The following is a 72,089-nucleotide window of genomic DNA, read 5'->3' as shown; positions in this document are numbered from 1 at the left end:
TAATTATTAACCCACAGTAAACGTCATTCTGCTCAAATTCCAGCTGAAAGTGTCTGGATGACGGATGTCTCTGGGTAGCAAGCCAAGCTGTCATTTGGCTTTTTAATAGTTTGCTTGTCCCACAAAATTCTGACCTTTTTGGATTTAACAGAAAAAACTGAGCATTCTTTTATATTCCTGTTAGAAAAATAAAGCAAAGTTTATGGCACAATTAGGGAGAGAATAGTTCACTTCTTGTATCTGCTATTAGCTGTCTGAGATGTGCTGAGAATGTATGCAGAAAGTCTGAGGCTGAACTTCAGAAGTAGAGTAGGGCTGAAAAAGACCCCAGCAGGGCCAGCCCCAAACATCCTGAGGTGGCGTGCCAAATGCTGCCCCCTTACCCAGTGATATTCCAGCCTCTGCCCTCCCATTCTGTAGTGTTCTAACTCAGCATTCTTCTCTCCTCCACATTTCCTCTTTGGCCTGTCTTCCTTTTCCAATCTAGTGAATGGAAGTGGAGGAGCAGCAGCAGAGGCAAATAGGTAAACAGAAATGGACACTCCCACCAATCTGCTGCCTTAGTCGACCACTTGTTGGCCTCATGAATGGGCCAGCCCTGGACCCTGGTCTGAAACCTAGGAAGCCACTGCCAGTTAGCATAGGTAATACTGAACTAGATGGTTCAAACTAGATGGATGAACCCCTTAACTGGTTAAGAGGCAGGGAGCCATTAGTTATTTGATTTTTTTCTGTAAACTGCTTTGTGAACTTTTAGTTGAAAAGCGGTATATAAATACTGTTAATAATAATAATTAGAAAAGGTATCGAGAACAAAATGGCTAATATTATAATGCCGTTGTACAAATCGATGGTAAGGCCACACCTGGAGTATTGTGTCCAGTTCTGGTCGCCACATCTCAAAAAGGACATGGTGGAAATGAAAAAGGTGCAGAGGAGAGCAACCAAAATGATTACTGGGCTGGGGCACCTTCCCTATGAGGAAAAGCTACAGTGTTCGGGCCTCTTCAGCCTAGAAAAGAGACACCTGAGGAGGGACATGATTGAGACATACAAAATTATGCACGGGAAGGATAGAGTGGATAGAGAGATGCTCTTTACACTCTCACATAACAGCAGAACCAGGGGACAGCCACTAAAATTGAGTGTTGGGAGAGTTAGAACAGACAAAAGAAAATACATCTTTACTCAGTATGTGGTTGGTCTGTGGAACTCCTTGCCACTGGATGTGGTGATGGCAGTGGCGTAGCTAATGATCATGTAGCCTGGTGCCAAGCTCAAAATGATGCCCCAGAAGTGATATCACAACCGGAAGTGATGTCACTCTGAGCTTTTAAAAAAGTGAGAATCGTGGGAAAATCTGCCTCCTCTCCCCAGAAGCTCACCAATCACTTGCTCTGCTGCCTCCCCCCAGCCAGTGGCATAGCTGAGGCATCTATCTACTACCTGGGGTCAAAGACGATTTTGTAGCCCCCCCCCCCCACAACAAAATCAAATTTAATTAAGTAAATAAATAAAAAGTGTGCCCCTTATTTGTTAGAGACACTGTGCTGGGGTGAAGAGAGATGGTTATTCTCCCCCTGCTCTTTACTTGGTTAGTAGCGGAAATGGAAATGAGAGCCAACTCATATTAACACCTTATTTGTTCCATGTTGTTTCATAATAACATCGCATTGGCTCTCAGAACAATCAGTCTCAGAGGTCAGTTTTGAGTTAAGAAAATTCATTTTTTGTTCCATAAGGCAGTTGTTTCTCATTTTCTGGTTAATTGGCCATAATGTTTGATAGAATACAGATATTCCAATGCAATTTGTTTCATTTCATTCTGCATTAAATTACCTTTCCAGTGATTTATAACATGATGGTATTTGTACATACCAATTTTTTCACAATTTTATTGACTCAAGCTCAGCTTTTTGCCCCCCTAAAGCTTGTTACCCAGTGCAATGGCTACCCCCTTAGCTATGCCACTAGGTGATGGCATCTTGCCTAGATGCCTATAAAAGGGGATTGGACAAATTTCTGGAGGAAAAATCCATTACGAGTTACAAGCCATGATGTGTATGTGTAACCTCCTGATTTTAGAAATGGGCTATGTTAGAATGCCAGATGCAAGGGAGGGCACCAGGATGCAGGTCACTTGTTGTCTTGGGTGCTCCCTGGGGCATTTGGTGGGCCACTGTAAGATATAGGAAGCTGGATTAGATGGGCCTATGGCCTGATCCAGCGGGGCTGTTCTTATATTCTTAAGATATATATATTGCCATTCCTATGCTCAAGGCAGTGTTGTTGGCATCCTTCAGTCTCGGAAGACTACGGCACCATGCTCTGAATGGTGGCTCTGGAATAGTGTCCTCTCCAGTGCGCGAAGCCTGGGTAAAGTAGGTATGGAGGATAGGCTGTTACCCATGCAGCAAATCCCCCCTCTCCACGCCGCTGAAATGGTCCAATGGAAAGGCAGAGGCCAATACAGTTGGTTCCAGCGGCGTCGCAGGAGTTGTCAGAACGTGACTGTGTTCAGCCATGAACTGCCTCAGGGACTCTGGCTCCGGATTTTGCCTCGAGGTTGACTCCTGAAGCCTTTTCCATAACTGGATGTAGCCACAAGGTAGTGGAGGTTTGGGATCAGAGTTTTCCTTCTCTCAGATGAGCTGCCTTCCCAGGCTGACGAGTCCCATCTACCCGGACTCGTCAGCCTGGGAGTGTACAATTAAAAGTACAATTGTACAAATTGTACAAATTTACAAATTGTACAAAAGTACAGTGTACAATTAAAAAAAAATGCAACAAATAAAAAACACAAGAATAAAAATTTTATTACCAAGTGTAGCCATTTTGTGTCGGGGCATCCCAGAAATGTATGCTCCTGTGTCAGCCCTGCTCCCTGACCACAGATCCATTGAGGCAATGTGGTTATTCAGACAATTCTTTCTTTTTTTTTAGTTAGCACCAACAAAACGTAAGGCCATGACTCAGTCGTTCCAGAGAACCAGTCTTTCCTCAATTTAGTACTGTTCTCACTCAGTCAGTGTGCTTGATCCAGATGTTTTCACTGAAAGGGAAATTCTTCATTTGTGGGGAAGTCACAGTTTCTCAACCCTTGCACTGCAATGTTGAATCCTCCTCTCCCCGTGGGAGGGCTGTGTGGACTTTGACTTTATTGTGTCATTGGCATTTTTTGGACAGTGCCTGAGGCAACATAATTCCCTTCCCCCATTTTGTATATATATTTTTTTGAAATAGTCCATACAGTTTATATTTTGAAATAGTGTATATTTTTTGAAATAGTTACAGCCCAATCCTAACCTGCACTGTCACAGCCAGCCTCTGCTGATCCCATCCCATCCTGGCCCGATCCATCCCATCACACCCTCCCCTGCCTCCAAAACACCCTCCTACCACCTTCTCCTAGTCCCTGTGCTGGTTGGCATGGTACTCCACTCTGCTGTCAGATGGAGTTCGGATCCAGTGTTGGCAGACTGGCGCAGGCCGTCCCACTGACACTGCCTACTTGCGTGGTATCGTGAATATGCTTTTCAGCACGTTTGTGACATCTTCGGCTGGTGCAGCACCCACTGCGCTGGCCCAGCACAGAAAGAGAATTGTGCTGTCAGTTTCAAAAATACAAGTTTTTTTGAGACTACTGACTTCTTTCTTGTACCACTCAAGGGGCACTGAAGGGAGAGGGAAATTGCACTCCTATGGCCCTTGAAACAAAAATTGAACTAAATGCTTGCAAAATTAATTCCCTCTCCTTGTAGCAACACCCCTGATATTTCAAATACCATTTTGATCATTTCTTAAAACAGACTTTAGAAGGGTTAGTCACTTCCCCACCCTAGCAGTGCAGCATAGTGTGTTCTGATAGCTGACAAGTAAATCCGTCAAGGCCTCAAGCCAGTCACTCCCCTAGTCTATGTAATTTGGGGCACAATCCTATCTTGCACTGGAACAGGCAAGCCAGGAGGCTTGTACTGTATCCAGCTCGAGACAGGGCACCACAGTGGCTCATCTGAAGATAAGGGGAAACTCTTCCCCTTACCACCGGGTAAACCACTGCAGCCCGTATGGGTCTCGTCGGACTTGCGCCATCTCCTGAAGCCGCTCCGTGCTGCTCAGGGGACGGGGTTGGGATCTGGCATAACTGCTGGGTCTTAGCCCCGCCTCCCGCTCTCCGCCTGCCTGCCCCTGGGACTGTCCTCCTGCCCTTCCCCTGCCCCGGAACACCTCCCTCCTGCCTTCTCCCCACCCACCCCAGAGCCTTTCATCGGCCGAGCTTGGCCAATGCAAGGTTTGATCCCACCATCGGCATGGAGGCTGAATTCAGCCTCTGCAGGCCAGTGTGCCACTGCATGCCGGCCTAACCTACTCACGAGGAGGTGCAAACGTGCCTTATTTGCAACCCTCCTGGGACAGCACAAAGGACTTGCGCTGACCCAAGGGCTCGTCCGGATTGCACCCTTAATTTATTTACTACATTTGTTTACACAGATATATGGATTTCTGCTGAACCACTCAAGGCATTTTACATGTTATAATAATGGCTTATAATTTAAGAGACATGATACAAGGAAGAGAAAGACAAGCAAAGTTACATAATTCCCAGATGGAATGGTCACAGCAGAAGATGGTTAAGAACCTAAGAACTGTTTTAGATCAGGTCAAGGGCCCATCTAGTCCAGCTCCCTTTATCTCACAGCAGATGCCTCAGGGAGCACATAAGACAACAAGATGCTTGTATCTTGTCGTCAGTCCCTTGCACCTGCCATTCTGGGGTAGCCTACTTCTAAAACCAGAAGGTTGCACATACCCATGGCTTGTAACCTGTGATGGACATTATCTCTATAAACCTCTCCAATCCCCTTTCAAAGGCATCTAGGCCAAGTGCCATCATTACATCCTGTGACAAGGTGTTCCACAGATTAATTACATGCTAGGTAAAGAAATATATCCTTTAGTTTATTCTGACACCTCTGCCAGTTAACTTCAGTGGATGCCCCCTGGTTCTGGTAAAGTGTGCAACTTCCCCCTATCCATTCTATCAATCCCATGCAAAATGGTTCTGGCTGGAAAGGAACCAGGTGGTTGCTAGCCAAGGTGATTGTGGAGACCTCCTGGTATCGCCTTTCCCTAAGGTGAATTTGGCCTGCATATTGAGATGGATTCTCAAAATTGTACTTGGGATGTTTCCTTTGCATGCCATTCTCCGTCTGGGCAGGCATCTCTCCACACAATGTTCATCTCTTTTTTCTTAGCTCTATGGCCTAATTGGGAGGTTCGTACATGCATATCGAATGTGCATGCGTTGGATCTGGTGTCTGGCCCCTACGCTGAAGAAAGTTGCTGATCCCTGCTTTAAATATGGCATGCTTTATGGTACATTTGTGATTCCTAGTGTTGCAAAGTGCAAAAACCAAGATGTTACAAGGGATCCTAGATGTTACAAGAGATCTCAGATGTTGCACGGTAATCCCAGGTTCCAAAGCAAACTCAGAAGGCAAAGGTGATCAAATCCAGGCCTTTACTGTAAATCCAAAGTGAGAGAAATCACACCAACGTTACAGGAAGCTTTGAGAGAGTGTGTGTACAAGTCAGAAGTGGAAGTAAAGAAGCGAAGCGAAGCCCAGAGTGCCTTCTGCAGCTCACTTTTATAACAATCTGGGGTTCCCTCCTTGAGACACACACATTTCTCTTTGGAGACAATTCATTGGTGGGTTCAAAACATTTGTTGTTCTATAATAGGCCATCTCATACATCCAACATACAGATTTTGTGCAGGCAGTCGATGGGTACTGCATTTGCAATCTCGCTCACAAACCTGACCTCATCCATAACCACCAGATGATGTACTGTGGCCTTCATAAGGCAACATACTTGCCATTGACGTCACAGTGTGTGTGTTCATCTAAAAACTGCTGCGAAATGATTTTCTGTGGGAATCTGACCTGTGAACCTGGAAATGATTTTGGTGTGTTCTCTTAAACCTTTTACTGCTGTTAGACTACTACAACTTACTTAAAATATTACTATTGCTAGTCACACTTATATATACACCAAAACTGGTTTTAAAATGAAAAACAAGAACAATAAAAAAACCAAGCTGACTAGTGTTCTTTTATGATATAACTTATACTATAAATACTAGCCCCCTATGCATATAAGGCTTTCCAGCATATATATTAAAAAGCCTGTTGCTCCTTCAAACCAAAAATTTCAAACTGCTAGAATGTTCCTTATCTGTAGCACATAAAGGCCAGTTTATTCAAATGTATCAACATTGTTCTGCAGAGAATCTGTGGCAGGCTGCCCAGCTCTCGCAATCGGCCTGACTTTTTAAACCGCAACTGTTTTTTTTTTACTTAAGTTGAACATTCAGAGAGAGAGATCAAAAACTATGCTGTTTACATTTCAGGTAAGCATCCTATACCATAACTAACAGTCCTTTTACCCTGTATCACTAGTGCTGGTGAGGTGGTTACTGTGGCGGTGCTTGGCAATATTAGGATTGAACCATCAATGTATCACATTTGCACTGCAGTCTCAGCTGCCAACTGGATGTTTAGCAAAGACGGGAGAGCAGTGTTCTGGCGCCCTGAACAACGCCTGATGTCATGATACCACGCAGCATCATGATGTCATCAGTGCACTTGCACTTCAACTGCTTCCCAATGGGAACACTGAACTGATTCAACAAATCACATCCAAATGGATTACTCATAAAAAGAAATGTTATAATAATGTCATAATAAGAAATGTACTCATAATAAGAAATATTACTTATAATAAGAAATTGTGCGGCGGCAGTGAAGAAGGCCAATTCTATGCTTGGGATCATTAGGAAGGGTATTGAGAACAAAACGGCTAGTATTATAATGCCGTTGTACAAATCGGTGGTAAGGCCACACCTGGAGTATTGTGTCCAGTTCTGGTCACCGCATCTCAAAAAAGACATAGTGGAAATGGAAAAGGTGCAAAAGAGAGCGACTAAGATGATTACGGGGCTGGGGCACCTTCCTTATGAGGAAAGGCTACGGCGTTTGGGCCTCTTCAGCCTAGAAAAGAGACGCCTGAGGGGGGACATGATTGAGACATACAAAATCATGCAGGCAATGGACAGAGTGGATAGGGAGATGCTCTTTACACTCTCACATAATACCAGAACCAGGGGACATCCACTAAAATTGAGTGTTGGGCGGGTTAGGACAGACAAAAGAAAATATTTCTTTACTCAGCGTGTGGTCAGTCTGTGGAACTCCTTGCCACAGGATGTGGTGCTGGGGTCTAGCCTAGACGCCTTTAAAAGGGGATTGGACAAGTTTCTGGAGGAAAAATCCATTATGGGGTACAAGCCATGATGTGTATGCGCAACCTCCTGAATTTAGAAATGGGTTATGTCAGAATGCCAGATGCAAGGGAGGGCACCAGGATGAGGTGTCTTGTTATCTGGTATGCTCCCTGGGGCATTTGGTGGGCTGCTGTGAGATACAGGAAGCTGGACTAGATGGGCCTATGGCCTGATCCAGTGGGGCTGTTCTTATGTTCTTAATGTTACTATTCTTAAAAACTCTTATGTGGAAATAGGCTTGTAGCATGAATAGAAACCAAGAACCAGCTTCTGTTGCTCTTGCACTGAATCACACCCTGAATTGTAAACAAATTCAGGTCTGCCAACTTCCACAGGATATATTTACACCACAGGAGTGCCTTCTGTAGACTGGTTCTTGCAAGCATGTACATTTCTCAACACTCAGTTCATTGCATAAGACTGGATGACTCGTAGCTCAAGATGTGAATCAACTCAGTTAAAAAGAACTCTGTCTTGAGGTGATGTGGAAGTTCATTCCATAGTGTGTGTGTATCATGGGTCATGGTTCAGTTGCTTGCCAACCTATTTATTTATTTATTTTACATCGTGCAGTGTGCCACACTTCTATGTATGGGTATGTGGTGTAGGTGACATACAGGCTTCTGCTGAAAGAGCATGAAGCAGGCCAGTAATGTGACTTTAGAGCAGGACAGATCACAGGAGGCCTCAGATATACAAGCCAAGAGAAAGGCCACACTTCTGATCATCAGTGCAAACTCTCCCCCCCCCCCACCTTTATCAAGCTGGCTGCTCTTTAGAAAATTCCATGGGGGGCTGCACCTTGCTTGCACAACATATTTGACTCTGGGAACACAAGCTGCCTCCTAGAAGCTTGCTGACGGAGCAATTATGTTAACAACACCACTGGTGGGCCCCCAATCCTAGCTGTCCTCACCAACCTTATGGTCAAATTCAGTCAAGGAACTATGCTACTGAAGCAACTGGTCTCCTGTGTTAGCTACTGCACCCTTAGCAAGGTACAAAAACTATAGAATGGGTCCCCTTTAGGACCAGAATTGGCACTTAAATCACCAGAGAAGGTCCTTTGGTGAGCTCACTCCACAAAATAACCCATAGAATCCCATGGGAGAAAATGTGTGTGTGTGTGTGTGTGTGTGTGTGTCTGTGTGTGTCTCTGTGTGTGTAATCTTTCGTCATTCTTTCTTTTGCTGCCTAGTTGTTGTTTTTGTTGTTTGTTGATCTCATTTCCCTCTCTTCTCCCCCCTCCCCCCAACACAATGTAAGCTGAAGTGCTGGACAGTTAATCTTATGGGCTGCCTTGCAACACACAGGGCCTATGAGAGGAATTTTAGCAGGGGGTACAAAGTTTCTTCTGGGCCCCTTCCCAAAGAGGAAGGGGGGCAATGGGGGCAGGCAGAACAGGGGGAGGGCAAAATAGGGCAGGGGAGGGTGCTGACAGCCCCAGTTCTGCCACCTGGCAACTTGCCTAAACCGCTGGGTGGTGAATGTGGGCATGGGGGAGGTCAGGGAGGCATTCCGGGGCAGGGGGAGGTGGAGGGAGGGCAGGCGGAGGGCAGGGAAGAGGTGTGATGGGGAGGGAGTGGGGCAGGAGGGGAGCTCAGCTCCACCAGACCCTGAACCCTGTGTTGGGCCTCAAGGCCTGATACAAGACATCTTGATTCTGCGCCAGCTCAAGAGCCACTGCAGAATTGAGTAGCCTCATTGCAGGGCTACTTCCCTTACCCAGGGGAAGGGATGAAAGTCACCTTCTCCCGAGGAGCCGCCGCAGGCTGCCCAGCATGCGTTGGATGCTGCAGTAGCCATTTTGCACTGCAACAGTCTCATGCGCCTGGCAGCTCAGGATTAGGTTGTTAGTCTGGTCCAAAACATAGTTACTTGGAAACACGTTTCATTTATTTCACTGGAACATTTCCTAATATGTACATATAGGATTGCAGCTCTGAAGTTTAGGGTGCAATCCTAACCCAATTTCCAGCACTGACATAAGAACAATGCAGCTCCAAGGTAAGGGAACAAACATTCCCTTACTTTGAGGAGGTCTCTGTGAGTGTCACCCAACTGCAGGATGCAGCACATGTCCCATTGGCACAGCTATGCCAGTGCTAGAAAGTTGGTTAGGATTTGGGTCTTAGTCCTTCATGTTAAGTCTCAATTTGATCAGTAGGGCTTGCTTCCAAACAAGTGCACATAGGTTCGTTGCAGGGATGGGCAGGATCAGCGCAGCTTGACACAAATTGAGTCACTAGTCTCTTCCCCTGCAACTCGACTTGAAAATAAGTCCTAACAGGCAGACTTTCCGAGTTGCCCAGAGCATTTTTGCGACTCAAAAAGACTCGAGTCATGAGTCGAGTGTTTGAGTGCTGAGTCAGTGGCCTCAGATTCAATGCCTGAGTCATCAATGCAGGTGACTCAAGTCTGCAAACACGTGCTTTTGCGACTCAGACTTGAGTCACCTGACTCGAGTTCCCATATCTAGTTTGTTGTCTAATAGCTGTATCTTATTCAAAATTGTTGTTGGCATCCTTCAGTCTTGGAAGACTATGGTATCGCACTCTGAATAGTGGTTCGGGAACAGTGTCCTCTCTAGTGCGCGAAGCCTGGGTAAAGTAGATATGGAGGACAGACTGCTACCTATGCAGCAAATCCCCCCTCTCCACATCGCTGAAATGGTCCAATGGAAAGGCAGAAGCCAATACGGTTGGTTCCAGTGACGTTGCAGGAATTGCCAGAATGTGACTGTGTTCAGCCATGAACTGCCTCAGGACTCCAGCTCCAGATTTTGCCTCAAGGTTGACTCCTGAAGCCTTTTCCATAACTGGATGTTGCCACAAGGCAGTGGAGGTGAGGCATGCTTAATCCTATCAGTTTCTTTAATGCACTTAAATGTGGCTACCTTTGCAGAGCATGGGTCACGAGCCTCTAAGAACATAAGAACAGCCCCACTGGATCAGGCCATAGGCCCATCTAGTCCAGCTTCCTGTATCTCACAGCGGCCCACCAAATGCTCCAGGGAGCACACCAAATAACAAGAGACCTCATCCTGATGCCCACCCTTGCATCTGGGTCTATGGGTCACCTGTATGGGTCACCTCTATAAAAAGAATATTTTCAGCATAGTAATATACTGTGAAACTATCTGTAGAGTTTATATAAGACCAAAGTACAACAACTCAAATGAAAACAGGAAACAAACACAGCATGTCCTCACTTGGGTTTTTATGGTTCATCAGCAAGGTATGCAGCGTATACAGCGGCACTAACTCAGAAGCAATTATCCATAACACACGCACACACTCACAAACCACAAATTATGCTTTGATCTTTGACACAAACGCAATGTATGACCTCAGGCAAACACACTGCACATGACATTTGTACGTTAATTGCTAATGGCACAAGGAGGTGGCCTTTACAGGACGCCTACCATGGAATAATGGAGGACTCCCTTATATGAGTCAGAACATTGATCCATCCCAATCTGTATCATGGACTAGTGATGGCTCTCCCAGGTTTCAGGCAGGAATTCTTCTCTGCCCTACCCGGAGTTACTGGGAAATGAACTTGGGCCTCTACATCTATAACAAACCAATTACTACCTGCAAACTGTGACACAGGATTCTATGCTCTTACCTGGCTTTATGGCTAGCAAAAGGCCCTTAACAGGCATTATTGTCCCTTTCCTAATCCCCAACAATAACCTGGTTTGAAAAAAGTTGCAAGAAGGCCATCTATGGATACAGTTCCTGTTTTCAGCTGCCACCATTATAAGTATTACTTCCAGGTTGCTGTCAGTTCTGAGCATGGCACGAATCACATATCATTTTCTTAAAACACATTATCAGAGTATAACAAAGTTTGACTTCCATATGTGAAGTAGTCAGCAGGGCCAGTACGTCCATGATGCAAATGAGGCAGTGGGCGTGCCAGACTAGAGGCACAGATTCACTCCACATCTAACACTGCCTCCCTCCAGCCCACCACTCATGGAGCCTCATCCATTCATTCCTGCTCCCTGAAAACAAATAGGAAGTAGATAATCTGCTTCCCTACCCACTCACCTTGCTCCTTCCTTGCATGATCCTTTTCAACAGGACAGACTGCACAGGGAAGGTGAGTGGGAAGGGAAGCTGATTGATGCTGCTCAAACCCAGAAAAACTGCTTGAGCAGTGTCATCCCCATCCTACTTCCTCAATTTGCTTCTTCCTTTCACAATCCCTTTAAGATTAAATGGGATCATGAAAGGAAGGAGCAAGACAACCAAAGTGGATTGCTGTTACCTGCGTGAATTTACCTGCTCCTTCACTCACACAGTGTTAGATTGAAAAAATGTAAGTAGGGGAGTCAAATGGTCATGAAAGATTGTACAGGTTAATTAAATGCATATACATTATGCGTATAAATGCATATAAGATAATGCCTATCACAACAGCAATAATTGCTGATAATAGAATCCTAGAGTTGCTAAATTTCTATTAACTTTGTAATGCAACAGGATTAGGGATATGACACATCAAGGATTGTCTTGTAAAAATCTATCCTGAATGCCTTCAAACATGAGTTCATCAGGATCCATGGGCTGCACTACAATCCTGCATTTCATAAGTACCTGGACGTTGCAGGTAGTATTAGAAATAATTAATAATTGTTATAATTAATAATAATTTGAGTAAACACATTCGTCATATGTGGCTGAATCAATGGAGCTATTCATGGAGTTCTGTTAATGTTTCATTAATGCAAGCTAACTCCATAGTCATTACAGTACATAATTCTTTACCTTGCCTGCCAAACATGTAAACATGCCACCTACCTGTATCTCACTTACTGGTCAGCCTTAGCCCATTTTAAGACTACAGTGATTCTATATGGCTCAGGTTGTTAACTGTTCCGCCCAGTAGGGAAAAACATTAAATGGAATGTCGCCTGTGCCAGTCCAAACATAAACAGAAAAGTTCACAATCTCCAAATGTTTCCCAGGCAGTATACAGCTGTGGAGCAATATGAAGGCTCTATGGGTTTTATAGTTACTGCATAAGACTGTGTGCAACCTCAAGCATTTACATGACAAATTTGGCAGCAGAAATGAGCTATAGTTGATGGTGTACATCTGCAGTTTAAAATCATAAGCCCTGGGAGGAAGAATTGGTCTAAGCATCCTTTTCCTCAAACAGCTCCTTGCCATCTTTTGTTAAAAGTTACTGCTCTGGAGATGTAAATAAGGAAGACATTCTTGTGTACTTGATCGCTCCTGTTCTCATACCAAGGATGGGTCTCTTCCTTCATTACACACTGCTGGGGAATCTTTTTCACTCTTCAATAACCTGTCATGCGTAGGCTTCTGAATCAGACTGCCTGTAACACTTCTATTAGAAATTATTATTTGTTTTTAGGAACCTACTTAAGAATGTTTGATCTTACCTTGCATCTGATTGTACTTCTAGAACAGGGGTCGGAAACCTTTTCAGAAAAGGGGTCAGATGTTCTGTGGTGACGTCATCACCAAACTTCTGGGTTGCCAAGCTCCTGAAAGCAGCTACGTGGAGTCTAGCTTGGGAGGCAAGACTGCCTGCCCAGTTTGCTGCATGCCAGATGGAGAATGGGGGAGCTGTCTGTTTGGGCTCATGGAGACCTTTTGGCAGTGGAACATACACTCCATGAGCCCAAATGGGCAGCTCTGGCATTCTTTGCAGGGGAAAGGTAGGACAATTTGTCTTCTAAGCCAAGCTCCATGCAGGTAGGAGGACTTTGGGTGGTGGGATGGACCCGGCCCACAAGCCATAGGTTGCCGACCCCTGTTCTAGAATGTAAATGTACAGAGGGTCGGTCTAATAATAATAATACAGGTATTTATATACCACCTTTCTTGGTCATCAGATTTCTCCTCAGACTTTAATTCAAGGCGGTTTACATAGGCAGGCTATACTAAATCCCAATAGAGATTTTTACAATTGAAGAAGGTTCTGTCTTTTAAGAACCTCAACATTTCAGATGGATCTTTAATGATCTGGTATCACATTCTGGCCTCCATTTTCCTCCCACACAAGCTGACAGCGGCCAAAGAGCAGGTGGAATAACTCAGCATAACTCAGCTCAGCTTGTCAGCTGCTTCAAGGTCTTGCTGTTCACTGTGCCGGTGGCCTCGAACTGGCGACCTTCAGATGTTATCTTCAGGCAAATGGAGGCTCTACCCTCTAGACCAGATCTCCTGTGTGGGTCTACAATCCCACACATATATACTGGGGTAGCAAACATCCTAGGAATAGGTTGGAGCCTTCTGGAATTCTCATCTGTCTCCAGATGGCTACTGAAGCCGTCCTGGAGATTTTAAGAGGATCTCCTTCCTTGGTTTAATAACATATCATCTTATTGGGAAAAAGTGTCTCCAGGAAAAAGCTGCAGTAAGGGTTGGTAACCTGAGTGAAAGTGGGAGCCCCCCACTGAATTCAGCAGAACCTACTTTCAAGGAAATGAACCTAGGATTGCACTATAGTGCACTCTCCTGCACGCAGTGACCAGATATCCTCTTTTTCTAGAACATGTTCTCTTTTTTAGCCTCCTGTCCTGGAAAAGAACCTAAATGTCCTCCTTTTCCCTGTGAGCGGGCCCCCACAGGCAGTGCATAGCTGTCTTGTAATTAATAAAATATATGTAAAAAATTGTGAAAGCTACAGACTGTTACCCTGCACATGCCCAATCTTGTCTGATCTTGGAAGCTAAGCAGGGTCAGGCCTGGTTAGTACTTGGATAGGAGACTGCTTGGGAATACCGGGTGCGTAGGCTTATACCATAGTCTTTTGAGACTGAAGGTTGCCAACCTTGTGCACTTCCTCATCCTGCAAGAAGTTCCAGGGACAATGTTGTAAAAAATTATACGCAATATAGTTTTAAATTTAATAATAAGTAATATAGTGTTTAAATTAACCACATGAAATCAATATACAAGTGTTTTTAGTTTTTATTTTGTCATGTCTTATATTTTTCTTGGACATCCTACATTTTGGGGTGCCTTGTCCTCTTTTGCGGTTATGACATCTGGTCACCCTGAGCCTACATGCCCCTCTTGGAAGACAAAGGGTCCAATCCTGTCCAATTTTCCAGTGCCAGTGCAGCTGTGCCATTGGGGCGTGAGCTGCATCCTGTGGTGGGGAGGCAATCATAGAGGCCTCCTCAAGGTAAGGGAACATTTGTTCCCTTACCTTGGGACTGCATTGTGGTTGCACTGGTGCTGGAAATTTGGATAGGATTGGGCCCTAAGGCTGCAATCAGTGGCGTAGCTAAGGCATCTGCTACCAGGGGTCAAAGAAGATTTTGTAGCCCCCCCACGACGAAATCAATTTAGTTTATTAATAAATAGTTTTCTGGTTAATTGGCCATAACTTTTGATAGAATACAGATATTCCAACATGGTTTGTTTCACTGCATTCAGCATTACATTGCCTTTCCAATGACATATCACATGATGGCATTATTTGTACCTATCAAGGTTTTCAAGATTAAAACTTTATTATTATTATTATTATTATTATTATTATTATTATTAACAGAATTTATATACTGCTTTTCAACAAAAAGTTCACAAAGTGGTTTACAGAGAAAAATCAAATAACTAAAGGCTCATTCTGGTGAACTGGCCATAACTTTTGATAGAATGCAGATATTCCAATGCGGTTTGTTTCATTGCGCTCAGCATTAAATCCCCTTTCCAATGGGCATGGTATTCTTCGTACATACCAAGGTTTTCACCATTTGGGCCACTAGTGCCAAGCTCAGCTTGTTGCCCCCCCCTCCAAAGCTTGCAATCGCTACCCCCTACACACCCCCTGAGCTACGCTACCGGCTGCAATCCTGCACCTGGGAGTAAACAAATCCTATTGGGGTTTACTCTCTGAGTAGATCCGCCTAGGCCTACGTTAGCCACCAAGGGAGGCTTGCCGGTGCTTGGGGCTGCAAGAGGGGAGGCTCGCTTAGGAAAGCGACCGCAAGGAGGGAGGAGAGAGCAGAGCAGGGGGGAAATGACGCCGTGGCAGGGCAGGGCTGGCTCAGCCTCCTCCCCCGCCTCGCTCTGCGGCTTAGCCTGTTCCCGGGGCCATCAGGTGACAATGTGGAAGGCACATGACCGCTCTAGAACGCGAGAGGCGCTGCATCCTCCTGCTGCTGCAGCCGCTGCGCTCTGCCCCTGCGGTGCTCTCCGCAGAATGTGGCTGTGGCGCGTCCTGGCGCTCCAGCTGGGCGCAGCGGTGCTGGCGGGCGCTTGCCAGCTGGATGACACGGTCGGGCTGGCCGCAGAGTTCGACGGCATCGGAGCCATCAGCGGCGGCGGGGTGCGTGAGCCGGGCTGCCCGGGAAGGCTGCGCGCGTCCCCTCCCTTGGCATCCCCAGAAGGGCACCCGCGCGTGCCGTGCACAGGCGAGCGCTGCGAGCTGGCCACAGCCCTGCCTCTCCCCTGGTCCTGCCGTGGCCGGAGTGGGCAGGCGTGGGGTGATCTCTCCCAGCCACCCACCAGACCCAGCACCTCCCCAGCTGCAGCCAGGCTGCTCCGCTCACAGGCTGCCCCATGCAGTCAAGGCAAAGGCACCGAGAGGGATTTTAGCAGCTTTCCTTCTTCCATGTGCATTTGGCTCGTGGCCCCCCCTTGACCCCAGGCCCGGTGCCCCCCCTTCACCCTCCTCTCAGAGGCCTTGAGTCAGGGGCTGGGGATTCCCCTTCTTCTTTCTAGGGAACACCTGCTAAAATGGAGTGTCAGCAGAGTTAGGACAGACAAAAGAAAATCGTTCTTTGTGGTTAGTCTGTGGAGCTCCTTGTCACACGATGTGGCGATGACACCTGGCCTAGATGCCAGGGGATTGGACACATTTCTGGAGGAAAAGTTCATCACGCGTTACAAGCCATGATGTGTAATGTGCAACCTCCTGATTTTAGAAGTGGGCTATCTCAGAATGCCAGATGTGAGAGAGGGCCCCAGGATGCAGGTCTCTTGTTGTCTTGGGTGCTCCCTGAGGCAATCTGGTGGGCCTCTGGGAGATGCAGGAGGCTGCATTAGATGGACCTTTGACCTGATCCAGTGGGAATCTTCTTATGTTCCTTCCCCCCTTCTCCCCCCCAACGCTCCCGTCCTTGTATTGAGCTGAGCCAGTCAAGAAGCCCCAAAGGTGAAGCCTTTTTTTGGGTGCGTTACATGTAGAATGGCTTTGTGGTACACAGTGGCATAGCTGCAGGGGGTTCAAAGCACTAAGTCTTGCAGGGAGCATACAAGGAGCTCCTCCTCCATTTTGCAATCACCTCCTGGAATGACTCAGAAGGGGAGGGAGCAGGGCCCCTAGCAGGCTGTGGTGAGGCTCCCTGCAAGACTTAGTGCTTTGCACCCCTTCTAGGTATGCCACTGGTGGTAATGCTGTTGAGAGTGGGAGGGAAGGCAGTATCTTAGGACTTATGGTGCCATGAGGCTTTGTCTGAAAGGAGCAGTTGGGGATGAAGTGAGTGTGTGCAGATGACTGTGAAGCACAACCCTAGATAAGCATATGTCAGGGTTTGGTTGTGAGAAGCTGGGCCGCAGAGGGTAGTAATGGATGGGGCTGTGCAGAAGGCACGTGGTGTAAAAGCGTATGCTGTGTTTTGGGGTGCAGGGAAATTGAACTGGAACATCTGTAGTCAGATGAAGTTGGAAGAAAAGGTCCTGTGTAAAAAACAGGAGTGAAGTCCCCTGTAGTGTTCTGAGGTTTGCGGAGCTGGTGGAAATATAAATGGGAGTAATATGGTTATACTGTATGAGCAGAGAAATCCTGGCTGTTAGCTTCTGTGAGCATCAGTTATTCAATATGATTTTTTTTTTCTTGCAGGCTACTTCCCGGCTTCTAGGGAATTATCCAGAACCTTATCGCTCGCAGATCTTAGATTATCTTTTTAAGGTGGTAACAATTTTACTGTTCCAATAAATATGAATTGTGGTACCTCTCCCAGAATTAACCTGGATTTGTTGTTTCTTAATATTCTGTCAGTTATTTTAACAATCGGTGGTGGTTGGCAACCTTCAGTCTCAAAAGACTATGGTATAAGCCTACAGCACCCAGTATTCCCAGGCAGTCTCCCATCCAAGTACTAACCAGGCCTGACTCTGCTTAGCTTCCAAGATCAGATGAGATTGGGCATGTGCAGGGTAACAGTTGCTGTGTGGAGTTCCTGAGGGAGTTCATGGCTGAACACAGTCACGTTCTGGCAACTCCTGCGACGCCGCTGGAACCAACCATATTGGCCTTTGCCTTTCCATTGGACCATTTCAGCGACGTGGAGAGGGGGGATTTGCTGCATGGGTAACAGCCTGTCCTCCATACCTACTTTACCCAGGCTTCGTGCACTGGAGAGGACACTCTGTTCCAGAACCACCATTCAGAGCGTAACACCATAGTCTTCCAAGACTGAAGGATGCCAACAGAATTTTAACAATCACTTTTGTGTTTACGAAGCACATACTCCTAGACATGGTCCTAGACATGGTCATGATGACCTAAAGCATACCACTTTATTAACATCTGGTTGTATTAAAGTAACCATCATAACACATGGTTAATTTGGATTATTGGCAACTGTGATCCAAGAGATTGAGCTTGGAGATCTGAGTCTTAACCCCTTTTCTGACTTGCTGATTGGCTCTGAGAATTTTGCTTAGATGATCCTGTAAAAGCTTCTTATTACTTTGTGAAGGCAGTTTAAGTGTTGATTCTGATCCACATCTTGGTATTTTCGACCCTGCACATCTCAAGAGATTTCCTTTAAGCCATTATGATTTTAATTCAGATGGGAGTATGGCTTGAATGGCTCTGTCTCTGCTTAATGTTATAGTGAGATATGAGTGCATGTTACAGTGAGAGTGCATGTTATAGTAGATATTATAGTGAGATAGAGCAGTGTTTCTCAACTAGTGGAATGGGAACAACCAGTGGTACTTGAGGTGGTGTCTGGTGCTACTTGTTCCCTCACCTGTACTTGTTCAGTCACCTGCTGCCTGGCCGCGAGACGCAGAACATGACACAACGAACAGCAGCAAGAGGCTTGGTGAGCAGAGCTCCAAAGCATGCTTTTTCATGCTCAGAAAAGCCCTTCTGTCCACCCTGAGCCTCTTACTGGTGTTTGTCATGTTGCATCTGGCCTCCCAACCCAGAAGTTGATGTCATCACCAGTTGGTGATGTCTTTGCCAGTTGCTTCTGGTGGTACTTCACATTAGTGGGCCATGTGAAGTGGTATGGCACAGGACAGATGTTGATAAACACTGGTGTAAAGAATTCTTCTTGGTGGCAGCTCCGTTATCATGGAAATTCCTTCTCCTCAGGTTCTCTAGGCCAGGGGGCCACATCTGGCCCACAGCAACTTAAAATATTTTTATTGCTAATTTTTTTTGCTAACATTTGTCATTTTTACTTTATATATATATATATTTTTTCAGTTTGAGCACGGCATTGTTTCTTTGTAATTATCACATTTCTCTTTTGTTCTGAATCATACTGTGCTGCTTACAAAAAAAAAATCCAAGTAAAATTCATTCGTTTAAATTCCATTCATTTATAAAACTGATTCTTTTTCTGCAACAATGTGTAAAATATATGATGTGGCCTTGTACTGAGCAGTTTGGAGACCAGTGTTCTAGGCTGTTACCTAGGTTGACTTTGCAGACTGACAGTAAGGCAGAATAGTGGGTAAAAAACAAAGAATGGACTGCATAACAAGCTGGTCAGGGAATGAACAATGCAAGGCTCTAAAGCAAAGGATTTTTTTTTTATTTTTTTTTTAACAGATTTTTACCCCATGGAATCCTGTAGGATTCTTTGGTGGGGTGACTGAATCAGGGAATCTTCTGTTGTTAGTTGAGGACTGCTCTGGGTTCTGCCTGGTTTTCCCACCCAGTTGGGGATGCAGTCACTGGTTGGAGGACCACTGACTTGTTTATAGTTGGGGTGCTTAATCAGGGGCGCTTAATCAGGGGTGGCAAGGACTATTTGAGATGTCAAATCTAGAGCCTTAAATGCTATGGTTCATTTAAGAAAGGGACAGGTGTTATTACCTGGTTCAGTAAAAATTGTGACTTTCCTGGTCTGTGGATCTATGATCTTTTGCCCCCCATTCTATTAAATAGCCAAGCTATGTCCCTTTGCTCTTAAGGCAGGCAGCACCAAGTGCTCATGTTTAGATGCATGTCTCCTGCACACCATAAATTAAGATAAATAAAATATTGATCATGTAATGAGTCCTGAGTTCCTTTTGGGACTATTGTAAGATTTTTCTTTCCAGGCTGATATCTAATGTCTGGAGGGAATCCAACACAGGGAAATTTTAATTTGATGATATTATTATTATAATATACCACTTTTCAACAAGATAATTTTATGTAGTAAAATAAATCAATAAATATGTTATTGTACGTATTAATTCATTCTCTGTGCTTAGGAAGGGATGGGAAGCAATGGCAATAAGGAATTGGGAAACTTTGAAATTTGCATTTTAAAATTTAAACCATAATTAAACAAACTGAAAAATGATTCATGTCTTACTGAGAAGACATGAGATAATTATGCTCCCCTGTGGGTAGCAGTTGCATGGCTGATAACATTTTACTGCTATGAATCATAACTTGTAAAACTTGAAAGTAACTTTGGCTTCTGCCATCAGTAACTTTCCATTTACTCGAGTTTAAGTCCTGTTGAACTCATTGGGGCTTATTTCAGTATACATATATATCAAATTTAAATGGGAAAGGTACAGAAAAGAGTGACCAGAATGATTACTGGCCTGGGGCACTTCTCTTATGAGGAAAGGTTATAGTGTTTGGGGCTCTTTGGTCTAGAAAAAAGGCGCCTGACAGGGGACATGATTGAGAGACACAAAATTGTGCAAGGGATAAATAGAATGGATAGAGGGATGTTCTTTTCCCTCTCACACAACACCAGAACCAGGGGACATCCACTAAAATTGAGTGTCAGGAGAATTAGAAAGAAAATATTTCTTTACCTGGTGTGTAATTAGTCTGCGTAACTCCTCACCACAAGATGTAGTGATGGCACCAGGCCTAGATGTCTTTACAAGGGGATTGGACAGGTTTCTGGAGAAAAAGTCCATCACAGGTTGAAAGCCTCATGATTTTAGAAGTGGGCTACCTTAGAATGCCAGATGCAAGGGCGAGCAACAGGATACAGGTATCTTGGTGTCCTGTGTGAGGCATCTGGTGGACTACTGTGAGATACAGGAAGTTGGACTAGATGGGTCTTTGGCCTGATCCAGCCAGGCTCTTCTTATTTTCTTAATGGTACTGTTTGTTTTGTAGTATCTGGGCTGCACCTGTGCATCTTATAACAAGCTATAAAACAGCAAATCTGCACAAGAAATTTTCTCATACTTTATGTTGGTGGTGGAGGAATATGACTTATTACTGTGATAATTGAAATGAACAGTGTAATTTATGAGATGAAAATCACCTTCTGCTTGTGTTGAGCAGAAAAAGAATGATCCCTTTCAAGGCCTCAAAGAATAGCATTGTGCTGTTGCAACTGCTTTCCACATAAGATGAGACTGTATGTGCAGCTTGTACTTTGCTGTAGCACAGGGGTTTCCAAACCCTGGCTCGGGGGCCAGATGCGGCCCGTAGTCAGGCTCTGTCTGGCCTCTGATTCCCTGAGAGCCTCTGACCCAGTTGACCAAACATAACCAGAGTGGTGCTTGTGGGGTGGGGGAATGGGAGTCCATTTAAGTGTGTGCTTTATTTCTTGGGCTATGTTTGTGCTTGGAGAAGTCCTGGACATTTGAACCTGTTCATTTGTTCATTCATCCAAGTGCCATCTCTCATGCATTTATTTAAATTTTATATTTAATTTTTTTTCCGGCCCTCGACACTGTGCCGGATATTTGTTGCGACCCTTTGGCCAAAAAGTTTAGAGACCACTGCTGTAGTGCACTTATCAGTATAGTTAAGGATCATCACTGTCATACTGTTCCACCTGACCTTGGTGGAGCCACTTATTTCAGCTGCTTTTGCACCAAGGTCATTTTGTGCTTAGGGAAAATGTACTGTGGCGTAACTGATGTTGTGTGCATAGTGGGAAGCAACTGTTGTACCTAAGGAGGTACGTGGGGCGGCAGCAAGAAATAGGGCCTTCTCAGTAGTGGCACCAATGCTATGGAATTCCCTTCCCCTTGACTTAAGAATGGCTCCCTCTCTTGAGACTTTTTGGCGAGACCTGAACACCCTTCTGTTTAAACAAACCCTCTGAGTTCTCGGCCTTTTTAACATCTTTTTAACATCTTTTAATATTTTTTACAGGCCTGATTCTTGTATGATTTGCTGCTGCTCTATGCTCTTTTTACCTGACTATTTTTTATCTGACTGTTGTTTTTATGATATGTGTTAATATGTATTTTATTTGTTTTAAATTATGTTTTAAATCTGTTTTAACCTGTTGTAAGCCGCCTTAAGTCCCTTTGGGGAGAAAGGCGGGGTAAAAATAAAGTTTATTGTTATTAGTTGGACCTTGGGCCTGATCCAACAGGGTCCTTCTGATATTCTTTGCTCGATTGCCTAGAACTATGAGAAAAGGTGTACATTGACTACAGGGAGGAAGAAATAAAACTATTACCCAATGCAGTCACTTGTATAAATCAGAGGGCAAAAACTATTCACTGTTTTTAATTTGAGGAATAATAGGTGTTGATATGTAGTAAATACACATGCACAGGCACTAAAGTTTAATATGTCTTAGCATATTTGGCATCAAGGACAATCAGGCACACCTGCGCAGTTGGGCACACTCAACCAACCTTGAAAATATGTTGGGTCATTGAACTCTGTGCCTGTGAGCAGCAGAATGCTATGAAGGAGAATCTGATCTAGGAATGTGTTTGCGGTTAAGCTAGAACTAGCTAGTAGGCAGCTAGTATGAAGCATCCTTGTGGAAATTTCCCAACTGCGTAACCTTATATCATGTGTTTTGAGACTTAATAAAAAGCTGGGTCAGGAGCTGGGAGAGCACTTCACTTCTCCCTTGATTTCATTCTTGCTCCTGCTTCCAGCACTTTCAACCTCTCTGAAACCTGTGTCTGTTGTCTAATTCTTGCCATGGCTTTTCTGCCACACCAACGCAGCATCTCAGGCTGCTCTCAAGTAGCACCAAAATGCTACATTGATAGTAGCAGATGAACACTCATTGAAGGTGTGATAATACACTGGCTTCCGCTTCAGTGATGCACTGTGCTGTATACATATATTTGTTATGTGGTCTAACAGTAGTTTTTCTTTTTCTTTTTTAAAAGCCAAATTTTGGTGCTGCTTTGCATATCCTCAAAGTGGAGATTGGTGGTGATGCACAAACAACAGGTATGAGTAACTGAGGAACAAGATTTAATAATGTAAGGTTTTCAGCAATACTATGGGCATTTTAGTTCCAAACACTATTTGCCAACATGCCTAATTCAGCCTTCAATGCTGTGACATTACTATTTTTTTTAGTCTTTATGAAATTAATCTATTCTTGCTTTACAACAAAATAACAGGATTTTATAGGATGCATAGGATGCATAGGATGCATAGGGCCTACAGGATGCAGTGCATGCCCCGTTGGAACAACTGCATCTGCACTGGAAAGGATTGGATCCTGAGCTATTTATTGAGTTTTGTCTCCCCCCCTAGATGGGACTGAGCCATCTCACATGCACTATGAAGACGATGCTAACTTTTTCCGTGGTTATGAATGGTGGCTAATGAAGGAAGCTAAAAAGAGGAACCCTAACATTAAATTGATTGGTAAGAACTGCAGACTTCCAAGCATTCTGGCCCTATAATTTGAAAACACCTTTGTGATTCAGTTTTAATGACAGAATATTTCAGTACACAGTGCAATGAAGGGTAGTTGATAAAATAGTGGAAATGACTTATGATATCTGTTTGGCAATGTATTATGACAGATCTGGTGCATGGTCCCAGCTTTAATTTGGAGGTCATTCTGTCCTGCATCTCATAGTGTTCTTGACCCACAACTTTGGTTACACAAGATCCTGGAATTCTTCCTCTGGAAAAGTTATGATCTACGTGTTCTGCCAATCATGATCTCTTTAGGTCACTTTGACATAACTCTCCTGTCCTGTTTTAAAGGGAATCAATAGTCATTCTCTTGGCTCCAATTTCAGTTATTTTTCTCAAACAAGAGAAGATAAGTTAACCCTCTAAAATCTCTATCAGTGGGGGTCATGCTGCCTGGCTAGCAGTTCCCCTCCTTGTGGGGTGGGGTGAAGTGGAGGGAAACAGCAGCAGACTCAGAGTGAAGGGGTGCCCTGAGTCTGCTGCTTCCTCTACCACTTGACGTGGGCCATGTCTTTTGAGTCATGGGTGAGTCGGCCTAGATTGTGGCGCAGATAGTTCCTTTGTACCCACTGTGAGCTACAGAGATCCTCAAGAGCATTTAGAGGCCTCCTATAGTCTTTACCATGTGCTAACCTGTGTATGTCTGCTCAGAAGTAAGCTCCATTGATTTTTGTGTGGCTTACTTCTGAGATGTATGTAGGATTGTAGCCTTAGTATTTGGGTGCTTTCTTTGCACATTATGTTTTACAGAGGTAGACAGCTGTCTAAGAAGTGCATGTTTTGTACATGAAGCTTACGCATCTTCCTTTCTCTTTACAGGCTTGCCATGGGCTTTTCCAGGCTGGGTTGGTCGGGGTAAAAACTGGCCTTACAATTATCCAGATGTCACGGTTTATTATGTAGTCTCCTGGATTATGGGTGCTAAAAAATACCATGATTTGGACATTGATTATGTTGGGGTTAGTAGTTTGTGTTTTAAGTCTTTCCTCTCATATTTTGAACACACTTCATGTTTGAGATCCTTCCAAAAAGAATTGTTCTTCTAGTATTTTATCAACAGAAACACTGTAGATTTTCTGCTTGTTCTGCGATATGCCAGCTTGTCCCTAGAGTGGGTGTACTCCTAAGGCATTGGGAAGAACTATGAAACAAAGCTTCTTTTTTACTTTTTTTCTTAGAGATCATAAAGCAGTACTATGATTTCTAAATGTATTCTGAGCTGACTTTACATGCATTAATTTGCATTTGGGGGGGGGGAGAACATGCTTGAGATTGAACTCATGAGAACAGCCCTGCTGGATCAGGCCATAGGCCTATCTAGTCCAGCTTCCTGTATCTCACAGTGGCCCCACAATGCCCCAGGGAGCACACCAGATAACAAGAGACCTGTTAAGTAACAACATAGGTATGTCCTACTTCAGAGCAGGGTGCAGTCAACCATGCAGACACAGCAGAGTCTTCAAGAGCAATTGTATTTTGAGTACAGAGCCATACACAGACTAGTTAGAGCAGTCCAGGTCATACACATGTAATACAGCAATTCAGAGTTACCTAGTTATAGTCCAGTTTCCTTAAGGCAAAGTCAATCCATGGTCATTTTCAGTGTTTGTTCAGACAGGGTCTCCAGCAGTAGCTTCTCAGTTTACCCACTGCCAAGGTGGAGCTGCATGGAGAGGCTTAAATGGGATTCAGCACCCAATCTGGTTTTGCCTGGTTGATTTGCTGCACAGGGCTTCAGGTAGTCAAGCTATCACAGCTGTTTACAACTTGCCCTGAACCAACTGTTTGCAACCAGGCCTGGCTGTGCCAAAGAGCTAACAAGACCTGCATCCTGGTGCCCTCCCTTGCATCTGACATAGCCCATTTCTAAAATCACATCAAAAGAGATTGTGGCCAGCAACCACAGAGGTGTTTCTTGAGTTGTGGCTATGGAGCTCCAGAGAGCTCCAGTCTCTGTACAATTTAATGGTTCCAACTGGTTCACTGGATTGTTGATTGTATGAAAAATACAAAGTGGGTAGGACTGGGATTAATTTTGGGGAAATCCAAAGTCTCCAGTCAAGCAAATTATATAATTTGATTTGCAGTATGGGAAGGGGGGGGCTTCTTCTTGTTCATGATCTTACAGTATTATTTTGACATTTTCTCTGTGAAGGTAAACACTCAGATTTTTATAATTTAAATTACTCTTTTAAAAAAAATTGTAAATAAATTCTACTCCACCTTTGGAGGTGCCAGCTGAGATCAATCCTAACTTGCACTGGAACAGGCAGGCTGAGTGGCCTGGGTTGAATGCAGCGGAAGGTAGGTGCTGACTGGAGGGCAACTTGGAGTGCAGAGATATTTTTCCCCTTACCCCGTGTCACACCCACACACCCTGTGAGGCTACTGATCTGCATCAGTGAATTCATTGGGTGCAAGTTTGAGCAGTCTATGTAAGGCTATAGGGCCTGGGAGTGGGGTTTAGGATTAGGTCTGCACTGCCGCAGCTGATCCCACTCTCCTCCAAGGCCCAATCCACCACCTGAAGGACCCCCCCCGCCCGACCCCCCCACCTCAGTTCTACCCTCCCACCACACATTCTGACCCCCTGTGCTCATTTAGCTCTGCCAAAATGAACTCACCGTTTCCAGAGCTGAATCTAGCATGGAGAGGCCAGTGCACATCCTTGTGCCAGCACGCCCATCTCTAGAGTACTCGCGAATGTGCTCTACGGCATGTTTGCGACATTCTTGGGCTGGTGCAGGGGACTTGCACCAGTCTAGCAGCACTCCAGGATTGTGCTCTAAGGCAGCTAGCAACAATAAAAACAGTAAATCAAGGGAGCCAGATTCGGTTGTGTGTCAGAATGATTTTATTTATTTTATTTTAATTTCACATTTTTATACCACCCTTTTCTCAAGGAGCTTAGGGGTGGTCTTCATAATTGTTTCCATCCTTTTGACCTCACAACAACCCTGAGAGGTAGGTGAGACTGAGAGATGGTGAGTGGCCCAAGGTCAACCAGGAAGCTTCATGACTTAGCTGGGATTCCACGTCTAATTCCATCTTCCATGTCTAAGTTCAACTCCCAAACCACTACAGCAGTGGTTCTCAAACTCGCCGGGAGTCTGAGAACTACTTGCAAGTGGTTGCAGGGGATGGGATGTGGAGAGGGGATGTGTCCCAGCAGTGTCACAGCAATCATGGTGTTGCAGGCACTCAGAGGCTTGCCAGCCTACTTGAGGGGGTCTGCAAGCCTTGGAGAGAGTCTGGGAGGCCTGCAGCTCCCTCTGCGGGTCTCTCCCAAGCTTCGTTTTGCTCCAATCAGGTTGGAGCGACTTCTGGTTTAGCAGAAGTGGCTCTGATCTTCAGATTGGAGTGAAACAAAGCTTGGGGGAGACACGTGGAGGGGGCTACGGGTCTCCCAGACCCTTTCCAAGGCTTGCAGACCCCCTCAAATTGTCTGGGTGCCCGTGATCACTGCGGTGCCACCGGAGCACCCATTACTGGGTCAGTCCCCTTAAAGGGAAATGACCTGTTTTGTCTGCCTATGGTGGGTTTCAACCCACCACTTTGAGCATCACTGCACTACACCATCCTGTCTCATAAACTAAGCAAATGGAACTCCTTGCATTGAGATTATTGCTTTTGGCGGAATACATTCTTCCCATATGTTATAGTGAGACAGCCTTTTCCTGGGCAAGTTAGGATCTCCAGGAATGCTGGCCCAGAAAGTGGAGTATTTAATATGATTGCGAACTTGTACTTGAATTTGTTTAGCAAGTAGGACTAACCATTGTAGACAGCAAGTAGGGGTCATTTGCCCAGGTAGCATACTGGTAGCATTTTTGTGGTGAATATTATATGTGCAGTGTCATAAGAGAGGGTGTTGATAAAAATGTTTTTATCAAATGGGTATTTATCTCCCTGTCAATTGTTGAGCTATAGCAGGTTTTATGGAACAAGTTAAACTGCTGCTAGATGGGAAGACAGGTAGAAAAGCATTTATTTTCATACAGTGTAGTATTTACCTGCTTCAGTGTATCTTCATTGTATGAATTATAATGTGTATATAACCTTGAGTAGGATAAAGCTATTTGAGAAGCAGTTATAAAACCTGTAAGAACAAATACTACTTGTGGTTACACCTGAAACAGACTATAGATAGGGTGTGTCTCTAGGGCTCCAGGACTTGGATTTGAGCTACTGCATGCATGGTCCTCATAGCCCCCTTTAGCCTTCAAAATGACCAAGGTGTGCACTATTGAAGGCCATGGATTGGCTGGCCTGGTGTAAAAGGTAGGAAGCTGAATATGGTATTTCCTGGTTTAATAGAGCAATGTCTTCTGCTTGACTACAGCTTTTAGTCCTCCAGCTCAAATACTGGTCTTGGAATATCTAGATTGGAGTGTGGGTTCTTGTACTCCCATTCTGGCCCAGATGTTCTGTTACTTGCTTATAAGAAGCCTAACAATACTTTTAAATGTTTCTTTTTGTGTGTTTTTAGATCTGGAACGAACGGACTTGTAACCAACAATATGTCAAGGTAGGTTAGTTGATAAACATAAGATGAATCCTGATGGATCAGGTTATAGACCCCTCTAGTTCAGCTTCGTATACCTCACAGTGACCCCCCCCCCCGGCCTCAAGATGTACACAAGGCAACCAGACACCTGTATCCTGTTGCCACTCCCTTGCATCTGGCATTCCGAGATAGCCTACTTCTAAAACCAGGAGGTTGTGTATACCCATTGTGGTTTGTAATCTGCGATGGACTCTTCCTCTGTAAATCTGTCTAGTCCCATTTTAAAGCTATCTAGGGCACAATCCTAACCCCTTATATCAGTGCTTTCTAGAGCTGGCATAGCGGTACCAGTGGAACTTGGGCTGCATCCTGCAGTTGGGTGTCACTCGCAGAGGCCTCCTCAAAGTAAGGGAATGTTTGTTCCCTTACCTTGGAACTTCATTGCCCTTATGTCAGCGCTGGAAAACACTGACATAAGGGGTTAGGATTGCACCACTAGTCTTTCATTGCCATCACCATAGACCACAGCTGCGATACAAGGACATCTGCAAGAGAGATCTGAAGGCCTTAGGAGTGGACCTCAACAGGTGGGAAACCCTGGCCTCTGAGCGGTCCGCTTGGAGGCAGGCTGTGCAGCATGGCCTTTCCCAGTTTGAAGAGACACTTGGCCAACAGTCTGAGGCAAAGAGGCAAAGAAGGAACACCCATAGCCAGGGAGACAGACCAGGGACAGACTGCACTTGCTCCCAGTGTGGAAGGGATTGTCACTCCCGAATCGGCCTTTTCAGCCACACTAGACGCTGTGCCAGAACCACCATCCAGAGCGCGATACCATAGTCTTCCGAGACTGAAGGTTGCCAACAACATCCTGTAGCAAGGAGTTCCTCAGATTACTCACTGGGTAAAGAAATATTTCCTTTGGACTGTTCTAATTCTCCTGCCAGTCAATTTTAGTGGATGTCCCCTAGTTCTGGTATTGTGTGAGAGGGAAAAGAATATCCCTCTATCCATCCCATGCATAATTTTATATCTCAGTCGTGTCTTCAGGCACCTTCTTTCTTTGCTGATGTTGTTTAATGAAATATTTAATGTTTTGTTGTAATGTTGCATGCATCAGTACTAAAGATTTTAGCAGTGCGGGATTCTGAGCTGACTTCTCTGAAATCAAATATCTTTGAGAAGTGTATGGTTGGATATGAGCTAAAATATGCTTGTATTAATAGACTTTACGCTGATTCATTCTAGCATGTCTTTCTTTTTACTACCATGGTAACCTTTTGATCTTTATCTCCTGTGCTTATGTTACTAAGGCTGCAATCTTAACCACACCTTCCTAAGCCTGACTGAACAAAATAGAACTTGCTTCTGAGTAGACCTGGTTAGGACTGTGCCCTAAGAGTGCAATCCTAACATTGTGCTTGGCTGGCGCAAGGCCTGGGAGGGTTGCAAACGTGCTGTAAAGCATGTTTGCGCCTCCTCAGGTGTTGGCCAGACTGGCGTGGGGATGTGCCCTGGCCAGCTGAGGCTGCATCCAGCCTCCGTGCCGACAAAACAAGGTAGGTCCACGCTGGCCAAGCTCAAGGGCATTTTGAAGTGGGGGAGGGTGGGCAGCAGGTGGGCTGGTGGGCGGCAGGAGAGCAGGGGGTGGGGCCAGGACCCAGCACTGGTGCGGGATCCTGACCCCGTTCCCTGGCAGAGCAGCTCCGGGCTGCTCAGATCTGCATCACTTCTTTAGGTGGCGCAGATCCAAGTAGACCCACTGGGGCGGCTGCAGCTGTCCGCAGGGTAAGGGGAAGCGTTTCTCCCTTGCACTAGGCTGAGCTGCTTGCAGCCCAAGACTTGCACTGGATACAGGGCAGGCCTGCCAGCCTCCCTGTTCCAGCCAAGTTAGGATTGCGCTGTCAATGATTTCAAGCCAAATAAAACTAGGTACATCTTGGTGTCATTGCAGTTTGTTCCACATTATGCAGTTAGTTTGGATTTAAATAAAAATCTTATCCTTAAGTTTTAGGGTGGATGCAGTATCCCTGTTTTGCTGTTGCAATAGCCTTGTGAAATCTGTCTAACTTTTAGGTTAAAGGTTGGACTTTGATATCTGTGGGGATCAGGTTCCAGACACACCATAGATATAAAAAACTGTGGATAATTAAATCTGCATTACTGATAATTAAATCAGCAGGGCCTACAGATGTGACTGGAACCTTGTTCTGGTTGTGTCTGGAGTTATTCTGAGCCCACAGAGGTCACATAGAGAACCTTAGAAAGATCATGTTCATAAGGTCGTCAGTGGGTCCTCCAAAAGCAAGTTCGGAACCCACGATATGGCAAATCAGTGGTTCCAAATCTGCAGATAAAGAGGACCCAATGTATTTTGGGTAAGGAAACTCTGTCCTTTGTGACATAAGAACAGCCCCACTGGATCAAGCTATAGGCCCATCTAGTCCAGCTTCCTGTATCTCACAGCGGCCCACCAAATGTCCCGGGGAGCACACCAGATAACAAGAGACCTGCATCCTGGTGCCCTCCCTTGCATCTGGCATTCTGACATAGCCCATTTCTAAAATCAGGAGGTTGCACATACACATCAGGTCTTGTAACCCATAATAGATTTTTCCTCCAGAAACCTGTCCAATCTCCTTTTAAAGGCATCCAGGCCAGATGCCGTCACCACATCCTGTGGCAAGGAATTTCACAGACCAACCACATGCTGAGTAAAGAAATATTTTCTTTTGTCTGCCTGAACCCTCCCAACACTCAATTTTAGTGGATGTCCCCTGGTTCTGGTGTTATGTGAGAGTGTAAAGAGCATCTCCCTATCCACTCTGTCCATCCCCTGCGTAATTTTGTATGTCTCAATCATGTCCCCTCTCAGGCGCCTCTTTTCTAAGCTGAAGAGTCCCAAACGCCATAACCTTTCTTCATAAGGAAGGTGCCCCAGCCCAGTAATCATCTTGGTTGCTGTCTTTTACACCTTTTCCATTTCCACTATGTCCTTTTTGAGATGCGGCAACCAGAACTGGACGCAATACTCCAGATGTGGCCTTACCATCGATTTGTACAACACCATGATAATATTAGCTGTTTTGTAATGCTATAGTGCCATTGTAAAAATCGATGGTAAGGCCACGCCTGAAGTATTGCAGATTATTGTGAGACCTGGTGATTGCTACTAATTAATACATTTATCTAGGATATTCTGAGTATGCAAAGTACTTCACAACTTGTTTTACTTTACAACAGTCCTGTAAAGCAAGTATCCTAAGGCTGAGAGGAAGCAGCTTGCCTAAGGCCAGCAAGTGAGATCATGGCAGTTGGGAGACTCACAGCTCACTCTTTTAGCCACTGTGCTGCACCAGCTCTGTAGCATTGATTTGTGGTCTGCTTTCCAGTGAGGTCTTTATCTTATAAGCTAATTCTAAGCAACACCAAAGACCTGCCTTTATTTTAAGTCAGAATTAAAGAACCTTGAAGCCTGATCCTATGCATATTTCCTGAAAAGTAAGTCTTAGTTATAGTGTTCCTTGTGGCTTGTTCTCGATTAATTGTGTAGGGATCCACAGCCTGCAGAACTTGACCAGTTACTTCAGTCAGCGATTGTAAAATCCTATTGTATCCCTCGAAAGATGGAATGACTACCAGCAGTTTATCTGTAATTGTTAGTGTGGTGGTGATGGTGTTGAGAAGCACCAAAACTTCCTGAGGAAGTTCTGATGGATAAAGGTTTGTAGAAAATTGCTGAAATCCTAAAATATCCAGTTAAGATGGAGATGCAATTGATAGGCTGGAAGTACTTGCTAAGTAAACTGATGCAAATTTGCCTTTGTTCAAGTATGTGTTTGCTGTTGTCTTGGTATGTAAAGTGAATGGCTATTAAAGTGGATGTAAAGTGGGTGGCTATTAAACAGAGAAGATGAGGGCTTTGTTTGGGAACTGTTTGCCACAAGAAGTAGTTATGGCATCTTGCCTGGATGTCTTTAAAAGGGGATTGGACGAATTTCTGGAGGAGAAGTTCATTATGGGTTACAAATCATAGTAGGTATGTGTAAGCTCTTGGTTTTAGAGGCAGGTTGCCTCTGATTGCCAGATGCAGGGGTGGACACTAGAACACAGGTTGTGTCTGTTGTCTTGTGTTCTCCCTTGGGCATTTGGTGGGCCACTGTGAGATACAGGAAGCTGGACTAGTTTGGCCTTTGGCCTGATCCAGCGGGGCTCTTATGTTCTTAGGGCACAGTCAGCTCTCATCTAAGCTTTTTCAACCACATCTTCTGTTCGTGGAGAGTTTTGATCACATATATACTTGCATGTACACATTGTTCCTTTCTATTGTGGCCCATTCAGAACTACAGTATTTGTTGTCTGCAATGCAGGAAACCGCACAGTGAAATACAGTCTACCTTTCAGTTGCTAGCAATAATGATGTTCCCATCTTGGGTTCTAATTCATAGTGCTAAGTGGAGCACTTAGAAGTTCAAACTTCTTGCAAACTACTTTCTGTTCTTTCTGTTCTTTCTGTTCTGTTCTGCGATACAAGGACATCTGCAAGAGGGATCTGAAGGCTTTAGGAGTGGACCTCAACAGGTGGGAAACCCTGGCCTCTGAGCGGCCCGCTTGGAGGCAGGCTGTGCAGCATGGCCTTTCCCAGTTTGAAGAGACACTTGGCCAACAGTCTGAGGCAAAGAGGCAAAGAAGGAACACCCATAGCCAGGGAGACAGACCAGGGACAGACTGCACTTGCTCCCAGTGTGGAAGGGATTGTCACTCCCGAATCGGCCTTTTCAGCCACACTAGATGCTGTTCCAGAACCACCATTCAGAGTGCGATACCATAGTCTTTCGAGACTGAAGGTTGCCAACAATAATTGAATTTGAGAAAAGCAAACTTGCTTATTTGTAAACTTGAGCTGATAAGATCTACAACAGTGCTTCCCAAACTCCTGCGAGGGAGTTGGGTGCACTGCAAGTATGAGTGAGGGAGTATGTGCAAGGGAGGGGCTATGGCAGCAACATGATCCTCAGGATGGTGTGCTGCTGGGGAGAAGAGTGTTTTTTCACCTTACCTTAGCGACTGCTGGCCTCTGGCAGGTGTGGGCATCCCTGAAGACACCTCTGCAGGGCTAAACAGTAAAAAACAACAACAAACAACTTGTTTGAAAGCCACTTCCTGTTTTTGATCGAAAACCAGAAGTGGCTTTCAATCAAGTTTTTTTTTTTTTTTTTTTTTTTTTACTATTACAGAGGATTGGGTAGCCCTGCAGAGGTATCTGCAGGGTTCCCTGCACCCCCTTCAGACCAGCAGTCACTAAGTAAGGTGAAAACCCCTCTCCCTCAGCAGCAGCATGATCCTGGGGATTGCATTGCTGCCTTCCCCCCTTCCCACCCCTTCAGGGGCCAGAGCTTAGGGCTTCCCAGGCTGGTGGGTTGCAACCCACCAGTTTGGGAACCAGTGGTCTACAAAGATGTATGAGGTGCAATGTATTCCATCAGTCTTCACTTGCAGTGTACCAATAAATGAGGAAATAGCCATTCCTGTTAGGCACACTCCGTGTCACCGCAGAATGCATCGGAATGCATTATCAGCTTGCCTGCTGCCCTGAAAATACAGTGGTGTGCTGTGGTGAACAGATCTGTGTTTAGCATTCTCCTTCACTTTCCCTATATTTTTCATCCAGGCAGCCTCTTCCTAGTTGCATGAGACTCCTCTCTTTGCCCAGTGTTGCCCCAGAATGCATCGTGATGCATGGAAGAGGCTGCAGGCAGCTGGGGAGACTGCCTGAAGCCCTCAAAATGTAGTGGTTTTGCTGTGTGATGGTAGGAAGAGAGATTTTTGGCTTTTACTTCACTTTCGAAACCTTTTTGAAGTGGGTCCCCTGTATCTGCGGTATCTGCAGAGGGTCTAGAACACATAACCTACAGATACGGGAGCCTGCCTGTATAGGATGGAATGCGAGAACTTTTCATGTTTGGAGCATAAGATCAAATATTTCTTGACATACGCTAAATTTGGCAGCATGTATTACTTGCTAATAGTGACCAGTAATTATGTTGGGGTAAGGAATGGAGGTGGAGTGAGGTGGAGGTGACATGAGGGACATGAGCACTAGGATCAGAGAAGCATCAGAAGTCAGTTGGATTTCACTACTGTTTTGCCCCCCCCCCCTTTTGCTGTCTGTGTTCTCCACACAGTTAAGCTGCTTCAGGCCATTTGCTAGGATCTTAGGCCAGTTAATCTTTCCTGGGGTCATTGTTTTTAAAATAAAAGCCAAATAGGCTTTTGCCCTTGTACTTCAATTTAATATGTGAGATCTTGTCATGCTACCCCATGAATGCAAGCTGAACTTCTAGTATATTATCTGTTACCAAGGTACTTCGTGACACTATGGACAGAATGGGTTTAACGAACATCGGCATCATCGCTGCAGATGGAAATTGGGACATTGCAAGCCAAATGCTAGTAGACCCTTATCTTAATGCTGCTGTTGAGATAGTAGGGTAAGTGCATAAGCAGAGGGGAACAGCAGTTCCTTCATGCCTTTATTCAAAGTCACTTTTTAGGTTCCAAGAAATCTCTGAAGCGGTTTTGCTTTACCTTCCAGAAAAGCATTAAAGGACTCTGTCTTCCTTCTGTACTTGAAACAGTTTCAATCTCATATTAACTGAAGCGGATTTGGCTATGAGCTGAACACACACCTATTCTTAACATTGTGATGAAGTTCTGCTGTCAAGGACTATATTTTATTTGCCAGCTCTGCCTTTCATTTGCCATGATGTGGTAATGGTTTTAGTCCCTTGATGCTGCAGCTTAGGTGGGGCAGATCTGATCAGCCTGGGGCTCCGGGTTTTCCAGGACTGGGGTTAGGATCCAGCACAAGTGCCGTATCCTGGCCCCACCCCCTGCTCTGCCACAGCCTGACCACAGCTCATCTTCCCCCTGCCCCAGAATGTCTTCTTTCCACCCTCCCCAAGCCCCTGTGCTGGCCAACCTCGGCTGACGTCAGCTTCTGGAGGCTGGTGCACATCTGTGTGCCAGCCTCCCTCCTTGAACGGTGGCGTGAAAGTGCTTTATGGCACTTGCACCAATCCATCCTGGGGGCTGGATTGTGCCCTGAGTTTATCTCTGACAGAGTTCTCAACATTTTCTCCTTGTTACAATTCCCAGGGCTCTTAAAGGAAGTTATGACATACAATGGTACAAAACCTAGAAAAGTTCATAGTGTGAGTATGCCACAATCGGGAACTTGGTAGGTGTTATGCATTGTCTGTGCAATAGATGCACAAAGCATTTGGAGATTGCTTGTGGTAATCTAGAATTGATTTTCATGTCTTTCCTACCTGGAAACACAGAATATTTCATTGGCTCTTAGTTGTTTTTGAAAGTCTATTTTACTGAATAGGGGTACCCAGCATATGCAGTACTTGTGCCCTATTCTATAAAAATGCTTATAGAGATACCATTATTTTAAAATTCAAGAGGAAATGTGGAATCAAGAAATTCATTATCTTATAAAGAAGCAGATGTAGCAAACTGAGCTACTGTATTTCCAGTGCAGTGATGGTAGTAGACAATTTTTTTGAAAGTCAAAATGTACATCCAGTGCTTTAATGCCTGTGCAAAAGCACTGCAGCAGATAGACTGCACCTGCACAAAAGTGCCAATTCAGTTGTCTGCAACTTAGGAACCCAGTGTATTGATAGAAGAAAACAGTTGAGTAATGGTGAATGGTTAAAATTGAGTGTATGTATCTTATACAGGTTGTGCCTCAGTATCCACTAGTGATTTGTCATCCAATGATTTGACTAACTACTGATACCAGGACCCATCTTTAAATGCCTTGTAACAAAGAAAAAAAGTGCCAGAATCCAATTTCCGACCTTTGCCCTGTTATGTGGCTCTGGTTGCAAACTTCTCGGGGTTAAAGATAGCTTTAAAGACCCACTTCTAGGTTTGTTGCTCCTCCTTTGTTACCCCAGAATGCATCAGTAAAGATACTATACCACATTCAGTTACTAGATGGGGTGAATAATGGAATCTAATGGAATAATTTCATAAATTAATTCCATAAGAGTCCATTATTCCCCCCATCCAGAGACTGAAAGAGGTATAGCGTCTAGATGAGGGGTCTCCAAACCTTGGCCTGGGGGTCAGATGTGGCCTGCAGCAAGCCTCTATCCAGCCTGCAGCCAGCCTCTGATCCCCTGAGAGCTCTGGCCCAGTTGACCAAACACAACCAGAGTAGTGCTTGTGGGGTGGGGGAATGAGGATCCTTTTAAGTGTGTGCTTTATTTCTTGGGCTGTATTAGTTGTTGGAGAAGTCCTGGACATTTGAGCCCATTCATTAATTCATTAAGTTTCATCTCTAATGCATTTATTTAAATGTTATATTTAATCTTTTTTTCTGGCCCTCGACACTGCCAGATATTTGATGTGAACCTTCAGCCAAAAAGTTTAGAGACCCCTGATCTAGACCAATGCATTCTGGGATGACAATAGAGAAGCAAGAAACCTGGAACTGGTTCTTTAAAGATGTTTTTCCACTGATTTGGTATCCACAGATTTTTTTTTTTTTAATCCACTGAGGAATGGAATCCTAGTGGATAATGAGGCACGACCTATACATCGTGATGTGGAGACTTCAGCTGTGTTATTTCCAGAATCTCTAGTTGAAACTGTTATTTTGTTATTAGTCAAGTTAACTGTCATAGGAGAAAATTACTTTTCCATTCTGGACCTCAGGCTGCTATGCTGTGTACACCTCCTAGGGAACGAGCACCACTCATTCATGTTGGTAGAACGTACTACTTTTAAATTGTTGGGCTGTAAATCTTTTCCGAAGAGCAGTGTAATACTAACTTAAAAGTGGCTGCTGTTCTCCTAAAATCAGAAAAGGCTACTATAACGTTTTAGAGGTTTCTTGTAATTACCTGGAAGATGGTAGATATTCCTAGTGCTGGTCCCTGGCTTTATGTCTACTAATGAATTGTTTAGGACCAGATAATTTATTGCTAAGTGATTTAAAAGCAATTTGGCCAGTAGTTGCAATTGCCCAATGGAGACCAGGATGAGAATGCATTGTGTTGCATTCTGGGGCAACACTGAGTGAAAGGAGGAACCTTTGTGTGATCAGGAGGAGGCTGTAGGAAGCTTGGAATACTGCCTGCAGCCCTACAAATGTAGTGGTTTCACTGTGCTACTGTAACCAGATGTTTTTAGTGTTCTCCTTCATTTTCCCTATATTTTTAAAGGGCTTTCTCTGGTATCTGTGGATCCCTGGTTTCTGTGGGGTGGTGTGGGGTCTGGAATGTAGCCCACATGGATACTGGGGCACACCTGTAGTAAAATCATCTCCCAGTAATCTGCTGGCAGGACTAGCTCTCCCTTGCCTTCAAGAGAAAGGAGGATTGTTTTGGGAAGGAATATATACGGTAGTACTTCTTTTGCCTTTCCCAAAAGAGAATGCACCTTTCCTTATCAGAGAAGCACATAAGGTATTGGTTCCCAGACTGTGAGCTGTAGCTTCCTGGGGAGCAGTGGATCGGAACTTCCAGTGAGCGTCCAAGCCGTGAGTAGCATGGAGACCGAGCTCCCTTGCCTTTGATCTTAAAATGCCTTTGGCTTTTTGTTTTGTTTTTATCTTTTTTTCTTCTTCTTTATAATTTGCTGATACGGCATTTAGATTCTATCAGCATTATTTTGTACTTTGTACTTTTATATTTTTGTTGGCAAGGGATTTGTTTTGGCTCCTTCAAACGCTGCAGCCGCCATATTTACACGTACTACAGACATACAGCTGATTTTAATGACTTGGATGTTTTCTCTTTTATTTTTTGAGTGAGTTTGTTTTTTATTTGATAAGAAGTCATTTTGTTTTGAGTTATATTTTAACTCAATGATTTAATTATTATATTGAAGAAAGGAGGAATAAAAGAGTACCTGGAGTTCCCTTATAAAGAAGGAAAGAAGCTAAGATGGTACTGACAAGAAACAATTATAAAAAACTGGGCTTGCAAATTCAATCCTCTCTGAATCATGAGAGGAAATATCATCGAACTTCAACTCAAGCTAAAATAACAAACTTTTTCCCACATACTTCTCCTTCTTCTTTGTCCAGCTTAAGTAATTGTCCTCCTTTAGGTTCTGATGTAACACCTTATCCTCCGTCAAGTTTTTGTTGTTCTCCACCCAAGATTTTATCACAAACACATTTGCTGAATGAGCCTTTGGCAGCTACTAAGAGCCCTGTTCAAAGGGATTTTTTGGACAAATATGTGCAATCTGATGATCCATCTACAATCAATTCTCAAGCAGCATCAACCCCTGTGTTGGATTTATTTTCTTTAGATACTTTGGGTACTCAAACTATGCTGATAGCTAACACCTTACAGCTTCTTCTGCGGAACATAGCATCATTAAAATCTGATATTGAAGCTTTAATACACCATGTAATAGACCTGGGTTTCAATCAAATTCCCCTGCTCTCCAACAATTTAGTGGATCCTCTTTCTTTAAAGTCAGACTGGGGAGGTAATCTACTCAGCTGAGTCGACCTCCAGCTGCTGCAAATTCTTCTACTGCTGGCTCCACTTTGAAGCATTCAGAGTCTCAGGGGAATTCCTCAATGACTCTGGACTCTGACTTAAATGTTTACAAACTAATTGAAAATGCTCCTATAAGATCTAAAAGGACAAAGTTGAAATCTGTGAAATCTAAATCCCATCTTCTTGCTGGGAGGAGAGTTAGGGTGAAATTGCCCTGTCATTCTAAATCAAGATCTAAAAGCCTTTCCCAAATTGTGGAGTCTCCCAAATCACCTATGGATTCTGATAGACTCTTTTCAAAGTGGGGGGGGGGGGCGAACAGTTTATCTCTAATAGTGTGATTTCTGAAGATTGCCTGGTCATGTCAGCTCAATCCCCTTGTCATTGTACTAATGCTGGCTCTATTCCTTTTATTCCTCCTCCATTGGAGCCAGGTGAGACAGCTGAGAACTTTTTATCTATTCAGAACTTTTTATCTATTCCGATATCTACACCTGCTGTCAAGTCAAGCTCTTCGGCCATTTCTGCCCTAACTTTTCTTAGGGACCAATTGTTTTTTCTAAATTTTCCCAAACCAACAAAAAAAATGTCTCCTATGGAGGGTAAATCCTTCTTTATACAAACGCTTTTCTCCCTTGGTATTAATTTTATCTCTATGGATGAGATCAGGGAGGTGGAATATTTTTTATTCCCCACCCTGGTCTCAGGTGTAAGAGTTGCTTTTGTAAATGTATCTCTTGCTCAATTGTTCTTTCTCTTGCTCAGTTGTCTTTCTCAATAGAGAAAGACTTGCCAAGGCAAATATTGTGGTTAAAAGACATTTCCGTACTTCTTCTGCTTTACTTCTTCTGCTATTTGGTGTTCATTGTAATTCCGTTGTAACTTGTAAGCCAATTTGTGTTTATTCACAACATGTTCATCCCGCTGTGACGAATGATTTAATTAATCTAGATCCAAAGGAGATGTGTGGGAAAGGTTCTAAGGATCTGAATACTGAGAAGATTTCTGTTATTTCACATAAAAACAGTTCTACCTCCTATGAGAAGATTTTAACTTCTACTAACTTTCCCGTACCTCAAGGGGATTCTGGTTCAGTGAAAGCCCTAGATTTAGACCCGATTTCTGAAGAGGAGGCTATGTTGATAACAGGTTTTTTTCTTCTCCCTAAAGATGGTCAAAAATATATTATCAATAGGCTTCAATCACTTCTTACTATGCTCAATACAGATCTTCCCAATAGTGTTGATTATTCTCCTTCTCCTGCTAATTTTCTTGGCCTATCTAGGTACCCTGGGGTTAATATGGATAATCAGCGATCTTCTGTCCAGTCTCTTTCCCCTCTAGATCTTTATACGAACCCTACTCAAAATAATATCTCAGATATACATTGTAGTATTTCGGGATCAGTTACTCAGGCCTCTTTGAGCCATTTGCAGACTGAAACTTTTGTAAATACAACTCTAAATAACCATAAACAAGATGGGAGACTTTGTGCATTGGATCAACCAGGGATTGCTCCCACTACTCAGTTAATTACTCCCTTAGTTAAATTTAATAGTTCATGACTACTTTCCTCTACGCAAAATACCTTTTATAAGTTTACTTTTATATCTTGGAACGTTGCTGGATGGCAAACTAAGGTGATAGATAAAGACTTTAGAGATTTTTGTTCTCAATTTGATGTGATTCTTATTCAAGAAACTTGGTTGTCCCCCTCTATGCCCCCTTTTCTTCAGGGTTATCTTTCATTTGCCAAGGCTGCTATGAAATCTTTATTGGGTGGCCGTTTACGGGGAGGTATAGCCATACGTATCTCAGTTGATAAGAATCCTACAGTTGTGGATTTAAACATCTCCTTAAACCCTAATATTCAGGCCTTACATATTACATGGCCGCCGATGTTCAAAATAATTCTTTTGAGTGTGTATTGTTCCCCTTCCTCTGCCCGATCATTTGACAATTCTTTTCTACCTGAATTAAACCAGGTCCTTACGGATTTGGCTGACAATGTCCCTGATACACCCTGTTTATTAGCTGCGGATATGAATGCCCGTATGGGCCAAAACAATACTGATATTGGCGACAAACTTGGTCTTACTCCTGAAGATATGAATCATCTCCCTGTTAGATCTTCCCGAGATTTTAGAATAAACAAACGGGGCCGGGCTTTGTTTAGTCTTTCTTACAAATTCCAACTGTGCATATGTAATGGTACTTCATCTGATTCGGACTCTGGAGACTATACTTTTTTTGGCCCTAGAGGTAGCAGTGTTATAGATTATATATTGATTTCTCTTTCCATCTTTTCTTTCCTGCATTCCTTTAGGGTTCTTTGCAGACCAGACAGTGACAATATGCCAATTCAGATGACTCTCTCCCCATCAGTAGGCATAACCTCCAAATTAACTGATTTTCCAGAATTTAATGGAAATTTATGTCCACAGGGAGAGAGAAGGATTCGTTGGTCCGGGTCTATTCAGGAAAAACTTAGTTTACTTTTAGAGTCCAAAAAATTAATGGCACTGAGAGATTATATGTTGGTTTCTGATAACCCCTTGGACACCTATCAAAGGATAGTTGATGAAATTAGACCTATATTAGTCACCTCCAAACCTTTGTTACAAGCTCCCTGTTTTCATAGGGGCTGGTTTGATCAACAGTGTGTTTATCAGAAATGATGTTTAGCTAAAGCTCTCAGAAAGTTGAGAAATGTGGACTCACCCGATAATCATCATCAGTATGTTTTACTTAGGAGAACTTACAAAAATTTATTGAAAATAAAAAGGGAAGCCTATATAAAGAAATTGTGGCAAGATTTGGGCTTGAAACCCTGGATAGAGATTCTGCCAAATTCTGGTTTTTGGTTTCCAAAGGAATGAACCCACAATATGGTTCTTTGGACAATCAGATAACTGCAACTCAGTGGCATGATCATTTTTCTTCCATTTTTGGTAACAGCCCAACTGGGAATATTGTTACCCCCTATAGTGATCAGGTTCTTTTTCCTCCCCATTATGTCCCGTGTTGGGACCCTATTAATCCGGAGGAAATAAAAGAACTTATTTTATCACTACCTAATAACAAAGCCCCGGGTTTAGATATGCTCCCAGGAGAGTTATTCAAACAAAATGTCGACTGGTGGAGCATAATCTTTTCTAAATTATTCACCTTTATAAATCGTACTGGTGATATACCCTGAGCTGGGGTGACAGTGTTGTTGTCCCTATTTATAAGAAGGGATCTAGAGTGGACCCTAAAAATTATAGGCCAATTAGTTTACTCAGTGTGGCTTCAAAATTATATACTAAATATTTGCTCTCCAAATTGGAGAGTTGGGCATCTGAAAATGAGATTATTGCTGAGGAGCAGGCTGGCTTTAGAAAGGGAAAATCCACAATTGATCATTGTTTCATCCTCCAGCATCTGATTCATAAATACACACAGATAGGGAGTAAAAGATTATATGTTGTTTTTGTCAACCTCAGTTCGGCATTTGACTCCATAGATAGGTCTTTGTTATGGAAGAAATTATATGCTACTAATATTGATAGGAGGCTTTTAGCCCTAATTCAGAAAATGCATTTTAACTCTACTATGAGAGTCAGATTTGGAGCTAATGGTCATCTTTCAGAGAAGATCTTGACAGTGAAGGGAGTTAGACAAGGTTGTTTATTAGCACCTTTTTTATTTAATTTTTATATTAATAACATCATTGGTGAATTTCAAGATCCTGCTTTTTTCCCCCATCTGTTGGGGACTCCAAATTATCTATCCTCCTTTATGCTAATGATATTGCCTTATTTTCCATTACTTCTATTGGCATGCGCAGAATGCTCTCTAAATTGAGTGCTTTCTGCGCTTATGAAAAGTTAACCATAAACTACAGTAAAACCAAAGTAGTTCTCTTTGGTTCAGCTAAAAAGAAGTATATTTGGAGACTTGACCATACTCAAATTGAGCAATCTAGAGTTTTTAAGTATCTTGGGGTTTCTTTCAATGCTCAACAGTCATGGACTTCGCATTTGAATGCCTCTAAATTAAAAGCTATGCATTAATCACAACTACTTATGCGCTTTGTTAGATCGAAAGGGGTTAATTTGGTGATCCCCGCGGTGGAGGTATTTGCTAGGAAAATAATACCCCAATTAATTTATGGTGCCGAAATATGGGGTTATGCAAATTTGACCAGTTTAGAGACACTTCAAAATTCTTTTATTCGCTCTCTTCTTGGAGTCCCTCGCTCAACACCTTCTTCCCTTCTTAGATCTGAGACAGGCCTAATTCAGATTGAGGCCTCTTGCCATACTGCTTTGGCTTTATATTGTTATAAACTTATCTCTACGGCTGATTCTTCTTTACCTAAAATTTGTTTCAAAGAACAACTCACAACTCCATCTTGTAAATCATGGTTATCCTTGATAAAACCCATTTTAGAATTTTATGAAATAGATGTGAATCTTTTACCTACCTTTTCTTCTAATAAGATCAAGATTTTAATCAAAAATAAAATTCAGCTGTTTTTTAAGAGAAAGGACTTATGTAATATTCTTAACTTACCCTTTTCCCCTTCTCCTTTCTTATACAAATCAACCTTTGGCGTAGAAAATTATTTTACTAATTTAACTTGGTTCCCTTTACGTAAGGCTTTTACTGCATTGCGATTTCAATGTATGCAATCTGCTGTCTTAGTAGGGAGATATGAGAACATCCCATATGATCTAAGACTTTGTATATGTGGAGCAGATGTAGTTGAAGACATCTTTCATTATTTATTTACTTGTCCTCTTTATGAAGCACCAAGATCTAAATTCTTGACACCTTTAGCCCCCTTGCTGCAGGATAAATCTCCTGTAGCCCAGGTTTGTTGTCTTTTAGTAGGTGCTGATATGGGGATTACTCTGAAAGTGGCTAGTTTTGCTCTTGCAGCGTTGAAAATTTGTTCAAATTATGTAAAATCTTGTGCAGTATAGCAATTGTGTTTATGGGAAATTAATTTATTCTATAGACCTGATTCCGCCAGGGTTTATTTGTTTTTTATGAAGTCAGATTTGGTTTTATTTCAGTCAACTCTGAGTTAAGCTGTAAGCCTTTATAAATGGCTTTTGATATTGTGGTTTTTTCATGTTTTTTTCCTTTTACTAGTTGATTTTACTTGTATGATGTTCATAATTGTTACTCTTTTTTAGTCTATGGACATATCGTAATTTATTGCTCTTTTATTGTAATGACCTATGGTTACCACAATTAAACTTTGACTGACTGACTGGGGAGCAGTGGAAACCAGCCAAGGAAGCCAGAGAGTCCTCATGAAAAATCTGTCATCCTGTACAATGTATAGGATTGTGATCCTAATTGGGAACTGCAGCAAATGGCCTAGTAGGTCAAAGTAGCTAGCCGTTGAAAATGTTTGGGAACCACTAATATAAGGGAAGATTGTGTAAGCTTGCCTAGCCTGTAACAAAAGCCCTGAGAAGAAAGGTGTTTTCTTTTCTTGTGCACTTGCACTTGTGTGTAGTGTGTAGTGAAGAAATCTTTTCTTATGCACTTGCACTTGTTTGTAGGGAAGGGAAGAGAATAGCAGAAGCGTGCACATACAGTCAAGAAAGTTCACTTTCCATTTGGCCTCTTTTGTGTGTGTTTTCTTTTTTGCTTTCATCAGATACATTTGAGCAGTAGAATGCAAAATATGAAAAAAAGAGAAAAGTGCAAGAAGGGGGCAGATCTTCTTTGCAACCTTCTGTTCCCACCACTCTTGCGTTTCTGACTTGAAAAGTCAAACAGGGAGGGAGAGATGGAAGAGCGCAGGAGTACAGAATTCTTCAGAACGCCCCATCTCTTCCTCTCTAGCTAAGAATCATAGTTGGGGAATAGGCTGGAAATAGGGAAGGGTGGTATGTGGATAGCACTCCTTCAGAAGGCTGGATTGAATATACGGATCATCAATTGCAGTGCCCTATTGTAGAATTGCAATGAGGTTAGAATCATAGAGTTGGAAGGGGCCTAATAGGTCATCTAGTCAAGGTTAGGGCTTTATTCTTAGCAGAGCTGGCTTACATGGGTGTAGTTTGGGGGACTTCTGTTTTAAAGCACACGTCAAGACACTTGGTCATAAAGAAAGGAAAACACTTTATGATTACTCTTTACTTGGATGGCAGGGGACAGAAAGAGAAGTCTTCCATGCTTCCTGTCTAGCTGATGGGAACTCTGGGGAAAAGGAAGAGGAAGGGTAGTCCGAGATTAGCAAATTCATCAAAAACTGTTAACCAAATCCTCATTTTTCCCACCTTGACATCTTTTGCTTACAAAAGCCTCTTTGTCTTTGCTTGCCCTACTGACATGGCAGCTTCCTTAGTCTATCCTATTTTTTTTGTTTCCCTTGCATGCATGCATGTGGAGGTTTTCTGTTATCTCTTATCTCTAAAGCCAGGGTTGAAGCAGAGATATATAACACTGACACCTTTCAGTTTGGTCAAATTCATTAATTGTGTGTGTGTGTGTGTGTGTGTGTGTGTGTGTGTGTGTGTGTGTGTGTGTGTGTCTCCTGACTATGTCTCACACTTCTCTATAGTTCTTCTAATTTGAAAAAAGTACAGATGCCTTCTGGGAAAGTAGTGTAGCTTAAAGTGACATTAGCACAAGTGCTCAGACTGCTAACATTTTTCTACATGACTCAGATTTTGTAAGTTGCTAATATCTTGTGTCAGAACTCTCTCATCAAGAGAATGTGATAATGATTCATGAGCAGTCTTACTGGATTGAGCCAAAGGCTCAGCTGGTCCACAGTCCTGTGAGTTTTTTGTGGACAAAGTCAATAGCCAACTAGATATATGCGAAGCCCAGAAGCAGGAGAGAAAGATGTACCTCCCTCCTTCATCTGTTACTCAGAAACAAACTGCTGCTAAGCTTAGAGGTGGCAAACACCCATCAATAACTAGAAGCCCTTTTTAGACTTGTCCTCCATGAATTTGTCCAATCCTCCTTTAAGTCAATTTGAGCTAGTGGTCATCACCACATCTTGTCACAACAAATTCCACAGGCTAATTATGTGCTGTGTGAATTTTTTCCATCCATCTGGGATCTTCTGCCAGTAAGTTTCATTGGGTGAGCCTTGGCGAGTATTGTGGGAGAAGGAGAAAGCATCTTTCTCGTTCTTCCCATCCTGTGGCTGATTTTATAGTTCATCTGTTCTGACTTGTGTCTGTGTATTAGTGAAAACAGGCTGCTTTTTCCTGTCTCCTAAGACCTGATGTAACAGCAGACTTTGACTACCTATTTGGTAGTTATTCTGCTGCTTTGTACTAAAAGAAAAGCAACCTTGATTTTTACAAGTGAGAAAAATGCTCCTATTGTATCTCTTTTATTTTCAAAGCTTTTAAGATACACTTTGGATAAACAAGAGCTGCAGCGGGTGAGAATCATAGCCTGTGATAACCTCTGGGAGCCAATTTCCTTTGAAATGCTGCAGGACTCTGAGCTTCGTGAAGTGGTGGATATAATTGGGTAGGGCAGTGGTTCTTGAACTTTTCCAGCCCGTGGTTCCCCTGATCCTTATGGCATTGGCCAGGGCTCCCCATTACATCACCTCACCTCAGTTACCCCCAAAATGGGAAGGAAGGTGTTATAATTATACACTAGAAACAAAAAAACAGCTGCCAGCACTCTGAGGCTGCAGTCCTAACCACACTTACCTGAGCGTAAGCCCCATTGAACAAAATAGGACTTACTTCTGAGTAGACCTGCATAGGATTGTGCCCTGAGTTTGTTAGCAGCACACCTGGAGGGTTTTGAAAATGGGGGGAGAAGTGATGAATTTGCTGGGGGAGGGGAAGACTGTTTTGTGTGTATCTGCTAATTGCAGACTGGTGCAAACTAAGACCCAGAGACTGTTTGGCTGCAATCCTAACCTGACTTTCATGGGAGTAAGTCCCATTGAACACAATAGGACTTACTTCTGAGTAGACCAAGCTAGGATTGTGCCTTTTGTCTTATAATAATAAACTTTATTTTTATCCCACCCTTCTCCCCAAAGGGACCCAGGGCGGCTTTATAATAGTCTTGTAATAGCAGCCAACATGGGAAATACCCCCCCCCCCCAAAAAAAAAGGGGGCAGGAAGAAAAAGGGGGATGGCCAAAAAGGAATTTTCAGGAATTTTTATTTTTTAATCAATTTTTGTTTACAAAGCTTGACTGGTCAAAGGCAGCTTTTTTTTTCTTTTTTGAAAGGGGAGGAAAAAGAAAGGTGAAGATCCTTGGTTAAGCTGACACAGACCCCAAGCCTATGTAGGTCTACTCAGAAGTAAGTCCCATTTGAGTCAATGGGACTTACTCCCAGAAAAGTGTGGATAGGATTGCAGCCACACAGAGCAAGATTACAACTCACCTCCAGAGTAGATGGGGGCTTCTCACACACATACACCCCAACATGCAGATGCCACCCTATTCCCCCCAGGCAAGACAGAGGAATGCAGGCTGGGGCATTTGGACACCCCCCCCCCACTAGGAGCAGGCTGGGCTCCCTCCTTCCCAAGTGGAGGAGGCAAGCGCTGCGTTGTCAGTGCTTACTGGTAGAGCTCTTTCTAGGTCAGGCTTCCCTCCCAGTTTGAAGCCTGCCAGGAGCACACCCTGTGCTGATGAGATGCAGCACCTCTGCCGCTGCCCAGCCAGCCTTCTCTCCCACCTCCCCACACCATGTTTCACAGCCCTCCCCACCTCGTTCACAGCTGCAGAAAAGCAGCAAGTAGGGAGGCAGCAGGTGCAGCTGAGCTGAGCAGCTACAGCCACTTCTCTCCCCAAGATGCCCCAGGGAGCCCCAATGCACAAATTGAATACCTCCGGGTTAGGGCATCTCTTCAAAGCTGACTGTTCTCCCATAATCCTTTATGAGAATGTTTGGTGCATCCTGCTGATCTATTTGCAGATTCACATGTTTACTGGTTTATTTTAATGTATTCCTGCTGCAATTTGTGTATGATCTATAGGGAAGAAAGGCTAATACAAGTAACCAAAGGGAAAAAAAATTCTGTAATTTTCTGATTAATTTGGTGTTCTTCAACCTCTTAATTCAAGTGTATCTGGAGTGCTTTCTTGGAATGAGATACAAACTTTTTTTTTGTTCTGTTCAGGGCTCACTATCCAGGAACAATAACCACACATGATGCCTTGTCAACTGGCAAGAAACTCTGGGCTTCAGAAGACTACAGCACTGTCAATAATGAAGTGGGCGCAGGTTGCTGGGCTCGAATCCTAAACCAAAACTTTGTGAATGGGAACATGACCTCGTAAGTCCTGGTATGAATGGTGACATACGTTTGTGTGTGTGTGTGTGTGAACATGTATAGTGTATATCAGCCATTTTCAACCTTTTTCAGCTCACGAACACTGACAAGGCATTAAAGTTGTCAAGGCACTTTTTTAATTGCATTGTTTTACAGTTAATTAATATAACTAATACATTGAGGGCACAATCCTAACCAGGTCTACTCAGAAGTAAGTTCTATTGTTCAATGGGGCTTACTCTCAGGAAAATGTGGTTGGGATTGCAGCCTTAGATCATTACATGACAATTAAAGAAATTCACAAGAAGCTTGGAGAGAGAAGTATATGTGGTTTCTGGAAAGGAGGAACAATGTTTTGAAGTAGGTGATCAAATTGTTATCAGTTGATATGCTCTGATATGCCAGGAAGTGTTGGCAAAGAGAGGTGAGACTGAGCACATACTGGAGAAATGTGGGGTGAGGGGCAGTGAGGAGATGTGACTGAAACATGCAGAATTCACTGGGGTAGTGGGGGGGGGGAAGAGAGAGAACATCAGGCAACTGATTCAGGACTTTGGAAGGTGGGGAAGAGGGAGGGGAGGGGTAGGAAGAGAGGGGTTAACTGCAATTATGATGGAAGAATGTGTGTGTGAGAAGGGAGGGGGTGGGGGAGAAAAGAAAAGCATCAATTGCCTGCTCATTGAAAAAGAGTGTGACCAAGAGCCCAAGTCATTATAGTCAATGGGGCTTACTCCTAGGTAAGTGAGGATAGGATTGTGGCCCAGTGCCCTTACTGTCAAAGCCAAAGGCTTGCCAGTGGAGGCAATGTGGGGAGGGTCACTTTGGAACATTGCAGGTATGGAAAAGAATCCTTTTCAGCCAGCTGCTTAGCTAGCTCCATACCTGCTTCCCACATTCTGGCTCACTGCTCACTCTCACTCTCTCTACGCTTCCACTGCCGGGAGCTCTTCCAGGCTTCTCTGGCTGCCCAATCACCGTGTGGAAGCCCCTTCGTGGGTTGCTCCTTTTTCTCCTGCTGCCGCACAAGGCTCCAAGCGGCCGTTTCTCCTGCTCACGCAGCTGCTGCCTAACTCTTGGCCCCACGGCACACCTGAGGGAACTTTGCAGTACACCAGTGTGACGTGGCACAGCGGTTGAAAACCGCTGGTGTATATGTATATTCTGTAGGCACAATACTATCCAATTTTCCAGTACCAGTGCAGCAGTGCCAGTGGGGTGTGCACTGCTTACTGTGGTGGAGAGGCAGTCATGGAGGTCTTCACAAGGTAAGGAAATGTTTGTTCCATTATCTCAGGGCTGCATTGTGGTTGCACCAGTGCTAGAAAGTTGAATAGGATTGGACCCTGAGTGTGTGTATCAGAACTGTGAAATGTAAGGTGTAATAGAGTATGACTTCCTATAATTGGAACTGGTATTTGTGGGTTAGTGTTTTGACCAATTAAATTCCTTTAGACTTGGGTTTCATATGTCCTGACAGCTTGACAAAATCCTTCCAAAACAGAAGTAGACACAAACATAGGATGTTTTGTTTCTTATACTGCCATTCTTCTAAAGGTGACTTGCATTTTATGACTTAAAAATCTACAGAAATATTTCTTAATTTACTTAGGGTGCAATCCTATCCTGCGCTGGAACAGGCAAACCAGGATGATTGCGCTATAAGCACAGGAAAGGGGCCCAAAGTGGCTCAGCCGGAGGCAAGGGAAAACTTTTCCCCTTACCTCTGGGAAAGGTGCCCTTTCTCCTATGGGTCTCCTTGGACTTGAGGTGGCGCAAGTCCAAGGAGAGCAGAGCGGTTTGAAGCCGCTCCAATCTCCCTGGGAACCCCACTACTTGCTCCCCGCCCACACCCAGGGCCACCCACCACTGCGCAGGAACACCAGCTGGGTAACTTCTTTACATTAACTCTTATCTCTTTTTTTAAAAAATAGCACTATTGCTTGGAATTTAATAGCAAGTTACTATAAAGAACTCTCCTATGGTGAGTGTGGTTTAATGTCAGCAGATGAACCATGGAGTGGGCATTACACTGTGAATTCTCCCATATGGATCACAGGTAAACTTTTACTTATCACTTCAGCAAATAGACACGAATGTTCAATGGTTGCTACTTTCTGTTATGAAATGCATTTTGAGTTGCTGCTTGTGAGTGGAATAGCTTATTGAAGTTCCTTTATTGTAACGGAAAACTTTCCTTTATTGTATACACTATCTTTCCACCTTAAAGAAAAGGAAGCCCGTACTTTAAAACAATAGACTAGAAACAATAAAATAGTAATAAAACAAAGAAATTGGAATGCAAGGAAGAACAGCATAAAAATAGTGTCCCCTGGTTCTGGTGTTGTCCGAGAGAGAGAGAGCATCCCTCTATCCACGTTATCCATCCCTTTGCATGATTTTGTATGTCTCAATCCTGTCCCCCCTCAGGTGCACTTTTTCAAGATTGAAGAGCCCCAAACGCTGTAGCCTTTCCTAATAAGGGACATGCCACAACCTACTAATCATTTTGGGTTAGGATTTAAAAAATAATAATGATGTTGTTATGTTAAATTGTCCACCAGTGTTAAATAGCTGTGTGTAAATGTTTAAAATAACATTTGAATTAGTTGTATTCTTGTGCAGTTTTTCTTGTGTTCTGTTTAAAAACCAACCAGCCAAACTTGTTTTTATAGTTGGTTATTAGCTTCCTAACAGCGCAATCCTATCTTGAGCTGGAACAGGCGAGATAGGGCTGCAAAGTGGCTCAGCCGAAGGTAAGGGGAAACTCTTCCCCTTGCCCCTGGGTAAACCACTGCAGCCCCTATGGGTCTTCTCGGACTTGTGCCACCTCCTGAGCTGGCACAAGTCTGAGGAGAGCAAAGTGGCTTAAAGCTGCTCCATGGTGCTTACGGAGCAGGGTTGGAATTTGGCATAACTGCCAGGTCCCAGCCCCACCTCCTGCTCCCCATCTGCTCACACCTGGGACCACCCTCTGCCTGCCCTCTCCCACCCTGGAACACCTCCTCCTTGCCCACTTCAGAGCCTTTCATCGGCTGATGCAAGGCTCGGTCCTTTTGTTGGCACGGAGGCTGAATTCAACCTCCATTGGCTGGCGCGCCTCCCCACGCTGGCCTAGCTGACTCTCAAGAGGTGCTCGAAGAGCACCTTGAGGAGGTGACCCTCCTGGGCTGCCTCAAGGGACTTTCACCAGCCCAAGGGCAACCTAGGATTGCAACCTGTCACCTCCATGGCAGGGGCCCGCCCCTCCTCCCCCAGGGGCGGGGCTTCCTCTTGCACGTTGAGGGCCCTCTCAAACTTACTGCGCCGCGGAAGAAGACATCGAGTTCGGAAGAGGGGTTTCAATGGGTGGTTTATTGCGGTCAAGGATTTTACATTCATGGGGGGCTTTGTTATGTCACAAGGACTCCCCCTCCTCAGTCTTTAGGTTGTGTGATGGCAATGTCGCGGCAGAGGAGTGATGCCTTGCCCCGGGGTTGTCTGCCAACCACCCCACAGCTGCGGGGCTGTAATGGTTGGCCTGGAGCTGATGGCAGCATCTTGGCCCAGCTGGAAGGCTCCCCAACCCAGGGGGCCAGGAGATCCGATACCTTGACAAGGCTCTTGCACCCTCCAAGTACGCCAGGAATCCTCCCCTCCTAGAGTTAGGGGCTGGGTATCCCTGGTTGAGGCTTCTCTCCCCCTTCAGGGCTGGGTAAAGACAGCTCAACTGGCCAGGGACTGCTTTCACCTCCCTGAGCCACCCTACCCAAGCAGGACCCCAAGGAGGAATGAACTCTCCCTATGCCTGCCGGGCTCCTTATGAAGCCAGCAGCTGCCCCAGCCAACCCCACCCTTTCTGGCCATGTGACTGGCCTGAGATCTCCTGAGGTCTCAGGCCCTGCTCCCTGGGAGACTCCCTGCTTGGGGGCAGGATCCAGGCTTTATTCACTCCACTCCCCTACCCCTGAGGAGCTCCTTACTCCCTAGGATGCCGGGGCACTGGAACTAGAGCTGGGCTTGGGCGACACACCCTTAGAAATAAAAAGGCTGAATAGTGGGATATCATGAAAATAAATAAATCCTTCTTTTAATTAGCATTTGTTTAATGTTTCTTTTTGCTTTTTGACTTAGCACACACAACTCAGTTTACGCAACCAGGCTGGCACTACCTGAAAGTTGATGGGCATTTGAAAGCAGGTGGCAGCTATGTGGCCCTGACTGATGGACGTGGCAATATTACAATCATCATTGAAACAATGGTAAATACTCTCTAATGTTCCTTTGTTTGTTTTGGTAGGTTTTAACAGCCAGTGTTGAAAATCACTTCACTTGTGTACCCATAATGGCACAGCACTTTGAAATATGCTTCTGATTACTTATGTGACCATCAATTCACTGTAAAGGTGACATCTAGAAGTATCTTTTTGTCATGCTGATGTAGCATCGTGGCTGCGCTGTGGCTGGGAAGACCTCTTTTCATATCTCACCTCTGATGTGCATTCAGAATGTAGCTTTAGGCAGGCGTGTCCCAGCTTCAGTCCCCCACTTTTGCAAGATGGGGATCAGTTTGTTTATTTCTAAATCACTTTTCCATATAAGTGACCAAAGTATAATAAATGAATGAATACAAAATGGTTCCCAAACGGGGGTGTCACGACACCCCTGCCTGAGTTCCTCAGCCCCTTGCCCTTTAAGGGGTGGGGAAAGGGAGAGGCAGCAATGCGATTCCCAGGATCACATCACTAACGGTGGCAAAGGGGGGTGTTTTTCCTTACTAAGGGCTGGCACATGGTCCAGGAATTGCAGGGAACCCTACACAGCCATCTGCAGGGCTCCCCGTGTCTTAGAATATGGGGAAAAAAGCTATTGCAAACCAGTTCCGGTTTCACAATCGCAAACCAGAAGTAGTTTGCAATAGCTTTTTTTTAGTTTTCTAGACTTGGGGAGCCCTGCGGTGGGTTGCATGGGGCTCCCTGCAACTCCTGGACTTTGCACCAGCCCTCAATAAGTAAAAACACCCGCCCTTTGCCCCCATTAGTGATGTGATCCTGGGGATTGCATTGCTACCTTCACCCCTTCCCCGCAAAGTCTTACCTTGGGAGTTTTGCTCCCGAGAAGTTTGAGAACCCCTGACTTAAACCCAAGCAACACCACCCAATCAACAACCCCATGGCAGTATCATCATTTATAGTGGGTTTGTAAAATTGCTTAGGTAGGGTATATGAAGTATTCCTTGCCCTGGCCAAACCAGCTCTCGGTTACCTGCAAATGTGCTTTATGACGTGTTCATGACAGTCCTAGACTATCAGAGGTCCTGCGCTGGACTATCTTCACTTCAGGACTGCACTCTGCATCAAACATGTAAAATGAAGGGTACTTGTACCATCGGTGTGTGGTGATGGCATCAGTGGTGCTGGTGGTAAGAGAAACGTCAAAAGTAAGCATATAATGCTGACATCGAAACAGAAACTAGATATTTGTAAAGATGCTAGAAAGAGGGTTGAGGCTTCTTGAATGAACCACATTCATGGTGGTTGGTGAACTGCTTCAGGCTGTATTCTGTGGTCAGCACCACAAACCTGGGTTATATCCCTACTGAATCCACAGTTTGAGGCTGGTAGGTTTCATTTTCTCTTCTTGTTCTAGATGTATCCTGCGTGCAAAATAGGACAGCTTCTGCTTCCTTTAAGCTCAGCCCGTCATAGATCTTGGTCTCCCCTTTCTTAACTCTTTTGTAAAATGTTATCACATCGCATTTTGCAACTGCTTCCAAGCAGCAGTGATGAACACAGCGTTTTTCTTGTTTTTTCAAGATGCCCTTGCCCGTTAGATGCATATATATTATCTTGATCTGAGACGGTGATTGGTGTGTGTTCCTTAGTGTTCTATATACACTTTTTTCAGACTTACCGACACTCTGCGTGTATCCGGCCACCCTTACTTCCATACATTGTGTCGCCCCAGAAAGCAACTTTCCACCTCAAAGGATCCTTTGTAAGTAAATGGCACATGCTGTAGTTGCTTTCTGTCATTTTTGTGTACTGTGACTAGTCTGTAATAAGTATACTTTAGGCCAGGTCTCTCCAAACCCCAGCCCACAGGCTGGATCTGGTGTTTGAGAGAATCCTTCCTTCCCACATGAGTGGCGCTTACCGTTCTGGTACGCCGCAGCTCTTTCTCACTCCAGATTGGAACGACGCGATGCTTTGGGAAGTCACATCTGCCCAGAAATCCAGGTGCAATGGACTCTGGTGATTTCCAGGCAGCTGTGACTGCCCAGAGCATCACGTCCTCATGATCTGGGGTGCAAAAGAGCCGGAATGGTAAGCACCGGTTGCGCCGTGGAAGGTATTCCCAGTGCACAGCGGTCTTCAGTTTGGAGTCCGCTTCCTTAGGCAATAGGATCACAGGGGAATCAAGAAATGGTCTGTATATGCAGGAACTGCAGTGTCTGTGTAACACTGCAGAGGTGCAGTAGATGTCTGGGGTCAGGGGTTTCTGTTGGAGCGCTTTGTGCTGAGAAGCACCCTCACTTAAAGAGCTGTTCCTGGTTCCATCGCCACCATGTTTTAAGAACATAAGAGCATAACATGTTCTGAAACATCTGAAACATGTTCTGAAACGGATCAAGAAACAGAAACATGTTCTGTTTTAGAACAGAACAGTCTTCATTGTTTGTCTAATGAGCCTTTAAGCCTTGCCAGTTGAACATTGCCAGTTGAAACAAGGCCTTGAAGCTATAGTCCTACACTTACTAGAGTGTAGAACAGAACAGTCTTCATTGTTTGTCTAATGAGCCTTTAAGGCACATTGCCAGTTGAAACAAGGCCTTGAAGCTATAGTCCTACGCTTACTAGTGTGTAAGCCTCATTGAACACAGTGGGATTTATTTTTGAGTAGACATGCCTAGGCTTGTGCTATAGGTTTCTTAGTGACTGTAAGGGTGTAATCCAAAGGCGCCCATGGGCCAACACAAGTCCCTTCTGCTGGCCCAGGAGGGTCACAAATGTGCCATAAAGCACATTTGTGCCTCCTCAGGAGGAAGCTGGGCCAGTGCTCCAAGAAGCACTGGCCTGCGGAGGCCTCCGCAAGCCTTTGCACCTGCTTACTCCTTGTGAGTTGCGTCAGCCTGGGAGGGCTGACACAATGAAAAATTTAGGTGGGGGGAGAGGTGGGAGGGAGGCATTTCTGGATGGGGGGAGGACGGGTGAGGGATGGCCCCGGATATATTGGGTCCCAACCCCTGTACCTGGGGAGAACAGAGCGACGTCAAGCCGCTTCGCTCTCCTCAGACTTGTGCCACCTCAAAAGATGGCGCAAGTCTGAGGAGACCATAGGGGCCAGCAGCCCTTACCCAGAGGGCTAAAATATTTCCCCTTGCCTCTGGCTGAGCCGCTTATGGCCACAATCCTGCGCTGGATACAGCATTTATAGATGAACTTTTTTTCCTCGTAATTTTCTCCTTTCCTGTTTCTTTTTTTTATCCTCAGAGTAAAGTAAAAGCTCTTCACATGTGGTATTCTAAGCTTGATTTTACATCAGGAAACTCCACCTTGTTCCAGTCACTTGGACCCAGAAATGTGAGTGCCTTTATTACGACTTTGTAGTATCACAACAGCTGCTACTACAGAGCTGACTTCTATCCGTGTTGTAGGCTGTGCTGCTTATTTAATGTGCTGCTTATTAATGTTAAGAGTGTTCTAGTTCCCTGGCTGCTGTTCTTCTATAGTGTTGTGTGTATAATGAGAGAATACAGGAAGCATCTCTGTTAATGCCTTGAGACATACCCTTAAGTGTGTGCATCTCAGGGCGCAATCCTACCCTGTGCTGGAACAGGAAAGCCAGGAGGCTTGCACTGTACCCAGTGCAGGATAGGGGCCAAAAGTGGCTCAGCCAGGGACAAGGGGGAACTTTTCCCCTTGCCTCTGGGCAAACCACCCTTGCCCTTATGGGTCTCCTCAGACTTGGCGCAAGTCCAAGGAGAGTGGAGTGGCTTTAAGCTGTTCTGATCTCCCCGGGAATGGGGGTTGGGATTTGGCATAACTGCTGGATCCCAGCCCCGCCTCCCACTCCCTGCCCGCCCGTCCCCGGGGCTGCCCACTGCCCGCCCTCCCCCCATCCAGGAACGCCTCTCTTCCCCGCCCCCTCCCCTCCCCTCCTATCTCAGAGACTTATGTCGACCCAGTCGGGCTGATGCAAGGCTCGTTGCCTCAGTCGGCATGGAGGCTTGTTCCTTACAGCACATTTGCAACCCTCCTGGACTGGTGGAAGGGACTTGCGCCATCTCAAGTGAAGGGCAGGATTGTGCCCTTAGAGTCACATCACCACAGGAGAGGTTGAATTTTCATGCTGTGAGATTATCTGAAGTGGGAAGAAGTGCAAGTCACTCTTTCCCACCCAGCTTCTCCCTAACATCTGAAGTTGTTGGTGTGACTAATTGGCACCCTTCTGTTTCCTTTGCCTCTCAAGAGTTTCTGCATGTCTACTTTTGTAAGGTTAGTGCTTGGGGTTTAAGCTCCTTTAACATGAAATATATGTGACGTCTGCAGAGTATCAGGGAAGGGCTGCAGTTCTAATCAACACCAATTTGCTTTACTTGCCATCTTTCCATTGTTATCCTATAAATAGGAGGCATTCATAAATGTGGAGGAAAGACAAGATATAAATTTATTAAACAAATAAAAGTTGCCTGATGAGTCCTCCGTATGTCCCCACCTCGCACATGCTGCCTCCATTTACTATATAACTCATTGTTGTCGAATGCTGTCTGTAAACTTCTCCAGAGGCAGTTACTCTGGAAGAGCCCAGCTGGGGGGACTGACCAGCAGAGGGGTGGAGTCTGCAAGCCGGCCTGCCTGCCTAATTGCTCTCCCCTCTCCCCCAGGTATTTAGAACTGCTGGGCTTGCCAGAGGTGCGAGCCTTTGGCGCGAGCCAAAGGGCAAGAGCCAAAGGGGCTCTTGGCCCTTGGCTCGTAGCCGGGGGCTCGTGCCCGGAAGATTGGGTGCCCTTTTGAACAGTGGACCAATTCAACAGCGGTCAGATTTCCTCCCCTTCTGTTGCGGCAGGGGAGAGAGGAGCAACAGCTGTTTTATAGCAGAGGATCTGCCTACAGGCCAGTCTCAGAAGGTGGGCCTCGCCACATGTCTGTTTTCTCGGGAGAGAGCTCAGGGGAAGGGAAGGGTGTCACTATCAAGAGTGTGACGGGCCAGGGGAGATATGGTGGTGGGGGTCGGACAGGCCGTTACAGGAGAAGGAGAGTTTATCACAGGCTGATCATCTCCCCTTCTGGTCCTTCCCCCAATTCTCGGATACCTGGTGGTCCTGGCGGTGAGTCCCTGGATCTGAAGCTGCTGCTTTTGAATGCCAGGTTGGTGAATAACAAGACCTGTATCATCCGGGATGTGATCCTGGATGAGAAAGCCGACCTGGTATGCATTACGGAGACCTGGTTGGATGTGGAGGGAGGCGTTAGTCTCTCTGAACTTTGTCCGCCAGGTTTCCAGGTGTTGCAGCAGCCAAGATTGCAGGGACGGGGAGGGGGAGTTGCAGTGGTCTATCGTGAGTCCATCTCCCTTACCAGGTGCCCTGTCCAGCAGTCTCCTGGGTTCGAGTGCTTGCATGTTGTGTTGAGAGGGCCGGACAGGATTGGGATTCTGTTGGTGTACCGCCCGCCCTGCTGCCCAACAGTCTCCCTGCCTGAGCTGACTGGGGTGATCTCAGGGGTGGCATTGAAGGCCCCCCGCCTGTTAGTGCTGGGGGACTTCAATGTTCATGCCGAGGCCCCTGCGGCAGGTGCAGCTCAGGATTTCATGGCTGCCATGACAACCATGGGCCTGTCCCAGAAGATCTGGGCCTCAACACATACAGCAGGACACGTATTGGACCTGGTGTTCACAGCTGGGCACGGGGGCAGCGATCTGGATGTAGAGGAGATCAAGATCACTCCGTTGTCATGGACAAATCACTTCCTGGTAGGGTTTAGGCTTGTTGCGACTTCCTTCCTCCGCAGAGGCGGGGGGCCATTTTCTATCGTCCGCCCCCGGAGGCTAATGGATCCTGAAGGTTTCCTGAGGGCCCTGGGGGATTTTCCCACTGCCAAGACTGGCGCCTCATCTGTGGCCCTGGTCGACCTCTGGAACGGGGAAATGGCCAGGGCTCTGGATGAGATTGCTCCGGAGCGACCTCTGCCACGTCACAGACTCGGAGCGGCTCCTTGGTTCACTAAGGAGCTGCGAATGATGAAGCGGCAGGGCAGGCGTCTAGAGCGACGGTGGCAGAAAACTCGTGATAAATCTGATTGAACACGGAGTAGAGCTCATTATAGAGCCTACTCCGTGGCGGTGGTAGCAGCAAAGAGATCGTTCTTCTCTGCAACCATTGCGTCTGCTGATAGCCGTCCGGCAGAGCTGTTCCGTGTGGTGCGGGGCCTCCTTCATCAGGCCCCTCCGGTACTCCAGGAGGAATACACGGTCAGCCGCTGCGACGTGTTTGCCCAACACTTTGCAGATAAAATTGATCGTATTCGTCGCGACTTGGATGCCACATTGATAATGTCTGATGATGTCCCCTTGGCAACTGCTTGTCCAGTGTTGTGGGATTCTTTTCAGCTTGTGCAGCCTGAGGATGTGGACAGACTCCTTTGGAGTGAGAGGCCATCTGCCTGCCTGTTTGACCCTTGCCCAGCTTGGCTGATTAGAGCTGCCCGGGGGGGACTGGCTGAGTGGACGGGGAGGGTGGTCAATTCTTCCTTGGTGGAGGGGATGTTGCCATTCGCCGTGAAGCGGGCGGTGGTTCGCCCCCTCCTGAAAAAGCCCTCCCTGGATTCCACTGTGTTGAATAACTACCGGCCAGTCTCCAACATCCCGTTTCTGGGCAAGGTAATTGAGCGGGTGGTGGCGACCCAACTCCAGAGTGTTTTGGATGAAGCGGATTATCTGGATCCTTTTCAATCTGGTTTCAGGCCAGGCTTCGGAACGGAAACTGCCTTGGTCGCCTTGGTGGATGACCTACGCCGGGGACTGGACAGGGGGAGTGCGTCCCTGTTGGTCCTGCTGGACCTTTCGGCGGCTTTCGATAGCATCGACCATGGTATCCTTCTGGGCCGACTGGCCAAGTTGGGAGGCACTGTTTTGCGGTGGTTCCGCTCCTACTTGGAGGGTCGGTCCCAGATGGTGGTGCTGAGGGATGCCTGCTCGACACCCTGGCCTTTGAGGTGCGGGGTGCCGCAGGGTTCAATTCTGTCCCCCATGCTATTTAATATCTACATGAAACCGCTGGGAGAGGTCATCCGGGGGTTTGGAGTGAGGTGCCATCAATATGCTGATGACACCCAGCTCTATCTCTCCTTTCCTCCAGATTCCAGGGTGGCGGTTGAGGGCCTGGAGCACTGTCTGGAAGCAGTAAGGATCTGGATGGGGGCTAACAAGCTGAAATTAAATCCGGATAAGACAGAGGCTCTCCTGGTTCGGAAATCCTCGATGCAGGTGCTGGATTATCGGCTTGCTCTGAATGGGGTTGCACTCCCTCTGAAGGAGCAGGTTTGCAGCTTGGGGATCCTCCTGGACTCGCAGCTGCTCCTAGATTCCCAGGTGGCGGCTGTGGCTAGGGGGGCCTTTGCTCAGCTTCGGCTGGTGCGCCAGCTGCGGCCGTACTTGGATCGTGCAGACCTGGCCACGGTGATCCATGCCACGGTGACATCGAGGTTAGATTATTGTAACACGCTCTATATGGGGCTGCCCCTGAAGACGGTTCGGAAACTGCAACTAGTGCAGAATGCGGCGGCCCGTGTGGTCACTGGAGCTAGGCGGTTTGACTCTGTCAGTCCGCTTCTCCGGGGGCTACATTGGCTGCCCATTTGTTTCCGGGCCCAATTCAAGGTGCTGGTTTTGACCTTTAAAGCCCTATACTGCTCTGGGCCAGGATATCTTAGGGACCACCTACTCCCGTACAATCCGGCTCGCCCTCTCAGGTCATCAGAGAAGGCCTTTTTACAAGTGCCACCACCCAAGGAGGTCCGGGGGGCGGCTGCAAGAAATAGGGCCTTCTCGGTAGTGTCACCAACATTATGGAACTCCCTTCCCCTTGACTTGAGAATGGCTCCCTCTCTTGAGAGTTTCCGGCGAGGCCTGAAGACACTGCTGTTTACTCAAGCCTTCTGATTCTTTGGCCTTTTAAACATTTTTTACACATTTTGTAGTTTTTACAGGCCTGACTCCTCTGTGACTTGCTCTTTTGTACTCTTTTTTAATCTGACTACTGTTTTTTAAGGTCGCTGTTAATGTGTTTTTAATGTTTTTATCTGCAGTTTGTCTTAATCTATGTTTTTAAATGTGTTTTTTTTTATATGTTGTTAGCCGCTCTGGGTCCCTTTAGGGAGAAGGGCGGGATATAAATAAAGTTTTATTATTATTATTGTAGCAGCTCGTAATGTTAAAATAAAGCATTGTGTCTGAAGGCATGAGCAGGCTTAGGTCTGTCATAATATTAGTCTTTGACAGGACTCCTGTGTTGCTTGTCAATGCAAGGCATGTTTTCTTAATGAAATATTCTTGTGTACTTTCTGGCTCCGGTGAAGTGCCTGCTTTTCTTCACTCCATACAGGTCACGGAAGGAGTGCTAACTGTAAATCTGGGGCTGGATGAAGTCTACACTTTGACAACTCTGACATCAGGCAGTAAAACCCCATATCCAGATCCTCCCCCATCCCGCTCTTTTCCTTCAAATTACACGGATGATTTCAATATCCGTAAGCAAACCCTTAAAGTCACAGCTGAGAACTCCTTCAGTTATGGTTGCATTGGGTCTGAACTGTTGTATCAAAGTCTTTGATAAGGACCTTTCCTAGACCAGAGGTTTCCAAACTTTACGGCCAGAGGGCCACATAAAAAAAATTTAAATATAAAATTTAAATAAATACATTAGAGATTAAACTTAATAAATGAATGGGCTCAAATTTCCAGGATTTCTCCAAGTACCAACAGAAATAAAGCACACACTTAAATGGACTCCCATTCCCCCACCTCCCAAGCAACTTACTTAAATATACAGGAGTAAATATTTCAGAAAAAGCACATCACAGCAAACACCCGGAACATGTTCGGAGGGCTGAGGAGGCCTTCCTCATCTCCCGAAGACCTTCTAAGATCTTCAGAAGGCACAAAAAATTACTTGCAATTTTTCAGGAAAATCAGGAAGTGATTTTTTAGGACCTCAGAACAGCTTCAAGTGGATCAGAGACTTGCAGGGGAGGCTGACCGTGGGCCAAATAGAGGCTCACTGTGGGCTCCATATTGCCCCTGGGCTGGGGTTTGGAGACCCCTGTCCTAGACAATAATATTGATTCGTAATGATTGATGATAGTTTTTATTATCTACCAGAATCAAAACATTTGAGTGGAGTGGAGGTGGCCACTGGTATCCAAAAAGCTGCCTTTTGAGCTTATTTCTGCTGTTTTCCCACTTTAGAAAAAGATTTGTCTGATCCCAGAAGACTGAAACAGCCATCTGTATTGTGATTCCCAACCTTCACAAGCCCATATATTCAATTGCAAGTTAGAAATGGGGGTTCTTTGTTGGACTTCAGTTATAATTTCCTGGGTGCCTTTCTTTAGCTTGATGAATCTCCTCACTTAAGCCATTTCTGCCCAATGTTGCATATATACAACAGGGATAAAATGTATTCACCTGTGAGCTGAGCAGAAATATTAAGGCAGTCTGCAGCCAGATGGGCGACAGTGGAATACCTGTTCTGCTAGAAATGTGGCAATAATCTGCTGCCTTCTAGATAATGAGTTCTTGTGGAACCAAGAAAAGTAGCCACGTCAATGTAGTGTAAACACCTACAGCAGTGAAATAATGAGCACTTTGTTTTCCAACTAGGCAACCCACCTTTTAGCCTGGCACCAAACTTTGCTGATCAGACTGGAGTTTTCGAGTACTTTGTAAACACTTCTGATCCAGGGAAGCATGTCTATACGCTCCGGCAGGTGGTGACACAAAGACCTGTAACCTGGGTTATTGATTCTATGAACCCCATCAGCGTTATAGGGAACTATAATTGGTATGTATCCATGTGAAGTAAATTGTCACTATGTCAAACTGCATATCCAGTGTCATTGCTTAATGAGGAAAAAGTGACTTCGACTTTGAAATAAATTTCATTCAACTCCCGTCCTTTTGGCTTTGATTCACCTTTTTATATCTCCTAAAGGGAAAAACAAGTCCTAAGTTTGCTTGTTAGCAAAACTTGTTCCCCTGAATTTTACTGGGATTCGACAGGGGTAAATATTGTTTGGGGGAGTCAGGAAGAAGAGTGCTACGCTGCTGAAGATATTCTGGAGAAGAATAGTTTTTTTTGCTGTATGACAGGTAGGCAACCTATGTCCCACAAGCTGGATCTGGCCTTCCACCCAAAATCATCTGGCCTGTCATCCCCAAAAGATTTATCTACATGGTCTGTGGTGGTCCTAAAAAAGAATTCAAGTTTGTAATTCTCTTTCTACAAGGTTTACAGTGTAAGCAGAACAAAAGCTTCTGTTCATTCTTTGTTTGGACATTAATTTCTCCACACCATACATATCTTTTTTTTTTTTCCTTTAGCTCTATGGCCTAATTGGGAGATTCACACATGTGTTCTTCCAGTTGACGTTCCTGATATCTGACCCTTATGCAAAAGAGGGTTGCAACCCCTGCTCTAAAATATGAATAAACTATTTGAGAACCAAAGAGATCAAATCATAAACTTGAATTTAGATCAGGGAAATGGATCCAAATCTCATATATGGTCCAGGAAATTTCAGGGAAAAGTTTGGAATGTTGTTGAGAAATATTGTTAATTTTGCCTACTTTTAGGGAAAAATACTGTCATAAATTTAGATGGTGCTTGGTCAGTGGGTAGGTTGAAATGAGAATCCTTATTCCTTCCTGTTCATACTCCAAGGAAACCATAAAGTAACTTCTCACTCTGTCCAACTTTCTAACCATTGTGGTGAGGTCTGAATGAGACCGTGATTGAGGCAGAAGCTCTTCATCAGTGTTCTGTGAATGATGTCCCTAAGCTCTTTGAACTTGTCTATGTGTGGTGGGGTGTGCAACATGTCTGCTATTTTTTTTTAATATCTAAGGGAGTAAACTAGTTGTTGAATAGAACCTTTCCCTTTTAAGTTCTTGGTATAAATTCATTGTCAATGCAGTGCTTTGATCCTGAACCCAAGGGAGCAGTGAGAAGTACCTATCTCTTGCCCTATGTTTAATACATTTTGGTTATCTCAGTATTTGATGGCTGGTGTAATTACTGGGTTGTGAATGTCTTATCTACAGGGGGCACAAACTGAGACTGAAGGAAATATGGTAATGGCAGTGCAATATGCAACTTTTAATTAATTGCAATATGTAATATGCAACTTTCAGGAGTACAAAAGGACTGCTGCCGCCTGTTTTGTTTTGAGACTGCTTTATGGCCAACTTGGAACTACTGTAGGTAGCAATGTTTATTCACTGATGTAAGACTGCCATCTGCTGTCCACATCAAAGCATAGCTTTCTAAAGAGACGGTGATGAAAGACAGATGTTGGCTAAAGGGACCATTTGAACAGAGTGACTTGGATTGGATTGTGTTTGTCTATATCGCACAAAGGAGTGGTCATTCTGTTACCACAAACTAGTTGCATGTTTAGATCTATTGAGACACTCAAGCAGGGCTGTAGGCACGCTACACAAAACCTCTGATGCCTACCCTACCCAAAATTGCTTCCAACTCCACAGCCCTGTACTCAAGATGTTGGGAATATGTAGTAAACTCATTCACTTGTACCCAAGCAATAGTCTTTTGCCACTTTGTAAGCATATAAGAATGTGATAACTGAGAAATCCCTACCTTCCCACATGGCGCACACTGCTTGTAAGTCTTCATTAAAGTTGATTGAAAGCCTTCACAGTTTTTTCTCCCCTCAGTTATAGCTCTGAAATATCTTGGCAATATATATATTCATATTTTATATTTGAAACATGAGATACAGGGTGGGTTTGTCACCCTGTAGTATTTTTCTTTTTTAAAATAAACAAATATTTGGAGACGTTATAGAAGTCTTGTTTGCTAAGAGGAATGTAGCAGGTCAGATGCTGATGGAGTCAGTGCAAAGATGGTAGCTATTACCTCCCTGCTAAGAAGGCTTTTTTTTTTTGGAAGGCAGATTTCACTCTCTTGACATGTTTCTTCATTATCCAATGCTGAAAACTACTTTTTCATTTTACAGGGTGAACCTAACCATAACTTGCGATGTCTACATAGAATCAAATAATGGAGGTGCATTTGTTGCAGGAAGAGTTAACAAAGGTGGGGAGTATACCCTAACTGCAGAAGGAATTTTCTTCTGGGTATTTCCTGATGGCACCTATCAAGTCACAAATGATCTCAGTAAGTATCTAAAGATTTGTATTTGCATTATTATTATTAGATTGCAGTTGGTGGTAGTTTATCTATTGCAGACAGGCATCCTTAAAATCTTGATACTTGAATTCAAATCCATTATGCAGTATAGTTCTATCACTTGAGCTGCTGTACAAACTGATAGATTTATCTTTTTCCCCCCTTTTTGATTTTGAGCCAAGATGCTTTTGCTATTTACTCAGTGATTTTAATTGTTGCAGGGGGAAGAAAATAACATTGCTTCAACCCAATTTCTTTAACTCAAAAGTGCCCAAGGATTAAAGGAATTACTAAAACTTCTCTGGAACAGGACAGGAAAGCTCAGGGCTGCTTGTGCTCAGCAGAAACATACCATGTACCTCAACTGAGCACAGCTAAATTTGCTTGGTTCCCTGACATTTTTGTTGAATTTTTAGTGGGGCGGGGATGAGAGTTGTAATGGTGATGGGGTTACTAGGCTGGCCTCCAGTTTGGATTTTTGGTTGTACTGCTGCCCTTGTACTCCAGATCAATGTTGTTGCTATTTTATTCTCTGTTGTGTAAAACAGAATATTTTAAGAGTTTAAAAATCACTTGCCAGTGGGCAACCTGCCATTGTAAGAGTGACGACTGAATTAGTCTTATACACAGGTCAAAAGAGCTCACTGGGTTTTAGATTCTTCTGTCTTTCTACAAGACCTTTGGACAAAGTGTTTTTAAATGGCTGATTCCTTCCAGTGTGGAATTTTTAAAAACTCTTTAAAATGTTCTGTTTTCCAGATTTGAATTTTAGTTTCAAATGGTCAAATCCTTTATTAAATTGGCTCAGGACCCTGTGTGCTTGTACAGAAAAGTATATAATACAGCTTTTCTAAAAAGGAATCATTCTTGTGAAATGACCAAGCTGAAGGTAATGATTCTGGGAGGGACCACTGCTCACTGGCAGAGCACATGGTTTCAGTAGCACCATGGTTTCACAGGCATTCAGTAGCATCTCCAGGCAGAACAGAGGAAAAACGCTTCTCTGAAACCTACTTCTGGACAACAGCAATTGACAACTCTTGAGCTAGAGAGGAACCTGTGATCCAATTTGGTATAAGGCAACTTTCTCTGTTCCTATGATTGTATCCCTTTACCACTAATTCTCCAATCTTGCCAACTATTGCTGTTTTTCGGATCTTGAAAAGATTCTGAACCAGCAGATAGTCTTAAAAGTTAATGCATCAAATTACTACATAGGTTAGAATGGTTCAGGGCACTGAAGGCATTACGCAATGTCAGTCAAGTTGTATTAATGTGAAATGTTCTCTAATGCATAATTTTTTTGCAGTTGGTAACAAGGTCTTGATGAAAGGGCTGTCTGGCGTGCGGGCTCACGCGTGGCATACACTCACTCTAACTCTCACGGTAAGACCTGAAACTAGAGTAAAATAGCATTAATTTTAACTACAGCAAGTCCTCACTTAATCTTGGAAGCTGCAGCTTTAAGCAAAATGAAACCAATTTTATCGTAGGCTAATTGATATACGTAAACAAGAGTTGTTGCTGCAGCTGTTTCTCGTGTCAAAAACATCCCCAAACTTCTAAATCTAAAACTTTGAGTTTTAGGGAAAGGCTAGGACTGGTTTTGGTGGTGTATGGCATTCACTGAAATGTTCAGCCTTGGACAGCGTCAGCTGCAGCTATTGGCAGCTAGTGGGCTACTGGAATCCCGCCTTTCTTTAAAGCAAGGATGTCAAGCTTGTTTTGTACAGAGGGCTGAAGTTAGCATTCATGATGCCTGCTGAGGGCCGAAAGTGGCATCATGAAGCAGGAAGTAATGTCATTAAGCAGAGGATGGCCATGAATAAGCACTTTGTTCTTACCTAGAAACTCATTAGCTGCAAACGACTACAAAAAAAAGGGGCAAATCTTGTTCATATTTTTTAAGCTATGAGAGAGCCCAGTTATCAAGCTGGGAGAGCCCAATTCTAATGGGGGATAGATAAATTGCTTCTGCTGGCCTTATGTGTGACAGCCCTGCTTTAAAGAGCCTGCACAGAGGAAAGCGCAATCTAGCTCCCTCATCTTTCCCCATTGGTTCTTTTAAGACCCAGTGGAGGGAGGCAAGGGAGCCAGATCACTGGACTCTGAAGATTGGAGTGTAGTGATTCTCACTCTTTCCATTGTGCAGGCTCATTTTTTTTTTTTATGAAGCAGGCAGTGCCAGGTGTGCTCAGAGGGCACTATGCAGTGGCTGCTTTGTATAAGGAGCCTATGCAGGGGAAGGACCAGTAAGGAGACTCTGTCTGTGGTGGGGGAGTTGGCCGACGTCTGTTCGCTGCCCCTCTGCTCAGGCCCCCCCCCACCTGCTGCAGATGGACTTGTTCACATCATGGATGGGCTTGCCCTGGTCCTGGGGTTGGAGAGGGGATGGAAATCCTCGTTGTTTGGCATGTTTCCTATTCTAAGCTAGAGAAGGAGCCTGAATCGAGGCATTTACTGTGGTAAGAGGGAGAGCGGAACTGTGGATCCAGGATGAAAAACATTATTCCATAGCAGATGAAACATGGACTCAAAGGGGAACAACTAAGGCTGCAATCCTAACCACACATTCCTGAGAGTAAGCCCCATTGAACAATTTAGGACTTACTTCTGAGTTGACCTGGTTAGGATTATGCCCTAAGTTATTTTAAGATCACGTTGAGAGTTTTTTGTAGTGCAACCTAGGTGTTGACTCCCTTGTCTCTTTCCAGACCTCCACCTTGCAGTGTTCGATTCACTACTTGAACTGAATAGTCTTGTGACCTTTTTTCCTTTAGATTTTAACCTTTTCCTCTAAAATGGAAAGGTCAGTACAGACTTTTACAGAGGAAAAAAAAAACCCACACATTCGTACTTTTCAAAGCAGTTAGTTCTTTCCAACATGCAGGAAACACAAAGCATCCCAAACACTTATGCATTGTGAAGGGATATGAGATGCCAGTGAGCTACAGGTATGTTTTGACACTGCATCCGATTCGGAGACATTGAAAGAAAATGGGTGGAACTCTAGACCTTTGGCAAAATTAAGTGAAAAGAGTATTAAATGATACTGTACAAGTAGATTTTTTAAATTAACAGTATTTATATACCGCTTTTCAGCAAAAAGTTCACAAAGCGGTTTACAGAGAATAATCCATTTATGGGTCAGCCCCTGACTTGGCAAATACTGTCTTTAGCCCTTGAATGTGGTAGTGATTTGAATTGAGCTTCCAAGCTCACATGATGCATAGGCATACATCTTAGATATTATTTTCCCCTTCCCCATCTCAGTCAATTAGGAGCACCGCTTTCCCCCCAATTCAAGATTTCCACCTGGAGCATGCAATACACATTAGCTCCCGGTACCGTCTGTTTTTTAGCCTGATTTGGATGCTTGTGAAACACAAAGTAGGTCTTCTGGGGAATTAGTAGCAAAATAAGATGCTTTTTTTCCCCACAGAGCAACTGCTTCTGCTTTTGAAGTTCTCCGGTGGGGAGATCTGAAGAAATTGCAAGGCTTTCATTTTTCTAACTGAGCCCAACCTGGCCAGCTAGCTGCATGAGCATGCAAATGCATGCTAGTGTCCTCTTTTCTCTTTAACAGTGGCATGGGACAGTTATCCTGGTCAGAACTGGATCATGTGCAGAAGGTCATTCTCCCTCTACTTGTGTTCTGAAGCAGCTATTTCACTTCAGGAGCAAATAGCTGCTTCAGTGGTGGTCCAGTTTGTGAGATAATGAACGGTCCTTTCCCTATGTGTTCAGGTTCAGACTGGAACTATTGGCCTCTGTTGCTGTTTTAAAGAAAAAAAAAACTTTTGGTTGGAAAGATGCTTCTGGAGCATTTGTTGGTGTAATGTGACCCTAATTTACTAAGGTTGAACTACCTTGGCCTTAGCATTTCACATTACCTGAACATTTTGCAGTCCACTTGCTTGATTATCTGTCTAGTGAATCCATAGTAGACCTTGTACATTAACATTGTCCCCTTATTTTTGACAGGGGTCCAATGCTTCTGGCATGCTAAATGGCAACCCACTTTGGGAAAACGTCACCATCAATGAGCCAACAAATGGCTGGGCAGCTATTGGGACACACTCTTTTGAATTTACACAATTCGACAACTTTCACGTTCAGGCTAGCTGAGGCTTCTGTTGTGTTGGGTCAAGTCCATTGAACTGGTGTCAGTTTCAACCTTGAAAATTAATTTTTTTGTGGATGATGATGATGGGGATTTTTCCCCCCACTGCTGCTTCTATGATTGAATTTGGCTTTCTTCTCTAAAAATGCCTATATCCTCCTAATTAAGAATTTATCCAAATTCATACTTTTTTGGAAAGAAAATGCTGATTTTAAAGACAGTTTTTAAAGCTTTCAGTTTTTGTTCTGTTTAACACATTGCTGGCCTTTTAAGATTATTGGAATGCACACCTCTGCACCAGAGAGAGCCTTCACAAACCTGTTTTTCAACATTTTGAGTAGCTGTGAAGTCCATTCCTTTCACCAAGACTCAACTGGCAGTCAGATAATGTGCCTCTTCGACGAAGTGCTGTAATTTAAAAAGATATTTTGTAATTTTATCTGAGGTAAAGGAAGAACGGGCTAAATGGATTCAAGTGCTTTCTCCCAGGAAATGAGCAATTTCACTTCTAGCCTTTAAAGTCTTACTATGTCTGTCTGTTTTTAATGAAAAAGTTCATGGCTGCCTGGGTCACTTACAAAGTGCCATATTTTAAACTACCTCCTCAACTAATTGCAGTGCAGCAAATTTGTTGAAAGTGCTTGTTACTTATTCTGCAGGAGATGGCCCAACAATGTCTACTGCCTTGAGCTTTTTCACTCTTTGTCTACTTCTCTCTCTAGGTAAATGTGAAAAGAAAAAGTCTGCAAAAAGTTGCTTGTGAAAATTAATGGAAATGTTTTTCTCTAGTCTTAGGGACATCTTGAGACATCTCTCACACTATTGCCTTGAGAATGCTAACGTCTATCACATCTATAGCCATATTGGGTTTGTGAGGAGGTGAGATTGGTGTGAACTCCATGTGGATGGCATATATGTTGGTGCCCCAGTTTTTATGAGCCTCACAAATAGTACGTCCACATGAATTTAGTTGCAAAACTGAGGTGACCTTCTGCATTCTCGGTAAGACCAGATGGGAATTGTCTCAAGGTGAAGAATTTACTCAAATGCACTGTTGATCTGTTAAATGCAAATTAATGCAGAATTCCTCTCATGTATTCTTTCTAGGTTAAGTTGCTAACTTAGGGAATGCTGGGTTCTTTGAAATAAGAGACCAAATTCTTAAAGCAAAACTACTTAATGTACTGACATCTCTCCATGGCTGCTATGATGCTGCAGAATGCCAGCTTATTTGTTAAAACCATGTGCTGGCCCACTTGAAGTTACTGGAAAATAATTGAAGATTTTTGTATTGAGCAATGGGTTTATCCCCACCACTGCTTGTTCAGTTCAAGTAGGTTTCTAAGACAAATAGAATTTAAACTTTGCTAATGGAAGCACCTTTGAAGATGTGGATATTTTGCTGTTTTGTCTGTCTGTCTGTGAGTTTGAATGTTCTGCTACATCAGGTTATTTTTGAAGGAAATAGGTGTATCAATTTCTTTTGACCCATAGGCCTGGAATAGTGCCTTATGTGTTGAATTCAAATATTTTAGTAACTTAATAAATGGGGAAGCCCTCTGTATGTATGTATGTATGTATGTATGTATGTATGTATGTATGTATGTATGTATGCATGCATGCATGCATGTATGGAACCTTTATTGGTATTAAAAACAGCATCATCATCCCAAGGAAAAATACATACACGGCTAAGACAAATCCACACTTTAGCAATTGTACAGTAACAAATATTTAGATCAGACACACAAACAATCCGAGCCTATTTAGCCACAATGCAATCAGCATGGTTATAATTGAAACCCACCTCTCTGGGGCTCAGAACAGCAAGGACAAAAGAGGCTACATTGTCAAGTTTCTCCCTCTCCTCTAGTGATAAGAAGGCACGGAGAATGGCCATGTCAGCCCAGCCATTGAAGTTCACAAGCATAGAAGCAAGAAACTTCTGGCGTGGGTCTTGATGTAGAAGGCAAGAAAGAAACTCATGCTCAAGCAATTCCACACAGTTCATTCCACAGGGGCAGAGTCTCTCAGATTTAGGTATACCATTATACCAAACTGTCAGCAGGGCTGAGGGGATGGCATTGTATCTTGCTAGTATAAAGGCCCTCCTTGCCTGTGGTTTATATAGGTAGTATAAATAAGATGCTGTCACTGACAGCTGATAGACAGATGCAAGAACAGTGGCAAGCATGTGGTATTTACTTTGCTAAACAATTTCCAGCGTTTGCTATCTAAAGATCTTTCTCTAATAACCCTAAGCGCCGCAGCATACGCTAGCATGCCTATCACCGCAATATCTAAACCCAAGAATTTTATCTTGGCATAGAATTCTACAACCTTGCAGGGTAGATCCCAGTCCGATAGAAGTCGAATTAGAAGGCCATCCTTCTGCCCGTCCAAAATCTGACAGATCTTAACCAAGCCTGCGTATTTAGTCATACAAGACCAGTTTCTAGGCACAAGGCAGAGTAAGGGACACAGCAGGGTATTCCTAGTATTTTCCACAGGAAAATAGATTGTATACGCTCTGTGGAAAGGTCCAGTGCCTTAAACCATACCAGAATGCTGTAGAAGGCTTGAGAAATGACTTTCACCCCAAGTGCCTTTAGAGCAGCCTGAACATAGCTGCCTCCCTGGGTGAGTTTAGCTGTATTTATTATTGAATGGTGATGGGGGGCCCAAGAATGTCTAAAATGAAAGGTGATACCTAAATATCTGAATTGCTGGACCTGCTCAATTCTATTACCCTTACAGGCCCATGTATAAATTTTCCACCTATTGGCAAAAAGCATGATTTTAGATTTTTCAGAATGGATCTCCAGCTTGCTAGCCCGCAGATAGTCGGGGACAAAAGCAGTCTCAGGAGGCCCACCAAGAGCACAAGAGTAAGACCATATCATCCACATATAATAACAGAAGAACCTGGAGGTTGCCAAGCTTGGGGCAGTGCCATTCAGGGGAAGCTCTCTGAAGGATATGTGCATAAGAACATATGAAGAGTCTGGCTGAATCGGATCCCAAATCCATCTGTTCCAGCATCCTGTTTCCCCTGGGGCTAGCTAGATGCCTTGGGGGGCATGGCAAACATGACATGAAGGCAGGTAGCCCTCCCCATGTTGATTCCCAGGGAGCAGGTATTCAGTGGCAAGCTGCCTCTGAATCGGGATGTGGCATATGGCCACCATGAGCAGTACACCGATCAGCTTGTCCTCTGTGAATGTATCTAATCCCCTTTTAAGGCCAGTTATGCTTGTGGCCATCACACCTTGTGCCAGAATTCCATAAATAAAATTATGTGCATGATGCGACTAATTGGTGAGCTTAGTCAATCTGACTAAACTCAAAAATGCAGGTTCATAATTCCAGTCATATTTTTCTCTTGGTGGTTTTTGGTGTACTAAGTGTTGTATAATCAAGAGCATAGTTTTATGTTAACTTATGAATTAGGAGATGCGGTGTATTTCACAGCTTAATGGCCATGTTTATCTTGTCCAGGTCTTGACAAGCTTCTATGATGTTTCAGTCAAAGGCTGATGTTTGTGAATGACTACTGTGAAGTTCAGTGTTTCAAAGTGTGAAAATAAATGATGTTGCAATTACTTATTCATATTTTTTTTTAATTAAGAATATTTAAATAGTATTACTATTTCAGTGTTACCTATCACTTCAGGACAGGTGGAGGTGGGGAAAAAAACACTCCTGTTCTCAGCCAAAATTCTCAGTCAGGTAGCCAAAAATTCCTTCCTGTTCCCAAACAGCTGCTAGCTAACTTTGAACTGTAACCTAAAGGGAGGGTGGGTGAGAACAGCCCTAAAGGGGCTGAAGGAGGTCTCAGTGCTTCTTTTGCACAGTGTGACTGAGCCCTCCCCTTATGGTCTGCCTAGTGACAGCACAGCACATCACATAGGGGAAGGAACTTTGGAAGGCAGCCTCCATTCATATGCACAGATGGTGGCCCAATGCCTAAGCATTTTCCCCCTCCCCCCAAAAAAGTATAGTGGGATATGCATATCCCTTTCATCACAGTATTATAGTCAGTGCATAGCATCATTTTTTAA

The 72,089-nt window shown here is 44.3% G+C and overlaps 1 protein-coding gene across 1 annotated transcript; it reads left to right on the top strand.

Moving 5' to 3' along the window:
- Positions 1–15,541: 15,541 nt before the first annotated feature.
- GALC (galactosylceramidase) lies at positions 15,542–71,619 on the top strand. The gene is made up of 17 exons (XM_066628171.1): positions 15,542–15,670; positions 17,186–17,254; positions 22,639–22,702; positions 23,015–23,128; positions 24,005–24,144; positions 27,675–27,713; positions 45,594–45,724; positions 47,348–47,503; positions 49,432–49,556; positions 51,611–51,738; positions 53,384–53,473; positions 54,970–55,059; positions 60,081–60,225; positions 61,358–61,538; positions 63,733–63,893; positions 65,215–65,291; positions 67,890–71,619. Exons 1-17 carry the CDS (start codon positions 15,545–15,547, stop codon positions 68,031–68,033), a joined length of 1,980 nt encoding a protein of 659 aa, XP_066484268.1. The 5' UTR covers positions 15,542–15,544; the 3' UTR covers positions 68,034–71,619.
- Positions 71,620–72,089: the final 470 nt, after the last annotated feature.

The sequence above is a fragment of the Tiliqua scincoides genome, chromosome 1 (genome assembly GCF_035046505.1).
Source record: "Tiliqua scincoides isolate rTilSci1 chromosome 1, rTilSci1.hap2, whole genome shotgun sequence".
Classification (NCBI taxonomy): domain Eukaryota; kingdom Metazoa; phylum Chordata; class Lepidosauria; order Squamata; family Scincidae; genus Tiliqua; species Tiliqua scincoides.
The sequence above is the reverse complement of the archived record's forward strand: the minus strand, read 5'-3'. Positions and strand labels throughout refer to the sequence as shown.

Excerpts from the sequence above, each read along its gene's own strand:
- GALC (XM_066628171.1), top strand. The coding sequence starts at position 15,545 with ATGTGGCTGTGGCGCGTCCTGGCGCTCCAGCTGGGCGCAGCGGTGCTG. Across the intron at positions 15,671-17,185 it reads GAGCCATCAGCGGCGGCGGG|GCTACTTCCCGGCTTCTAGG; the intron begins GTGCGTGAGCCG and ends TTTTTCTTGCAG. Across the intron at positions 65,292-67,889 it reads CACTCACTCTAACTCTCACG|GGGTCCAATGCTTCTGGCAT; the intron begins GTAAGACCTGAA and ends TATTTTTGACAG.